At 37.1% G+C, this 72,089-nt stretch overlaps 4 protein-coding genes, 1 long non-coding RNA gene and 1 pseudogene across 6 annotated transcripts; 5 read left to right on the forward strand and 1 right to left on the reverse strand.

The window, feature by feature from the left end:
* Positions 1 to 2,192: 2,192 nt before the first annotated feature.
* On the forward strand, positions 2,193 to 8,024 carry LOC121989399 (eukaryotic translation initiation factor 3 subunit L-like). The gene is made up of 7 exons (XM_042543431.1): positions 2,193 to 2,889; positions 4,264 to 4,598; positions 5,334 to 5,673; positions 6,016 to 6,164; positions 6,365 to 6,458; positions 6,826 to 6,897; positions 7,745 to 8,024. The coding sequence occupies exons 1-7, from the start codon at positions 2,329 to 2,331 to the stop codon at positions 7,787 to 7,789; spliced, it is 1,596 nt and encodes a 531-aa protein (XP_042399365.1). The 5' UTR covers positions 2,193 to 2,328; the 3' UTR covers positions 7,790 to 8,024.
* Positions 8,025 to 9,713: 1,689 nt separating this feature from the next.
* Positions 9,714 to 26,539, forward strand: LOC121989400 (peroxisomal fatty acid beta-oxidation multifunctional protein-like). The gene is made up of 18 exons (XM_042543432.1): positions 9,714 to 9,914; positions 10,071 to 10,142; positions 16,637 to 16,699; positions 16,787 to 16,843; positions 16,974 to 17,041; positions 17,129 to 17,210; positions 17,284 to 17,339; positions 19,854 to 20,156; positions 21,484 to 21,570; positions 22,039 to 22,213; positions 22,425 to 22,546; positions 23,059 to 23,222; positions 24,460 to 24,714; positions 25,203 to 25,324; positions 25,408 to 25,529; positions 25,751 to 25,899; positions 26,045 to 26,183; positions 26,279 to 26,539. Exons 1-18 carry the CDS (start codon positions 9,821 to 9,823, stop codon positions 26,324 to 26,326), a joined length of 2,178 nt encoding a protein of 725 aa, XP_042399366.1. The 5' UTR covers positions 9,714 to 9,820; the 3' UTR covers positions 26,327 to 26,539.
* A 1,527-nt stretch (positions 26,540 to 28,066) lies between these two features.
* On the forward strand, positions 28,067 to 28,245 carry LOC121993495 (annotated as a pseudogene).
* A 5,165-nt stretch (positions 28,246 to 33,410) lies between these two features.
* On the reverse strand, positions 33,411 to 34,627 carry LOC121990651 (plasma membrane-associated cation-binding protein 1-like). 2 transcript variants are annotated; one of them, XM_042544755.1, is made up of 5 exons: positions 34,544 to 34,627; positions 34,359 to 34,477; positions 34,186 to 34,275; positions 34,026 to 34,110; positions 33,411 to 33,924 (listed from the first exon to the last, which is right to left on the reverse strand). In XM_042544755.1, exons 2-5 carry the CDS (start codon positions 34,467 to 34,469, stop codon positions 33,605 to 33,607), a joined length of 606 nt encoding a protein of 201 aa, XP_042400689.1. In that variant the 5' UTR covers positions 34,470 to 34,477; positions 34,544 to 34,627; the 3' UTR covers positions 33,411 to 33,604. The 2 variants fall into 2 exon arrangements, with proteins under 2 accessions (XP_042400689.1, XP_042400690.1); XM_042544756.1 differs by having other exon boundaries at positions 34,359 to 34,493; positions 34,544 to 34,586.
* A 26,412-nt stretch (positions 34,628 to 61,039) lies between these two features.
* LOC121991503 (ethylene-responsive transcription factor 3-like) lies at positions 61,040 to 61,348 on the forward strand. Its single transcript, XM_042545496.1, has one exon. The coding sequence runs from the start codon at positions 61,040 to 61,042 to the stop codon at positions 61,346 to 61,348; it is 309 nt and encodes a 102-aa protein (XP_042401430.1).
* A 1,185-nt stretch (positions 61,349 to 62,533) lies between these two features.
* Positions 62,534 to 64,886, forward strand: LOC121990652. Its single transcript, XR_006114649.1, has 3 exons — positions 62,534 to 62,659; positions 62,747 to 62,812; positions 64,774 to 64,886. It is a non-coding gene; the product is annotated as an uncharacterized LOC121990652 (long non-coding RNA).
* Positions 64,887 to 72,089: the final 7,203 nt, after the last annotated feature.

Consider the following 72,089-nt stretch of genomic DNA (forward strand, 5'->3'; position numbering starts at 1 on the left):
CAGCCCTGCTGGATCGATTAGTGGATTGATCCAGCAGGCGCGAGAAGACGAAGCGGGCCAGAATTGACCGCGACGCTAGCAGACGTAGCGCCACCGATTCTGGCCGCGATCCGGTCGGAATCCGATCGCGGCTGGATTATGACTGGATCGTGACCAGATGGCGGCCGGAATTCGGCCGTTTAGTGGCCAAAATTGGTCGTGACGCTAGCAAACGCAGCGCTGCCAATTCTGGTCACAATTCGGCCAGAATCCGATCATGATCCGGCCAGAATCCGATCGCGTTGTGATCCAACTGAGGGGTGATGCGCCACCGTCTCGTGAAGATCAACGGGGACCGATGGGAGAAGACAAGTGGGGCTGAATCGATCCATTGTTCGATTCAACCCTGCTGGATAGATCAGTGGATTGATCCAGGACTAATTTTGATGCTCGCCGTACCAAACCGCACGGAGTGTGCTGCATGGTAGCTTTTCTCATATATATATATAATTTGATGGGCTTCAGTATAATAGGGGCCTTAGGCATAGGCCCTATTGGCCTATGCCTTGAGGCAGCCCTACATTCATTTACTATGAGAATTTTTCTATTTACTTTAATAGTCGGTCAATTATCTTAAGATTAGTTAGCATAAATTAGATATGTAATAATAATAATAATAATAATAATAATAATAATAAGCTCTTGCCTCTAGAGCTACAGTTACAATTAAACCTTACAAACGATTAATTATGCATTTAAGATTAGAATCCCAATTATATTGTACTATAGAAATTTTCCTTTAATAGAATCATAAACTTAAGAAATCTAGTCATTTGGATGTGTCTTCACGAATGCTTCTCGATTTTTCCAGATAATCAATGATAAACTTCCATAAAATCGAATCTAATGCGGTGATAAAGAAAGCTCCCTAAGTGTGGGTCAAAAGAGAAAGATAACATTCCACGTATAGGTCAAAGTCAAGGAGACCAATACAAGAGGACCGATGACCCCATCAAAGGGTAGTCGAACGGAGCCTTACATCAGGGGCCGATCGGGCATATGTTGCTTGACCGGCAAAGAGGTGGGCCAAGTGAAGTGCCCGCGCAGCCAAGATCACCAGAAGTTCGTCACGGAGCAAAAGAGCATGGAGATGACCAAAACGTTATTCCGGTCGGACAAGAACGTACTACCGAAACTCATTGTGGTATGGAAGAGCAGTTGAGTCTTTCTGAGCGAAGGAGTACTTGGCTGATCAGAGGAGTACTTGGTCGAGCGGCTGTCCCGCTCGGACGATCAGGGGTAATGCTGACGTGTCTTTGGATATACTTTTGGGAGATGGTATCGTCGGCATGGGGCATGGTTAACATGCAAATCATACGACGGACAAATCGAAGGACGTGCCCACGACCAATTGGAGGGCGTGCCCATAACCACGTGTCCAGGACTAATTGGGGAGCATGCCCAACACACCCATGTCTCGAAAAGTATGCACGTCGCCCACCATGACATTATATAAAGGGGGTCCGTACATCTGCGCAAGTAGCTAAGTATGTATTATTCACTATTTATGCTTGTACTACTGTTGCTCCGTCTTCTTGTTCATGCCGGTGACTGACTTGAACGTCGAAGGGTCAACACTGAGTACTCCTTCTTTGGCTCTGTACCGATGTTTCTTGGGCTTGCAGATCATGATCCTTAATTTTCTATCTTCATAATCTTCTGACAGGATCAAGAATCGATTATCTTTAAAATTAATAGGTTCAACAAGTTGTATATATGAATTACCAATATATATACACAATCCATTCGAATTTGGTAGTTAAAAAATAATGTCCTTCCTGTAATCAGTTGCTAAAGAAACTTAGAAATTGCATTCACGATTCGAACCCAAGATTAATCAAGCCCAAGCCTCAAATACCTGCATTAAAAAAATAATAATAAAGTAACTTATGAATTTATTGGAATTATAATGGCATCATTGATGTGGATCCTTTTTTCCGTTCAAAGGTAGAGATACTCTAGAAACTCAAATGCTAAACATAAGAAACTGGTTTATGAATTTAAAGCATCGAGACCCGAAGCCAATATGCATGATTTGGAGCCTTCAGATACGAGATCCAATGTCAGCATGGCTCTCATTATCCACCGTATATCCTACGATCAATACCCCATCTCCTAATTCAACGGTTCAAATTAGCTTCTCATCTTTTCATGCCCTACTAGGTTTTTCAGTTCGCCTGCGGCCTGCCGTTTCGTCGACGATATCACCTCTCTCCTTTCGGGCCCCTTCCCTGCTACCTCTGTTTACCCCAAGCCGATCAAACCCTAACCCCGCCTCTGATCGTGAGAATGGCGAATTCGTATGACTACGATGATGCTTCGTTTGATTCCAGGTACGCCCGGCCTCCATCCTCCGGCCAGGGAGGCGGGGCCGCTGCCGAGCTCATCTACGACCCTAACTTCGTGCCGGATTCCGTGAAGACCTTCGTTGTCCACCTATACCGCCACATCCGCGAGAAGAACGTGTACGAGATCCACCAGATGTACGAGGGCAGCTTCCAGCGGCTCAGCGACCGCATGTTCCGCGAGAATCCCTGGCCTTCCGTGGAGGCCATCGCTCCCTATGTCGACAACGATCATGTCTTCTGCCTGCTTTACCGTGAGATGTGGTTCCGCCACGTCTACGCTCGGCTCGCACCCACGGGGCAGCAGCGAGTGGAATCCTGGGACAACTATTGCAGTCTTTTCGGGGTGGTGCTCCATGGGGTCGTCAGCATGCAGCTGCCAAACCAGTGGTTGTGGGATATGGTGGATGAGTTCGTTTATCAATTCCAGTCTTACTGCCAGTACCGAGCAAAACTTAAGAACAAGACCGAGGAGGAGTTGCAGCTTCTTCGGCAGTACGACCAGGTTTGTATCGTGGAGCGACTATATTTTTCTCTATTTTTGTGTTTTTTACTTGCTTTCTCTTTGGTGTTAAAACAAGAGAGATTTTGAAACAGATATTGCGGTTAATGCACCAATTGCACGATGCTTGCACAGTCAATCGAGACAAAATAAAATAAGAAATTTACTGTAGGATATAACATAATTCGTCCCAAGATTAAAGCAGACTTAAGCCCAACAAACACTATTAAGCCTTCACCTCCTAAAAGTTCTTATAAAGGAATGCTACATTGAATTGTGATTATCCAAAAAATATCGATCATGCAAAATAAAAAGGTTGTGTATTTCCAATCAATGGTTTTTCTTACTCAAATAATCAAGACCTAGCACGCAAGATGGTTGTTGTTAGCTAAACAATGATGACACATGCACATTGGTTGGACGTGCTTTAGGCCTCTTGCAACACAATCCTCCAGTACATGGGCATCCCTTCCCCTTTCCTTATGGGATTATCAAATGGCCTAAGCAGCCTTGAGGAATTGGATTGAGTTCATCAAAATATACCCAATGGTTGTGCTAGTGAAACTTTTAGACAAATATGAATTTCTTCTACAAACTAGTTGTAGTCAAGTTGTTGATCATCTTACATAATAGTTCATTGGACAGTCTAAGAAGTCTAGTGTCTGATACCTTCACAACCTTTCTCTTCTTTTACTCTATGTTCTTGATTAATTGATAGTACAAGTTGTACTCTAGCTGATCTAGTCACATCCTTCCTCTGTTTCTGCTCTAGATTCTGGATTAAATTCCTTCATGCTCTTGGTTACTCCAATTTCATCGTATTTCTCAACAGAGATTCCATTGACACATGGCAATATGTGAACCTTGTGTTGCACTTAAATTTTGGTGGTTTGGATCTTCTTGCTACTATATGGATCTTCTTTTTGCTGTCTAAGAGAGTTTGATACCATTTGTTGGCAATTTTAGATCTAATCACAAAGAATATAATATAGTTCAGTTCAATCAAAGCTTGCATCCTCACTAGGTTGAAGTCCATATCAAGAGAAAATACTATTTCATTTTTTTCATCCCTCCGTTGTCCTTAACCTAGATAAATGAACTTTAGAACACTTAGTAATTTTTCTCTCTCAACCATAGTCCTTTTGTTAGCTTCCTCAAGAAAAAAAATACAAAGGGATAAAAACTAAAAGTCCATTGTGAAATTGTCATTGAGATACCATTAGATAATGTCATCCACCAATTGATAAGATCCATATAGCCAGCCCTTATTTGCAACATATGACTTGTAGTTTCTTGTACAACTATGCATTCTTTCTGTGAACTTTTAATACAATTCTCTTGCTGTTAGATTATATCCATTATACTTCTTGTTAACAGGCATGGAATGTATATGGAGTGTTGAATTACTTGCAAGCGTTGGTTGAGAAATCAGCTATTGTTGATATCTTGGAAAGAGAGAAAGATGGCCTGGAACAATTCACTGCTACTGATGGTTATGATTATGAAGGCGGAACTAGCAACGTCCTGAAAATGCTAGGTTATTACAGCATGATCGGTTTGCTGAGAGTTCATTGCCTTTTGGGAGATTATCATACTGGGTTGAAGTGTTTAGGCCCCATTGACATCAGTCAACAAGGCGTTTACATGATCGTGATTGGAAGCCACATATCTATCATATATCACTATGGGTTTGCAAACCTAATGCTAAGAAGGTTATCTTTTTTATCCATTGTTTCTTTATTATGAGGAAAAATCTTATTGACCAATAATATTCATTACTTTTGTTTCTTTTTTAGCATAGGCATGACCATAATCTTTCCCTCAGGGAATATAATTTTTCAACTTTCTTGATGTTAATGTCGTTGTGAGGTCAACAGATGCTAGGCATAGACATGATGATTTTTCCAAAGAAATGAATTGTATAAATTGAGGGTTAAACATGCTCATTAGTTATTTGCTTTCTCCATGGTTGTAAGAAATAATTGCTAGAATTAGTGCATCATTACTGACCTGGGTGCCAACATATACACTTTGCTACACAGATGAGAAATCTGGTGTGATTATCTGCCTGCTATCTAACTTAGAATCATCTTGAACATGCTTCCTTTGTCTATATACCCCTTCACAAATTGAATTTGAATAAGTCTTTTCCCCATTTTTTTGTGTGTGATTTTCTTTTCCCAACATTGTTCTTGTCAGAATCTCCAAATTGCTGCTTTCATATTCCTCTTTTAGATGCAAGATAATTAATGAGTGGTCTAATGATAGATCAATTTGTTAAAACTGTTTTTCATCGAAATGTAGATGCATTGTAGTGTAGAATTAATTGATTTCATATGTCAATTAGTTGCTTCATGTTTTTCTTTTCTACTCACTTTGAGGAAAGTATTGGTGCTTGTTTCAATTTAATCAATTGTACTTATGTGTCTTTTACTGCTTTGTAAAAGGTATGTTGAAGCAATACGTGAATTCAATAAAATCCTACTATATATTCTGAAGTACAAGCAATATCATCAGAAGTCCCCACAATATGATCAGATACTTAAGAAAAATGAACAAATGTATGCGCTATTAGCTATTTGTTTGTCACTATGTCCACAAAGCAATATCATTGAGGAGAATGTAAACATACAATTGAGGGATAAATACAATGAGAAGATGACAAAGATGCTAAGATATGATGATGAAGCATATGCTGTGTATGACGAGCTCTTCACATATGCCTGCCCAAAATTCATTACCCCATCAGCTCCTGTTCTTGAGGAATCCCTTATAAATTACAACCAGGTAATGATGCTTCCATTTTGAACATCTTCTTATCTATTCACTCGATCAGTTTTTTTTTAATTAGCATTCAGAGCAATGTTGCACTGACATTTGGTTAGCTTGATCTGACAGAACTTTCATTCGTTTTATCAAAAATACGTTTGTCCATACTGTCTTAATTGTTCTGGTTTTTAATTCTTGACATAAATTACAACTTTATATTTCAGAGAGTTCATGACTGCACAACTTTTCTAATTTATCATTGTTTGCCAAATTGTTTGCCAAATTGTAGATCTGAATAGTATGTGGTGTATGAAAATATTCCAAGGATGCCAAGCTTAATATTCTGATTCATCAATGCAGGATGCATACAGGCTGCAATTGAAGTTGTTTCTTTATGAAGTAAAGCAGCAACAATCACTTTCAGGTCTACGCAGTTTCTTGAAGTTGTACTCTGCCATATCAATTGGGAAACTTGCTGCATATATGGAAGTGGATGAATCTACTATGAGGTCTGTATACTTGAATTCTATTTAAACTTCATTTAGAATCTTTAATTCTGTTCCAATATAAGATTCTTGTGCCTAATGAATGGTTTTACATAACCATGCTATGGTTTTCTTTTTTAACTTTATAAAGTCAACCTTGAGTAATTGACTTTCAGTTATGTATTTAATTATTTCATGACTTTGAATTAGCTTGTCTCTGACAGAACAATTTTGCTGGCATACAAACATAAGATGCATTCTGTTGATAGTGATGGAAAGATTATTCCTAATGCAGATATAGACTTCTACATTAGTGAGGTAAGTTTCATGTGATTGACTCAGCATCGGATTTTTTCTGTATATGAATGGTTGGCAGACATGACTTGTTCTTGGTTTCGTAGGTTACAATATTTTATTTAGTATTTTGAGTTAAGCGATAATTGGAAGCTTAGTCATTTATGGTTAAATGTTGGAACAAGTCCTTTTTCCTTATCAAGAGGAAAATTCAGTATATTAAGAAAACATCAGAAGTTAAATACAGAGTTTATAATTTTAAGCCATAGGTTTTTTTGATGCGTTTCTTCCATGCATTTTTTATTGACTGTTTCACAAGTCCACTTTCTGCAGCATATGGCATTTGGTCTATGCTTTGATGTTGTTTCTTATGATTATACATCCAATACAGGACATCATTCATGTGGTGGAGTCTAAACCAACAAAGCATTATGGTGATTACTTTTTGCGTCAGGTCTTAAAGGTTTGTGACATGATTAATTACTTGTACATTGTACTGCATTTTAATTTATCAAAACATGCCTTTTTCTAATTATTTTTTTAGCAAATCATGCCTCAATAAAGAAAATGAAAAAAATAGTGCTGTTTTCTATTTTTCTTCCCATTTTACCCTTGTTCTAAACCCAATCAGCTTGAATGGGATAATAATAACACAATTGGCATGTGTGAGATCCAAAAAAAATGGCTATTTTAGGTGTCAACGAACTGAACTAATTTGATTTTTAGCAAAATTTGTACAGAAATCAGCTCGCAATCCATTCTAAAGTTAGTGTTTGAACATTCATCTATGCTAGTGCACAGAGTGTGAGATTCTAAAATGATAAAATGAACTTGCGAACCATTTTGTGCCAAGTAGACCCAATCAACTTGCATGAACATTTGCCTATATTTGTGGATTGTTGGGATGTGAGACTGCAAACCAAACATTTCAAGTGTATAGGAACTAAAATATGCGAATTTCGAGTGAAAATGATGGTAATCAACAGAAATAAATTTTGGAGAGATTTTTTTTTTGAAATTGAAGGCCAAACAGGAGGAATTTATTGAAGGGTGCTATTTGGTAATTTTGTATTACCAAACATAACAACATCAATAACCAAACATTATTGCGGGTACGTACCATTTTAAACGTGCCTTTTGGATTTTCTTTCAATAGATGCAATTCTGATTCTCTTTTTAATATTTTCATTTTCATCCTTCACACATCCACTTTATGTATTACTGACCATGATTTGATAAAAATCAATTACAAAGAGTGTGTTTTGGTAAATCGTCCTTATTTTCTCTGACCTCTGTGATATACCTTGCAGTTTGAGGAGATGATCAGTGAACTGGACAGAGTAAAGTTGGATTGATCTTTGATGAGAATGCTTGCAGTTTTGACATTGTTTTGCAGGAAATCTTCTATTATCTTATTTTTGGTATCAGTTAATTCTCCTCTGTGGAACTTACATTCACACTGTAATAGCTATCTTTATTATTCTTTGCTGTTTATTGCGGTTTTGGATTATAGACACCGATGACCCCATTGCCTCGTTAACTTGTACCTTCAATCTAGTAAGTGTCATACAATGTGGTCTTTTAGATTTTCGACATTATCTACTCTGGTTTACTCATATAGCGCATGGATCAGGTTACTGATTACCTGTAGCTGAAGATGTCATTGTTTTTATTACATTTTCTATTGATTTTGTAAGGTAAAAAAAAAATGGTATGACGTAATCTATCTAGAAACTCAATTACCTGGCCTGCTAAAGTGTTGGCATGCAAAATGCTTACTAATTGAGTGGGAGGTCATGAGTCCTTATAAATTGTATCGTTGAAGTTTTAATGATGGACATTTTATTTTATTTTATTTACATATAATGGTTGGAAAATATGTTCACAAAATTTCGATGCATATTTTAAAATAGAAGTTCATCGCACACATTTTTTCTGAAAACAATTTAGAACTGTTTACTAGTCGACGGAATATCGTCAAGAAGCCTGCTAATGTTTTGAATGTCAACAATAAAAGCTCATGACAAGTATTTAAATTTTCTTTAATTGACAATAGATATTTAACTTGCTTCAATTAAAGTTTAGAACGAATCAATTAATTCGATTAATTATCAAATTAATTGAATTTTTTATCAAGCAGTCAACTGATGATTTTTATTATACTTAATTCATGGACAAGTAGTCAACTCAATCTATTATTGGCAGTTATGGAAGTTTAAATTTTATAAACAGAGACGGACTAAATCAAAATAATCAAATTTTCTTTTAAAAAAATAAATTTATGAATTAATCAAATCGATTTTTCTAAATAAATCGATTTAAGATTTCAATTTAATCTATATTTTACTCAACCCTACGTATCACATGCCACATATTGTGCTAACTTTAGTAACTGATATACAAAAATATGTGAGGTTATATTTGCAGAGTATTGAAAATATATACAAATAATTTAGTTGACAAATTAGAAAGCTTATTTTTATTAACTTACTATCATAGCTAATTTAAAATGGCGATTTCCATTAGCAAATGCCCCTAAATCATAAAATTGACCTATTTAATTTACCAAATACCTTACTTATCATTTAATCCATTTATTTATTTTATATCCAATTGTTTTTTTTAAATCAACATTTATTATAATAATACATTTAATAAATACCATTGCTCCTAAAAGTTTATGATTATTAGACATCTGTCGTGTATTTATAGAATTGTTTTTCATCGTTTGATGGAGAGCTTCCGTCCGTCGTGTTTAGTACGATAGTCATGGTGTTCCCTGGGCTATGGTGTCATAGTAAGATATCTATATCTCTAAGATATTCATGGTTCAAATCTCAGCTACGACGCATTTGTAAGAATTTTTTCTTCAAATGAAAGGCGTAATCAAAGGATGCTGGGCTCCCGATTTATCCTGATGATCGGTGAAAAATTTTTATGGGGTCGAATCGATCACCCATAAAAAATAATTAATAAGATTAATTAAGATTATCATATATATATATATATATATATATATATATATATTTATTTATTTATTTATTTTAAGTACGATGATCGTGGTCTTTTTTATCTTTCTAATAGTATGACGGTCGTGGGATTGGATCTAGAAGACAGTTTGGTGTTATTAGGAGACCATTTTCACAATTGCTGGGTCCCAATGTCCTGTGGATCGGCCTGTCCAAGTTAAACCACTCAGTACTAACCACGAGGCCATTGTACGTGGGTCCCTCCTCACTTCTATAAGATGTCACGGTGGAGTTTGTCGCGGTCCAAGTGCGCAATTCGTCCGATTTCTCTTCCCGTTGCTCTTCGTGCAGCCGCCGGGGGAGGCGCCGGAAGCGAAGTCGTAGAACCCTAGGCTCCTCGTTTAGCATCTGGATCGGATGGAGTCTGTTCGTGTCGCCATGGAGGTCGGCAGTGACGGGGTGGCAGTCATCACCATTTGCAATCCTCCGGTCAATGCTTTGTCCTCCAAGAGTACATCCCCATTCTCTTCCTCTTTGTCGGGTTTACATTTGCTTTGCCTGTTTGCATCTTTCGCCACTTTGTTGTGTTTGTATACGGTCTTCATTCGAGGGTTTCTTTCCTTTCGCCCCTTTTTTTGTGGTATTGATCGTGGATGGGTTATTGCAGTTGTTGCTGGGTTGAAGGAGAAGTACGCGGAAGCGATGAGTAGAAGTGACGTCAAAGCCATTGTGCTAACAGGTAAGCGCTGGTTCTAGATTGTTTTACTTGCTAATCTGGCTGTGTTTGGTTTTATGCGTTGTGTTTTTGGCGGAATGGGCGGTCAGAGTCAAACGGAAGTTTTATAAACTCAATTTATTATTTGTTTTTTAATTAAAAAAAAAAGTAGCGTTGAGGCTGAATTCTAGTTCATAATGGAGATCACAAAAGCCAGTTGAAGCTACAACGTTGGACAATCCATGCTTTGATGTCAGGTCCCGTAGGAGCTTTTTAAGGAAGGTGAAGTCGAGCATCTTTTTCAAGGTTTCGCTTGCGAGTGCATCGGCCACCAGGTTCCTCCTCCATACGGCAGTGTTTACAGCGGTTTCGTAGTGTTTTCAACCTTCCTTAGGAAGTCCGGTCGATCCCATTAAGCAGATCACAGCCTTCCTGGAATCATCTTCCCAGGCTATTTTGAGTTCCACCTTGATGGCTTGAAGTTCTGTGTCAACCACGTTAAGCACGAAGGTAGCCCTGATCACTATCTGCATGAAGGTAGGACTGACCACTGGTAGGTTCTGGCCTTGCATTCCTCTAGTTACCTGCTTTGTTGCAAGGCAGTTCCTCAGGACATGCAGAGCAGTTACTGCAGCGGTTGGGCAAGCATAGCAGCTAGTTTGATTAGATAAACCCGTTCCATGTCGGTTAAAAGTCCACTATTCATCATCTTTCAGTCAAGATTCTCACTTGTTGGGGGCTACCCATTTCCAGACAGACTTCCTGATCGGACTGCTCTGAAATGGAGTTGCCAGTTCATCTCTCGGTAGCTTCTCATAGTCTGTTTTAGCGCTATGAGTTCCATCTCTAGACCACTTTTATATAGCTGTACTTGGATCCTCTATATCATTCACCAGCTTTTGCCTGTGTTTGGCTAGTTCCAGCAGAGTTGAACTCGAGAGAAAACTTTGAAATTTACCCCACTCTCGGTTTCCCTCCCTTGTGATCTCATTCACCATTATCATTCCCAGAAGGTCTTTTGAGATTTCGTGAATGGCCAAGCTGCAGAGTTTCAGGCTCACGGGTTGCTTAACCTACTTCTCCCTGGTTGCCATGGGTTGTCAGATCTCCGTGCTTTCAGATTTGCTTAGATAGTGGGGAAGCCTCAGCATTGTGACTGAAACATACTCTGTGTAGGTTTTAATACTCGAGGTTGTATAACTCCTAGCCCAATTTTCTCAAATTTGAATCTAGAGATTAAGCTTTATTTCAGATCCAACTCTATGCAAATACTAGCGTGTCTCCTTGATGACATTGAATTTGTTACATGATTGATCTTTACCGCCTTGCCTATGCGATCACCCACTAGGAAGGTGCTGTGTTGGAACTCTGAAGTCAAGCCTTCCTTCCCTTTGTTCGTTATGAAGTTAGGAACCTGTTTTGCCATTAAGAGGTAGTGTGATTTTGCATCATTTAAGATTGTTAGCTATTTGGCTCTCCTTTGGAGTTCGGATTTGCAGCCTCTACCCTACCACACATCTTCCTTTTCAACTTTTGACACTCTGATTGAGGAGATTATCCTCCTTGTACTTGGCTTCCTGGTCTCTCGAGTCTCGCCAATGCTCTAGACTTCATTATTTTTATAAAACCAATTATGTAAGTTTAAATTTTTGAAGTCTTTCTGTTAATGAAGCATGAAAAATGCAAAATCTTATATTTTTTCACAAGTGAATTCCCATTAGTTAATTCTTTCAAAATTCTTGAAGAATCAAAATTGTTAGCTAGAAGTTGTATTCACTGCCTTGTATATATGCAGTTGAATTGTGCCTAGTAATTTTATAAACTGGTTATTGTTTTGTACATTATGGATATTAACGGACTTGGTACAGGTGGTCAAGTCAAATGGAGGTTTTATTAAATCAATTTATCATAATTTCTAGTTTTCTTTTCTTTAGGAGGTATGTAAAATGTAAATGAAGTTTTTTTTTTTTCCATAGATGTATTTTCCATTAGTTGTTAATTCTTGGGAATTCTTGAAGAATCACAATTGTTTGCTTCAACTAGTATTCATGTTCATGTATATATGTTGAAAAATGGACCTATGCTCATTTTTCTTTTCTAATATTTTATGTTTAATTATATTTCATAAATATATTAGAAAAATTGGAAATATAAATAAAAGTTAAGTCAAAAGAATATAGAAAACAATACAGCTGAATCAACTAACAAATTAAGCAGTAGCCAATGCTTATTCCAAAACAAAAAAGAGGTCAGTGTATAATATATCAATAGTGAAATCTATTTATGTAGGCAATATACAAAAAAAGTATATTAAATGGGCTGAACATAGGTTAATCCCTTACTGTTCCATCCAATAAAGATGACAGGTCCTATTTTTTGAAGCTCATTAATTGTCCATTTACTCTGGAAGACTGAAGCTTCTTTTGTAGAAGGACACAAGTGTTGAGGAAAAAGCTTCCATTTTTCGTTGACCTATGAATGGCGGACGGGGCTTGAAACCCCTTTTATGGAGTCAATTTTGTACAAAATGCTTACCTAAAATTTTGAAAAAATGTGAGTTTTTTTGTGAAAGTGAGGTGGAATCTCATCTTTAAGCTAAGAGTGTTGAGGTTAGCAAAGTCGGTCAAGTGACAAGAAAGCACACAACACACATTGTGCTAAGGTTGATCATGGCTGTGACAATGATGATCAATGTAGCGGAGGTTGATCAGGAACATAGTGAGGTGGTGGCTCCCCGTGAGGTCAATTGGGCATGATTGCAAGGCCAATGAGGTTGATTGTCTTGGGAGTGGAGCCAGCGGAAGAATAGAGAGCGTGAGACGACGCACAGTGAGTGCGAAAATAATGAGTGTGAGAGCAAAGAGCACGAGAATGGTACCAAGTAAGAATGGAGAATGTAGATCGAGCACACAACGAATGTGACAATGGGGAGTGGGCAATTTAATGAGCTGTTGTGGGTGAAGGAATGGCAGCTATAGGTTGACGAAGAGGGTAATTATGGAGTTATCTTTTTCTTATCCTTTCCCTTTGTACTCTTCCTTTGCCTAGGTAACATTTTTTTTCCTTCTGTTTCCACTTCCTCTCCCTCCTGTTCTACTTCATGGTATCTTCCATAATTTTTTATATTTCAATCAATGATATGTCTTCTCCAAAAAGCTAAAACCAAAGTTTTAGATAATAGGTCCTTGTTAGGACACTCCGGTGAGCTAGGGGTGGGGGGTGATTAGCTCGAATCGCTTCTTCAATGATTTGTTGCAATAGATAATTGAAGCAAAGACTCCATAATGCTAACACACTTGATTTTACTTGGTATCCTCCTTCTTGAGGTGACTAATCCAAGGGTCTACTCTTCTTCACTCATATATACACTATGAAAACCTCCTTCGTGGAGGCAGAGAAGCCTCGTACAAGTAAATACACAAGCGAATACGAGATACAACAAGAAATTCAACAAGAATAAGGAAATAGATACAACAATGAAGGACCTTTGCTCTTGATCTTTTGTTGTTGTGGATTGCCTCTTGATACTTGGAAATACAGCAGCACTTTGCTCTAAGAACCTTCAAGAATCGGAGGTGAAGAATGGAGAAGCAGTGTTGCATTTGAATCTTTGTCGTTGCCTTTATATCCCGCAAATTAGGGCTCCCAATCGATTGGCCTTACCCTCAATCGATTGCCACGTCAAATCCGAGCGCATCCAGCCGTCCAAACCTTGCAACGACTCTTTTCTTTATCACTTAATTGATTAGACAATCGATTACGGGTCTTCTTAATCGATCACCCAATCGATTACGAAGCCCTCTGTTCACTCATGAGTTTCTCCCAATCGATTACCCAATCGATCAAGCAGCTTCAATCGATCACCTGATGAATCTCTCTTTTTGCTTGCATCCAAGCTTAATCGATTAAGCCTCTCGCGATATCCCTAATCAATTGGAATTCAACCCAATCGATTCAGCATAGTGTAATGCACTGTGCTTCGTGAAAGCCATCTTCCAATAGATCACTTGAGTTTAGGGTGAATCGATCGCCTGATTGATTTACCATGCACTTTGCGAAGAGATACGCTCACGATTGGCACAGGTCTCAATCGATCACCTGATCAATTACCAATCTTAACTTGCTTAACCCAAGTCTAGGGTTCCCTTGCCGATTCTACTGTTAACCGTGATCTGTTGGGACTTCTCCACTAAGTGTCCGATCAACCTTTTGACCCACTTGGACTTTGCTAACTTCGCGTTAGACTTACGATCACCAAGTACGATCCTCCTTGACTCACTTGAATTTTCCTCTTGCCTAACCATAGTTAGGACTTTACCTTACTAACGTGCAGTCCCTCTTGACCCACTTAAACTTGCCTTTGCTTAACCGCAGTCAGGGCTTTCCTTTGCCAACGTGCGATCCTTCTTGATCCACTTCTACTTTCCTTGCCAACATGCGGCCCTTCATGACTCACTTGAACTTTCCTTTGCCTAACCGTAGTTAGCACTTTCTTTTGCCAACGTGCGATCCTCCTTAATTCACTTGGACTTTCTTTGTCAACGTGTCGTCCTTCTTGATCTACTTGGACTTTCCTTTGCATAACCGCAGTTAGGACTTTCCTTTGCCAACGTGCGATCCTCCATGATCCACTTGGACTTTCCTTACCAATGTGCGATCCTCCTTAACCTACTTGGATTTTCCCTTTGCTTAACCCTCGAGTTAGAACTTTCCTTTGCCTCATGGTTCAAAATTTCGTTCCGTGCTGAGCTAAACGGGCGAAACTTACAGTTCCGCCCGTGCACTGAAACCGACACCAGGCTAGCGACGATTTCGTCGTGTCATCATGTGTGCCAAGAAGAATTGCGGGTGTGCGCGACAGCATAGGTAGCCTCGCTAGACGCTTCCGGTGTCGCCGGAAGCGTCGCGGGGCCCCTGAAGCATCGTAGGCGCCAGAGGCATCACGATGCGACGTTTCTGGCAACGCTGAAAGCATCGCGGGAGGTTTCCGGCGCCACCGGAGGCATCTGCAGGTCATGAGCGCAGCTGGGTCGCAGTCATGCGTGTCGCGGGGTGTGGCGTTATTGTGCAAAACCCTAATTAAATCAAACAATTCCCACTTAACTGTGATATTTTAAAGAAACTTTCATAAACCCTAATTAAATTATCCTAATAAAATAAAAAAATATATTTAAAAATATTAATAAATTTTATTAAATAATATTCTGAATTTTTTTTACTGATTTAAATTTTGTTTTAAAAATCTAAAAATTTATAAAAATTATAATAAATCAAATCTATATTCTTATATATTTTTTTAATTATTTTGTATTTTTTTACTATTTAATGTTTAATTGATATTCTAATTTTTTAAACTATTTTAAATATATATTATTTAAATTATTAAATAAATAAATAAATAATTTATATGATTATTATATATAAAATAGTATTTTGTATTAATTTATATAATTATAATTATTTAATCTGGACATTGAAGAATTATAAAGGTTATTTAAGCAAAATATTACAAGAACCATTCAATTTGATTCATGCCACTCCTTTTAGTATTAGTAATGTAACATATTATGATATTATGATGTATCAATTTTAATTTGAATTATTGATAGATCAAATTTTTTTTATAGAAAAGTATATTTAATTATTTTTTCTAACAATATTAAATTGTTTAATAATGGAGAACTTATATAAAATTAATATATAACTTGTTTTTAAATTATACACAATAAATATATTTATCTTATTATTACTATATATAAATAAAAAATACTGAAACCTTATCAGCACGACACTATATGATACCGAAATCGTATCGTTCTGGTCTGGGCCGAAACTTCGACATGGGTCGAGATTTTAAACCTTGCTTTGCCTAACCTCCGGTTAGGACTTTACCAGTTAAGTATCGGTCCTCCTTGATCTTTCTCATATATTTGTCCAACAACATATTGTCCAAACATGTTGTCCATAACATATTGTCCAAATATCGAAACTCAAGCTCGAATCCACTCAAGTTTAGTCAAACTGATCAACCTTGACACGGGGAACGATTGCACCAACAACCTCCCAACACTAAACTATAGTTTCTTAAAAGAAAAAGTAAGTATTAGTTTAGTTTCCCCATCGATTTCTTTACTAGGACAGTGCAGGAGCATTGATGCAGTTTTACATTTTCAATCAAGGCTGCATCTTAATACTAACCTCATGTGAAAAGCAATCAGCTTCCCACAATGCTGTGGTTCGAATGGAAAAAGCAGTTGAAGAAACTTTTTCATTGCCTGACTGCATTGTGTGTGTGTGTGTGTGCTGATGCTGGAAGCTGCATTGATTTTTAAAATGTGTGTGTGCCAATGCTGGAATGCTGCGATCAGGATACCCTTTATCAGTTTTTCAACCTACTCAATTATTTAAGATGATCTGCTTTTATTTTATGGATTGATCAATTAGCTAAAATAGAAAGAATAATCTGACCTAATTTAATTTGTGCCAATTGATTAATTCTGCTTCATTTTTTCTGATAGGCCAGGGTGGCAAGTTCTGTGGTGGCTTTGACATCAATGTATTTTCAGAAATTCAAAAAACAGGCATGATGTGAAAAATTACTTTTTTGTTGGATATGCTATGATTAGTGTCGCTGATTCCATGATTGTCTTATCTAACTACTTGTGCAGGGGATCCATCACTTCTACCAGATCTATCTATTGAACTTGTGGTCAATACCATTGAAGGTTGTTGCAAGTGTTTATCTGTTTAGGTTTAAATGCCTATGCTTATTGTCATAAAGTACTTGGATCTGTGTATGTTTCTGTATTTCTGTATATTCAAAGGTTTACTTTTATGTGTTTCCTGATCTTATAGATGCTCCCAAGCCTACAGTTGCAGCCATCCAAGGGCTTGCATTAGGTGGTGGTCTGGAGCTAGCTATGGTTTGTGTTGTTTTTGATGATCATTAGCCATTGTATCTTTGTTATATTTTTAGAGAGTTTTCATTGAAATTCTGGTGTTAAATTTAGGGTTGTCATTCCCGAATTTCTACTCCAGAAGCTCAATTTGGATTACCGGAATTGTCTCTTGGTGTTATTCCTGGGATGGGAGGTATTAGTGACCACTAGAACACTTTGTCCTGTTGCATATCTAAGTATACCACTAAAACCTTGTTATTTTCAAGGTACACAACGGTTTCCTAGGCTTGTAGGATTACAAAAAGCTACTGAAATGCTGCTTGTGAGTATATTCCCTTTGATATAAATAATATTTCTCTAAATTGTGTTTCTTCCTGTGCAAATTATCCTTGATTTTGCTGCTTGTACTGATATTTTCTTACGTTTTCAAAACAGTTAATGGATGCACTGAATATAGTGATTTTTGCATATTTGCTCTGTCTCACAATCAGATGCTTTTATAACTAAGTCACTGTAGAGAAGCGGTATCTCTATGAAAACAATGTACTAATGCTTTTATTCTATCTTATCTTTATTATAACATAGAATCTAGTCACAGAGATAATTCATCAAATATATTTTTGCATGGACTTTTTTGAAATAGAATGCAATTTTAAGGGATGAAAGACTTATATGGCCACACCTTATGCAGTGCGATGACATTTGTACAAACAAATGTGATATACCAAAGTAAAGAAAGCTTTTAAATTTAATGTGGCTATGACCAAGGCTCTTGTAAACAAGAATAAGAGAAAATCTTAATTTTTAGGGAGATTCAAAAGGAATATAAGGCACTGGAGCACACTTATTACACCTTGGTCTCCTTCCATATGCCAGATTGATAAAAAAAATGAAGTGTTGACCTTCTTTTTTGAAATACTTATCTGGAGCCCAACCCTCACAAACTTAAGGCAAGCCCACAAGACATCATACACTTTTTAGTCTACTGTATATACAAGAACACTACTGATGCTCATTAATTTGTGCTTATCCAGACAATGCTAGCGTAGCATCTTCATATAATAATGATAGAATGATCTTGTTAATAACTATAAGTATAACCAACCTTGTGCTATCTAAATAGACCTTGCTCTTGTCCTCTAGATCATAGACATCACCTCTTCCGATGGTTTTGAGGGCCATCTAAGTGATCAAATGAAGCGTCAAATCGAGTACACCTGAATGAGTTTAATTATCTTGTTGACAAAATTTCAAGTTAAATATGCATCTTTAATTTCTTCCAATGCTTCAACATGATAAATTCATGGACCGTCGTATGCAGAACCTTGTTGAGGAGTGCAAGGCAAACTTTGGCTAATCACCCACTCACATAATTCTTTTTTTGAATTCTTGATTAACTCCTGCGTTCTTTAGAAATCTCTATTTGGATTATTTTGTGCCAATACACATTTAATTTGTACTCAGCAGAGTGAAACTTATGATGCTTTAAATCCTCTTCTTTGCCATATGGATAGTCCTACCAACCAAGGACTCTGCATACCACTCGTTAATTTTGGATCCAACCATATGATTAGTAGCCTTCACATGAGAGATTGACCAAGGGATTGGATATGTAGCTAAAATTACCAATTTCTATAATTAGTTCATCAGATCAAGGACAGTTAAAAGAGTGAGAAGAATATTGTAAGCTTTCTTCTTGATACAATTTTCTTTCCCTTTCAATGGATTCAAACTTTGATTATGTTGAAAAATATTTTCTCTATGATATGAATATAGTATTCTGAAATTTTTGCTCCAAAAAATATACATTTTTGTTAATTAATTTACCATATTAGTCTGATTGATATATTAGTTGATCTTGAAATAAAATGAGAAGGATATGTTGTATTGGTGCACTTTAAATTCATATTGACCTTATAAATTTGTCATCTGAACGTGTTTAATCTGAATGATATCCTTCTTATATGAACAATTGTGAGCTAACTGTGAATTGATGAGGTTTTTGTTGCGTAAACTGTATAATATAACTAACTTGAGCTATTTTGGAACACATGATATTAGTTCTATCAAGATAATGTGCTAGTTCTGTAATTGTGTAGCAGAGCACAAGTTTAAAGCATGGGAATGTAAACCAATTAAATGGGAATGTGTATGTTGGTGGTTCTAGAGTCAAGCTCTAGGTGGACTAAACAAACACACTGGGAATACTGGAGGATACCATTTGAATCTATGGGAGCCACTTCCTGTCTCAAAAGATAAAGGGCCATATATCCTGCTCGGCACAAGTAAAACCAATATACTATATCTGAAATTGATTTGGGAAGAGGATAGGATGAAATAATTGCATTTAATTCTTTATAGAACCAATATTACTATTCTTTGATTTATCTTTTATTAAATTTTAAAATAAACAGTGGGAAGCTAACAATTATTCATTAATAATGGTTCACTAAATTTTGAGCAGTAGACAATCCTTTTTATGCCATGTCTTTTCACATGTGTATCTATATTATTGTAGACATAAATGCTAATTTATCTCTATCAAAATAGTTGAAGTACTATATTTCTCTTTTTTTTCCTCTCTCTCTTATTATTCTAGAGATGCCTAATGAAATTCTTTCTACTTAATTTTCTTTGTTATTTTGGAGCTGTAATAATAGGTAAATTAATTGGAACCTTGATTATGCCTCATTTGAAAGTAAGTGTATAACCATCATTCCAATGATAAATTAAGAAGTATCATTGTGTGATCACAACCAAATAAATGATAATCAATGAATTCTATTTAGCTGTCAAAATTTGGTGATCACATATTACTAACATGTATATCATGCAGTTATCAAAAACAATCATCGCAAAAGAAGCCAAAAGTTATGGCCTTATTGATGATATTGCTTCTGCAAACAATTTGCTCTACAATTCACGACGTTGGGCTTTGGAAATCAGTCAGCAAAAAAGACCAAGGATCAGTTCACTTCAACGGACCGATAGACTTGGTTCCCTTTCTGAAGTTCATAAAATTCTGGAGGCTGCTAGGAAACTGACAAAGATGATAGCTCCTAATATGCCACAACACAAAGCATGCCTTGATGCAATTGAGGAGGGTGTAAACTTCGGAGGATATGCTGGTCTTCTGAAAGTAAGAATTATTCTTGATTTTTTTGCTTTTATGGGTTTGCAATAATCACAAAGTGTTGGTTATCTTAAACAATTTTGTGCAAGAAAGCTTTGCTAGTATTTTCTAATCTGATGCATTATGCTACCAATAACACATGAGAAAGCTTTAAAATCTATTTTTTCGAAATGGTTTTAACATAGGAGTTGAAAATGATGAATTAGGATATTTGGTATCTTTTTTTCTCCTTTGAGATTTCATTAATTGGATCTTTGGCCTTAGGAATAAGCAGTTTAATTAGCCAACTTTAACTTGGTATGAGGTCAACTACTACTTATTTGTAGCTTAGAAATAGGCTTGAACGAAGTTTGAAGTCTCATTTTGTTCCTGGATGTTGGTCCTTGGCTCAACATGATGGTGTGTTGGTGGTGCCACCAGCATACCTAGGTTGTGCCGGTTGGCATCAACCTGGAGGAAGAACCTGGGAGACACCACGTACAAAAGAGGAGGAAGAAGACAAAGAAGAGGAGGGAAGAACTACCAAGTACTTGTCTAACTACTCATTCATAGGCTCATGCTGTTGTGTGTTAAGAGGTTAAATCAACAACAGAATTGTGTGCTTATCACTGATCAGAAGAAGAATCATGATCATGTGCTATAGCTGCGCCTAGGGGAAGATGAGGATGTCAGAAGGAGAAACACCATCTCACCTCCATCTCCAAAGCTAGAATTGTGCCTCTAAAAAAATCTAATGTCTGTCTATCTAGGAAGAAGCCTCCATGTAATAATGTTTTTGTGTTAGTTGGCTGTGGTTTCACAGTTTAACACCACATCTCTATCTGTTCTGCATGCTAGTTGGCTGCGATGGAATGAGATGTTTTGTTTGTACCGACCAACACAAAACAATTTTGAAACCTGGGATTAATTACACGAAACCTTCTCATTTATGCAAGCAATAAACTTGAATCATCCTGAAAGGCCCCAAATCCCTCATTCAATTATCAGGCAGCTGTTCACATCATGCTATTTGCTTTCATAAATTTAACTAATAACATGTTAATCTTGGACAAATACAGGACCTCTGCACTATGTTGCAGTAGTGATCTTAAGTTGGGACTTTTCATCCTTATAGTTGACATTTGACAAATTATTTTGTTTTGAGTTTTCAGATAACTCTGCATATAAATTGTCTGTGTTTGCTTGTGAGAACTACAGAAATTTCAGTTCAATGTCCTTTTCTAAAATTAAAAAAAAGATCGACAGCATACTAAGATTGAGATATCATTCTTGTTTATCGGGCACTGATTTCACCTTATTGAACTATGATTTAGAGTTGACATTTTGAATTCAGGAAGCAAAGATTTCTAAAGAATTGATCCTTTCAAGCACTACAAAAGGGTTAATTCACAGCTTTTTCTCACAGCGTGCAGTTACAAAGGTAATTCTGATTGAAATTATGGATGCAACCCTTATTCTCTATCATCAGCATGACACATATAATACTTGATACTTATATATTCATGAAGGGGGTATTCCACTAACTAGTGCCCAATTTTGCAAGGCAAATGTGATGAGGGTTGAAAATGGAATGCTAATAGGCCTCCAATTAAGCAATTTAGTTTTGATTCTAGTTTCATATCCTATTTAAATTTTGTACACTTTCCTCTATCAAAAAATGTATAAAAGTAAAAGAATTTGAGTTTTGTGAAGTTCTGATTAGGAAGGTGCATTTCAATCATACAGCCTCAGGGATCTCACAACCTTTATTTCCCATATTAATTAAAGTAATTAACTATTTTTGTTCACTTTATTCTTTCCTAAGATTTAAAGGTCCTTAATATAATTTGAACTAGACAATTTTGTCTCGCCTTTTTCTTAATTTCTTATCATCTAAATGTTTTCCCAGGTACCTAATATCACCAATATCAACCTCCAACCTAGAAAAATAAAAAAGGTTGCTGTAATTGGCGGTGGTCTCATGGGTTCTGGAATAGCTACTTGCTTCATCATAAATAACATATCTGTCACTTTGAAAGAACTTAATTCTAGTTTTCTGCAGAAAGGATTGAAAACTATAGAAGGTAAGAAATAGATGGCAACCTCCCTTTTAACTCCAAACTTCTTGTCTTTTACCATTTAATACCTTATAAGCAATTTTAAAACTTTGCATTTCATTGTCACTGCAGATCTGATTGTTTTTTTTCCTTTGGAATTTCTTATGTATCTTAGTTTAAAATTATCATTTTTAGTTTTATAATTTTAAGAATATTGCTCTTGCATTATTTTTGACAGGCAACCTTGAAGGTTTTGTGAAGAAAGGGTTGCTGACACATGAAAAGATGAAGTCTGCTTTGTCAATTCTTAAGGGGGTGCTGGATTACTCAGAGTTCATCGATGTTGATATGGTTATTGAGGTTATTCTTCAAACTTTAATGTATATTATAAAATTATATTTCTTTGTTTGCTTTGAAATTGATTTATCAAAAAACTGAAGAAGCTAATGATGTATATTTGAAAGAAGTGCATGGTAAGATTGATATGCAGTCATTTTCCATGGAACTAAAATATGAAAGCCAAAGACCTTGGATACAGTTACGCAGCATTTAGAGAAATGTTTTAACAGCAGCAGACCAACAAGTTTTAATCCCAAGAAATACTTTCTTTATCTTTTAGCAAGAAAATTGTAGGCTCCCTTTGTGAATCCAAGGAGAACTTGTGTTCTCTACTCCAAGGTCAAATCTCGATTTTGGCGTGAGTTCTAATACTAAAATTGGAGAAATTAAGTTACTAGATGGATTGCAGCTATCATGAAGAAGTTTACCTGACTATTTTGTGTGCTTTTGTCAACACATTTGTACTCTTGGATGTTCTGGCTTTGCTTTTTCTTTTCTAAAAATTACTCATACAAGTTTCTTCTTTTTTGTAGTGTGTTGTCGAGGATGTGTCTCTTAAACAGTCAATATTTGTTGATATTGAAAGGATGTGCCCTCCACATTGCATTTTTGCAACCAACACATCCACCATTGATCTCAACATTATTGGTCAGAAGACACAGTCTCAGGATCGAATTATTGGGGCACACTTTTTCAGGTCTGTGATGTTTTCTCTGCTTTAGTGCATAGGAAAGTGTAGGATGTTGTCTCAAGAAAGTTAAGGGAAATTTAGTAATCACAACCTCAAATGACTGATTGTGAGAAGCAACATTTCCCGGAGAAAATTTTACTTAAAACTTTGGGTTGAAAATGTTTCAATAATCAAAAGGCAAGGTGAAAGATATTAATTAATCATCTAACCTTGAGGGTTATTAAATAGAGACTAGATCTGTATCAGTTAGCAAACATTGTCATGTCATGGTGGATGATTGTTGTGTTGATAATCAACATAGTATGGAAAGGAACTATGTTTATCGCCATGATTGGAGGTGCTATCAAGGGAACCAGAAGCAAGCAAGTTAAGCTTTGGTGATTGATGGTATTGTAGTTTCTGCAAGCAAGTTTGAATTTATAACACCATTATTTATACTGACACTTATTAGATTGGTTGATATATGGAAGTTCATACCACTTTCCTAGGATAGTAACTAAATATTCTTGAATGGTTAGTCTCCTGCTTTAAATTAAAAGTTGCTTCATATACCTGATCAATGTGTGATACATTTTGCTCATGAGAGTAAATCTCTTTGGAGGTGGAGAGAAGCATCACGGAAACAAAAAAACATCAGTCCCTTGCTGTTGGGAAATTGAGGAAGGTGAAATCTCAATTCTATCATGTTGAGTTGGTTGCCTCATTTGTGATATCCAATAACAACATGAATCCCCCTCAAAGGCAAGAATTCGACTCTGATCTTGTTCCCCAAAACAAATTTTTATTTATGACTGAGGAAAACTAATTCTTGAACCAAAGTCATGGTTATCTTTGGTATTTTAAAGTTTTTTTAAGCCAAACATCCAAGGTTAATGTTTTTAATCATTTATGAAAAACCCAGTCAAATCCAAGGTTTTATATCATTTATGAACCGAAGTCATGGTTATCTTTGGTATTTTAAAGTTACTTTTTTAAGCCAAACATCCAAGGAATCACGATTTGCTTCTGGCTGAACTGGGTTATCTCATGAATTTTTTACTTCTAGTTGTTTGAATTTTATTAAGCATATTAATCATAAACTGAATTCTTTCATCTACATATTTAATGTTGTTGAGGTAGTAAATAGGTCCAGGTGCAAATTTTGAACTAATAACCATACTTCTTTACATCTATGCTGTACCATTTTGTTTTTTAGCAATTGATTAGAAACTTAATGTCTTCTGTCCTTGTTTATGTTCGACAGTCCTGCGCATGTGATGCCTCTGCTTGAAATTGTTCGAACAGACAAGACATCTCCACAAGTGATCCTTGATCTCATTACTGTTGGAAAGGCCATAAGAAAAGTTCCTATAGTGGTCAATAATTGCACAGGCTTTGCAGTTAACAGAACTTTCTTCCCATATTCCCAAGGAGCACAATTCTTAGTTAATCTAGGTGTGGACTTGTTCAGAATTGACAGAGTATTAACCAGTTTTGGCATGCCAATGGGCCCTTTCCTGTAAGTAAATAATGACTCCTATTTTGCTGCTTGAACATTGATAATGTATACAACTACTACATTTGTATACATAAGATGTATTATGTATTTATGTAAGTATGCTGTATGAATGCATAAACACAAGTGATATTATTACACACTTGTAACAATTAGACAAGTTTTTCTATGGGATCCTCATGAAGTGATTGGATCTACCAAGTCATTGAACTTATTCGACTCGTGCGCTTACATATCCTATAGACATAGGCACACACTAAGCATGTTACATCATTCACATGGTCAAAGAAATAGAAGCCTTGGGGTTGTGGAGGATCTTCCATATTCTTGCAGTGGCACTTCCATTTCTCACCGCCTTTCTTTACATTTAGTCTAAAATATGCTGTATTAATCAGTAAGTTTAGGTATCTTGCAGGCTAATGTAACACTCACTAAGACATCTTGACTGCACTCCGAGCTTATTTGAGTTTTTCTATTTGTTAAATTAATAGACTTCAAGATGTTGCTGGATATGGAGTGGCTTTGGCAGTGAAACATATATTTGCTTCTGCCTTCAAGGGGCGAACATTTGAGTCTGAATTATATGAATTGATGGTAAAAAATGGAAGACATGGTAATTCTTTATCTTGTTGAATTGTTGCCTTCTGTTAATAGACTTCCACTTTCTCACTTTTTGCCTATCATGAGGCTTGACAGGTAAGAGTAACGGTAAGGGATTTTACATGTATGAGAAGGGACGAAAACCAGTGCCTGATAACAGTGTGCAAACTATCTTAGACGAATGTAGAAGGCGAGCCAGCCTAATGCCCAGTGGAAAGGTACTTAACTACCCGTCCATGATCTATATAAGTTTTGTTTATATGTATGTCCTGTTATGAGTTTCACTATATGGGAGAATCAGGACTAATGTGTTTGCGCACAGTTTTAAATGCAACAACTGCAAGTAGAACAGGGTTGATGAGAGAAAACTTGCACAGTGGCCTTGTCATTTGTTTGCTAGCAGTTAATGACTGCCAATCATCAACATTTATCTTTGTAGGTGATTGATATCAGTGACCAAGAAGTCCTGGAAATGATTTTGTTTCCAGTAGTGAACGAGGCATGCCGCGTGTTGGATGAAGGGGTTGTGATTCAAGCTTCTGATCTTGATATTGCGTCTGTTCTCGGAATGAGTTTCCCCAAGTACAGGTGAATATGTTCGATTGTACATATAAAGCTACCTTACTTTTTTGAATATTGACTATAAACCAGTATCTCTTTAGATATTGCCTTCAGATTTCCATGGTTGAAACTGTGATATTATTTTCTTAATTCAATTTTGTTTTCTCTGAAGGGGCGGTATTGTGTTTTGGGCTGACAGCGTCGGCTCTGGTAACATATACGCGAAACTGAACAAATGGGCTGATACATACGGCGACTTTTTCCGACCATCGGCGTACTTGGAAGAAAGGGCCATCAAAGGCCTGCCTCTGGTAATGAACCTTTCAATTTTTATTTTTCACTTGTCTTCCTCTGCATTTATTATGATACTGTAAATCCATTACCTACCATGCTTCTTTGTTTTCAGAGCATGCAGAATGTGGCCGAAGCAGAGAAGTTGAGATGCCGTATTTGACAACTCCTATAACATCGTCTTCGTCACTATTTTCAAGGTCATTGAATAAACCGGACAATAATGATACTTCTTGATCGTTACCAAAACTGGTACATATCAGACAAACAGTAGATCAGATTTATGTGCCAAGGTGATGCTTCCCTGAAGCACTGTCGGTTTGGAAAATTTTGTGTACTTAGAAAAGGTTTATATTTTATTAGGTGTTATTTGTCAGCTAATTTCTATTGATTGAAATAGTATATATATACACACACGTATGGACGTGCGTGGGTGCCTCTCACACAGGAGGCCTCCAATGATCGGAGGCGTCCACACGGGATGTGCAAGTTAACATAATATACTCTATATATAAGTGATATGTCACTGTGGGTGCCCAATTTGGACGACTGAGTGTATATGGGGGAGGCCAGATCCTCTGGTCCAGGATCCCTGAATTACTATTAGTCCCTGTCCATTCTTTCGTTGGATGAATTGGACCTCATCTGTTAAACAGGTGGGATCCAGTTCATCCCACCAATGAATAAACAAGGGATCAGGGGTGATCCAGGGATTTTGGACCAGAGGATCCCTACCCGTATATGGGATGCTCAAAAGTGATTCAGGCATCTCACATGTACCATAGGTGCTCAGTCGTCCACATGTACCATAGGTGCTCAGTCGTCCACAGTGGATATCAAAATATATATAAAAGTATTATTCTACATATCAAATGGTACTTATCTTATTGTATTTATCTTATGGTGCTATTACACATGATGCTCACAAGCATAGGATGCATAGGACTATATATATATATATAGTTTAGGATATGATTCAAGTTATAGTATTAAAGTTGAGGAATTTTTTTTTTAAAAAATATACATGGTGCAAAAATTTTGTACCAGTTACAAAAACTGGTGCAATAAGACACGAGTAGAACGTATTTATGTGCCAATGTGATGGTTCCCTGAAGCATCTGTCTTTTTGGAAAATTTTGTGTTCTTAGAAAAGGTTGAAAGAGCATTTGCGTTTTTCATTTTATTTTTGTAGGAAACGTGTTTTTTCTATAAAAATAATGTTTGGTTTGTATTTTCACATATGTTTTCTAAAAAAAAGATATAACATTTTTTAAAAAAACAGAGAATGTAGTAAGACTAAGAAATAAGAACTAGATTTATTCCTCAATAAATATTTAATTGTTCAATTAAGATGGAAGAACTTTGTTAATCATAAAATGGCAAAAAAGATCAAGACATATTGTTTCTTACTTAGATTGATGGATCTAAGTTCTATAGCTCTAGTCTTAATTCGAAGGAAAGAGATGGATCTATAAGCAATCTTTTATAAGGACGATCTAACTCTTACAAACTTTTTTAGAAAGGAATATTGATTATTGAATAACTCATCTAGTTTTTATAACGGGTGAAATTATTTTCTAAAAAAAAAAGGAAAGCACATTTTTTAGAAAATAAAAATAGGAAACCCATAAACTAAAGGCTCTCTTATATTTTATTTGACGGTATATAAGATGTTATTTGCCGGCTAATTTTTATATATATATATACTATTTTATTAAAAATCTAGACTTTTTACTAATTAATTTTACTGAAACTCAAAATGAAATTATATTAATGTCTTTTTTTTATATATATAAAATAGGTACTGTAATACTTATCTTTAATCTCACATCTTAGGATTGACAACACCATCAGTGAAAAAGCTAGCTTCTATAAATACCTTGGGCAGACGACGTTAGAAAGAATATTTTTGTTGACCATTTGGTTAACATAAAGTGTAGTAACTGTTTTTATCAGTTTAATATATGATATAAAAAAATTAAATTAATTTTGTATGAGGGAGAGTCTGTTACAGTAATTTGTTGTTGGATTCTCGAACGTCACTCTTGTGTTATATTACTACATGGACCTAGCGCACCCTTAGTAAATCTAATTTATGGGCTTGGAATACTAATTTACGTATATTCATGTATTATATATATATATATATATATATTTATTTATTTACTTATTGCAGACCTTTCACCGTGTGCTTGTGCGTGACATTAGTCCAGACACCTGGATTCATTGAGTATTTTTTTGTTTTGTTTTGAGAATATTATATATGTTTAGAGTTTAAGATTTTAGGATTTAGGAGTTGGGTTATAATGAATTTGAGTCAATAAGATTTTCCCTCTAGAGTTCAGGCTTCCCTATTAGATTATAGTGTTTAAGATTAAAAATTTTAGATACTCACGGAGTATATTATATATATTTAGGGTTTTAAGATTTTAGGATTTAGGGGTTGAGTTATAATATGTTTAAGCTAATAAGATTTTCTCTCTTGGGTTATAGTATTAAAGATAAACAATTTTAGATGCTCATGGGGTATAGTGTTCATATTTAAGAAAATGTTGATTTAAGAAAAATAAAAAATTGAATCGAGGCACTGAGATCATTGTGGCACATAACATTTCGTCTGCAGCAGATCAAAGCTATATATATAAGCGCCCACTGTGGGTGCTTAATTTAGGTGACTGAGTGCTTGCGAGGGCGCCCAAAAGTGTTTCCGGCTTCTCTCATGTACTGTCCGACACCTCCTACATGACCATGAGTGGAATCCGACGTAGGCTATCTGACGCAGCCAAAATCTATTTTTTTAATTTCTCTCTCATATGCATATAACAACTTTTCTCTCTTTCCTCTTAAATTAAAATAAACAACTTTTTCTCTCTTCTCAAATTAAAATAAAATTTCCGTTTCTCTCTCCTATGATTGCACGCAATAATTACTGTGGTGTTGTTTTTTAAAGGTGGTGTAAGTGCTACAATATTATAGCAGCTACTACACAATAACTGCTATAAGTTATAGCACTACTACATAGTAGCTGCTACAACGTATAGTAGTTATTGTGTAGTTACTGAGTTGTAACAATTACTGCACCATTGCAATAGTTAGTGTATCGTTATAACATCTACTATACAGTTGTAGCAACTACTGCACTGTTATAGAAGCTACTGCATCGTTGTAGCAGCTATTATGTAATAGCTGCTACAACATTGTAGCAGCTACCGCACAGTTGTAGCAACTACTATGTAGTAACTGTTATAACGTTGTAGCATCAGTACCACAGTGAGACTATGATATGTTGGGCGGCCTGTGTGGGTGTCTGTTCTAGGCACCCCGTATGCACTCATATATATATATATATATATATATATATATATATATATATATATATATATATATCCCCGCATATGCACCTAAAATATTTTTTTATTTTAAAAATTTTATAGACTTACTATCTATTATAGCCCGACTCCTAAGCTATAAAGTAAAATCCTAAATAACATAGTCAAATGCTTTTATATATATATATATATAGAGAGAGAGAGAGAGAGAGAGAGATAGAGTTGGGACGCTCGAGTCACTTTTGGGCTCCTCGACTCTTGGTTGATATATATATATATATATATATATATATATATATATATAGAGAGAGAGAGAGAGAGAGAGAGAGAGAGAGAGAGTTGGGACACTCGAGTCACTTTTGGGCTCCCCGACTCTCGGTCGTGCAGTGGAGGTGTGAATGGAGTGGTACTCAGCATATCAAAACTATATATATATATATATATAAAAATATAATAGAGGGGGGAGAGAGAGAGAGAGAGAGAGAAATAATACTCTGCACATTCTTGGACAACTCTTATATGTTCAGACGTTCGGAATCACTTCCGGACGTCCCAATTCACTTATTGAGAATTAGGGCTCTCGGGTGGGCATCTGGACGCTTGGACTTGTGAGGGGCGCCTGCACACTCCTGGACGCCCCTCATAGGTCCGGACGCCCGAGTGCTCGTCCAGGTGCTCTGATTCTCAAAAAGTGAATTGGAGTACCAAGAGTGCTTTCGGACATCCGGTTCTATGAGGGGCATCTAGAAGTGTGCAGGATAAGGGTGAACACATATATAATCGCTAAAGCAATTTAAACTTAAACTTTGTTCTTGGAAGTGTTATGGCCAATTCCCGTGCAGCAGTTCCCTATTTTTTTTCAACAAAAACAGGTAACTGATTCCCACAGAGGCTGGCACCACCCATTCTGTTCTTCCATGTTTCTCTTTTCTCAACTTGTCCAGCTCAAAGCATGTGCCTTGTTTCATATCCTCCACTGGCTGTCAAGTTGGCATGCAAGTTCTTAATAGTCCTCCTTTGTAGCCTTCCTTGTAGGGCCTGTCTTATCCCTACTAGCAAAGCTGGTCGCCAGGCTAAATTAAAATGTGTGTATCAATATATACTTCATCTTCACCAACTCACAGGAGTAAAACCTTTTTGCATGCATTAATTATGGGAACACAAAGTTTTGTGCTTGTGTTTGTCTCGACTTAATTGTTATTCGAGTAATGAAACCTGAAACTTTTAAGGAATGAGACTTCGTTGTTTTCTTCCTGCAGGGGAATATATATGATATCTTACCTTTAAAATAAGGATTTATTCTGGAGCAGTAGGAGATGCAAAATCCTTTGTATCTGTCTAAAATTTTATTTATGAGTATGATCCGAATGGGTGGGCAATCCATGAGGTGGCGGGCTGTTCACCTACATCGCTATCCTTTTGGAATTTATTGTTTTTTCTCATCTTCATGAGACCTTCAGATAATTATCACAATAATTGAACTCTTGGATGAGTTGGAATCCATCTGAGTTAACAAATAGAACATGTTTGGAGATTTTCTTTATTAAATTTGTTTTTCACTCAAGTCGATGATATCTTCTTTAATTTAGTTTTTCACTCAATATCGTGAAGATCTATCGTTGTAAGTTCATTTGCCACAAATTTCAATTGCTTATAATGCCATCAATTAAGAAAATGTTAGAATAGGGATAGGGAGTCATTATTAATGTCCTTGATCCCCTAGATTCTCTTAATTTTACATTTTGGAATCTAAAATTTTGATAATAACTTTTCGACCTCTTAAAAAATGTACTAATTTACATCTTATAACAATCAGTTTGTTACTTGTCACTCTCTCTTAAAACGACTTAATATATTATTAGTATTTTACACCCTTGTCCCTAGGTTATGGGAAGTGGTAAGCACCCTCAGGACTCTCCATTCTCGCAAAGTTCAGAACAGGAAGCACAAAAAATTCACCTTCCATGTTTGAGTTACATTGAGTCATGGTGTCGACTGTCATTTGTGCTTCCAGATTTAATTTAATGATCAATTAAAACTTTTTGTGAAGTCAAACCGATCCTATTTTATATATATATATATATATATATATATATATATATATATATATATATATATAAAACAGGATGGGGAGGAGCCTTATTTAGTAAAAAATTTAAATATAATCCAAAAATTTCAGAACAATTGTGCAATATGCATCAGTAAACTATAAAGAAAAGGGGAGACTGACTTTTGTTTAGATTTTGAATTATTAGCAGTAATTTACTATTTAGAAACTTTCCTGTTGTTTATTTGTAATAAGCCTGAAATTACTATAAGAACTGATTATAAGACTATAGTAAAATATAGTCAACAGACAAAAGAAGTGAGAAAAGGAGTAGACTCTAAACGTTGGATAAAATTTACAGATGCTATTCTTAATAAAGGACTTAGAATTCAGTAGGAACATATTAAAGGAAGTGCTAATTCGCTCGCTAATACTTTATCTCGATTACTAACTTAGTATTATTTGTAACTATGGATATACAAAAGAGAGTTCACACTTATGGCTACCAAAAGATAATGAAATTTGACAATCAAGAACTTCCTCAATTCTCCCGCAAGGGAGATACTTTTGACTTTCCTCTACAAGTTCAACTTGATAGCATACAACAGTGCTTAATTGACAATATTTGAAATATTCCTACTTCGCTTGGTATAGTCAGCCAAAAGATAACTATTATCAATGCTATTTATAATTACTTCCTTACAACTATTCAAAAACTACTTGGGAATAAATTCTCATGCTATGCTATTCTCTCTGGGGCTTATGCCGACCTCTATGCTACTTGGGATGAAGTAAAAGTCTTACTTCTAGAAGAAGATAACCCTTCTAATAAGGGGGTTTATTCACTCAATAAAGCTTATGACTTACTACGAGAAAAATTAGGTCCCAACTTTATAATAAGCTCATTACTTCACTTGGATAACAAAATACAAGAAAACAAAATTTATTTAATGACTGCTTCTTCTAATACTAGCCCAATAAGATGAGATACATATCTCCTTGCTGTACCACTTAGACTTTTACATTATCAGTCATCAGAAGTATTGCAAGGCTAGAAGAAGAGAGATAATCTCTTCTCACTTAAAGACCTGCCAGAAGATATCACTTTGTATCTACGTACATTGGGAGACATCTCCTCTTATAAAACTTTCTTAGAACTTGCAGATATTTTAAACTTGTTTCATCAAAACTCTACCCCAAGGATGATGATTACTTACACTGAAGAATACTCTGACAAAATCTCATATACAAAACAGTTTCCGCAATGCTCTCAACTTACAGACTTAGGCTATCGATGCCAACTTTTATATTCTATGATAAGCCAATATGCATTTGGAAAAGTTTTAGAGAAAAAATTATAAAGGAAGGCTTATTACTATATATATAAAGTGAGAGAGAGAGAGGTCGTGGACTTCATCTGCGATAGAGAGGTGTTTTTTTTTTTAACTTGTTTTTTAGTTTGCGGTTATGCCATTTAGGAATTTACCTTTAGAGTTTGTGGGTTGAGTTATAGTATTATGTATAAAAAAAGTTTCAAAATGATTTTTTTTTAAGTGTGCACAATGTGCCATGTAAGGTATATAGGGCATCATCCCTATAAATATCAAACTTTTTAAAATTATAAAACATTTTTAATATTTTACCTCCCTTAAAAAATAATTTAATATAATTTGCCTCTAAGCCGATAATCGCTTCCCCTACTTATATCACCTATAGTGAGATTGACACGGATTATATATAATGTCTGTAAAGTCGGAGGAAAAAAATCTATTCCATACAGATGAACTACAGTTTACAATTTATTTCTTTATAGATGATCGCTGGACCGACCATATAGAATTGACAGGATTCCATCTTTTACTATCACAGAGTGAGATCGACAACAGTAGATTTTATAAGAAATCACCACACCATTAGATATTGTTCATAATCCAGAAATACAGAAGGAATCGAGAAAAAAATTTATAACAATTCAATCGCGTACATAGACACAGAATCGCGATGGCTTGCTTGCTAGCTGTGTTTTCGATCCGTGAAATTAATTAAGCAGAGTGTACGTATCACCTCATGCTTTGGCGGGCTCCGTCGCCGGCGCGTCCTCCGCCCGAGGCGGTGGAGGTTCGGTGGTCGTCGACTCGGCCAGGGCAGGAGTTTCTGTAGCGGATGCAGGCGGCGTGGTTTCCTCCTCCTCCTTCTTGGTCTCCTCGATGACCTCGGCGGTTACCTCTTTGCTGGTGCGCTCTCCGGGGGCCGGGGCGGCAGGTGGCTCTTCTTCCGCCGGGAGAAGGCTGGAGACCTCCTCGAAGATGAAGGTGATCGGTCCGGCGACGTACGCTGAACCGAACGTGACGGCGGCCTCGCTCACCGGCTTGGAGCCCGGAAACTCTGCGCAGCACGTAATTGATTAATTAATTAATTAATTAATATGCTGCGAGCTTTTATTGTATGCATAAATGATACAAATAGGTAATTAAGCAATAAATCACCAATCTTCACTAATTCTTCAAGGAATTTCTTGACTCCTGATGAGTTCTTCTTCAGACCAGACTCTGTGGGTTTCTTCACCAAAGCCTGTGAGTAATACATATATCGACAATCAAATATTATTACTCTTCTTTTTGGGATTAGAAAAACTACTATATGGACCTTAATTGGCGCTGGAGAAGCTTCATAAATCTCTACAACTTTAGCTTGCAGTTCAGTCTTCTTCTCTTCAAACCCTCTGCCATACTCTTCCTGGATATATACATGCGGAGACATCAATCAAGAAGAAGAAAAAGAAGAAGAGGAAGAGGAGGAGGAGGAAACTGAGAAGAAACCTTGGATTCATCAAAGGACTTGACAGCCTCAGCTGCAGCAGCTTTCTTCTTGCTATTACCAAAAACATTTGCAAAACTTGGAAGGACTTTAGATTTCCATATGCTGCCCATCTCAGTATCTGTATATAATTCTTTCTGAGTTCATACAAGATACAAATCAATTAACACAGAACAACAAGACTTACTCTTAATTGATCTCCCTCTCTTTCTCTGTTCTTGTTCTTTCGTCTCCCTCCTCTCTTTGATCTGCAGCACTATATATATTCTGAACAAATAAGAGGCAACATATCGTACAACCCTTTACTCTAATACCCCTATACTTCTTCAAAACCACGCAAGAACCCTGTCCTAGGCCCGCGGCGGGGAAAGCTGTCGGTGCCCGAGGATGGCACGCTTGTAGATATTGCAACGAAAAAAGGGTAGATGTGGAACAATGAATAAGTTGGCAGCTGTCGATGGGCCCCTGCGCCGGGAAAGCGGCTTCGGTGGCGCTGGGCTGTTACTGGCATGGCAGCTTATTGGACTCGACCCGTCACCACGTGGCTTCGCTGATCAGGAAACGAAGGTCATGTGACATCCACGTGACACCTAAGCACTTGATGAATTTAATTATGTCGAAATTAAGGTAATTTTAAAAATTATTCCTTAAGTACAGACTTCTTAACTTCTACATGCGTTCCATGTCAATTAATAAGGGTATAATACTCATGATTACTCGGCATTAATGATGTATGTTAATTCAGATTGGATGTTATCTGATTCATTATTTTTTTTAATTAACGATGTATGATAATTAGTTCTGGACAAATCAATCCCAATCATAATACTTAATCATTTGGATTAATAGAGGGAATCCAGATCGGCACGGTGGGGGCAATAGCACGGAGAGGATAGGAAGACGATTACGCAGCTGCGTCCCTAAAGTTATAAAAATTAATCTACCAGAAAAAAAACAATATAAAAATTTCCTCATAGATCTTAACGTATGCAGGTTTTTTTTTTAAAAAATAAATAATGCAGGTATCCGGTTTCTTACCCACCCCATTAAAGAGTTCTTTGGTTGTCAATGTTGTATTGACTGGGTATTTAGATTGTCATTAAAATATTCGTAGTTCTAGTTTTAATTATGATGAATTTATAAAAAAAATTCTTCAAATAGGGCACGTAATTAAAGGATGTTGAATTTTTAGATTACCTATTGTGAGCGCTTCTCGATTTACCTTAGTGGTCGGTGGAAAACTTTTGTGGGGTCAGATCGATCACCCAAGGCTCAACGTTACCCAGTCTAGTTAATCATTTTTTTTCTTTTGTTGTCAATGAGGTACCGGGGATATGGTATCACGATAAAATATTTAAATTGTTATTCAAATATTCATGGTTCTATCCTTAGCTATAGTATATTTGTAGAAATTTTTCTTCCAAATGGAGGGCTTCTGGACTGGCCGCTGCGTGCGCTTCTTGATTTACCCTAGTGCCCGGTGGGAATCTTCCGTGAGGCCGAGTTGATCACCCCAGGGATAGTCAATGAGGTTAACTGAGATTATCATTTTTTTTTCTTTTGTTGTCAATGAGGTCCCGAGGCTATGGTGTCGCGATAGGATATTTAGGTTGTCACCTAAGCATCCGTAGTTTGATCCCAAACTATGACATATTTGTAGAAATATTTTCTCCAAATGGAGGGCGCAACCAAAAGATGCAATGTTTCTGGCTGGCCGCCATATGTGCTTTCAGATTTACCCTGGTGGCCGGTGGAAAACTTCTGTGGGGCCGAGCCGGTCACCCCAGGGATAGTCAATGACTTTTTTTTTTTCTTTTGTTGTCAAGGAGGTTAACTAAGTATTCAATTTTTTTTGTCCCTAGGGCTATAGTGTACGATGGGACATTTAGGTTATCACCTAGGCACCTGCGGTTTGATCCCCAATTATGATGCATTTATAAGAATTTTTTTCTCCAAATGGGGCGTATAATAGGAAAATTCCCTGGGGTCGGTCACCCCTAGGGGCTAGTCATCGAGGCTAACTAGGTTTATTATTTGTTTTTATTTTGTTGTCACATCTATACTACATCAAAAGTAAAGAGTCCTATATATCTCTCAATTATAAAAAAAATCTCTCAACAATTTTTTCATAGATCCTACCCTTATTCATTATATATATTTCTTATCTCTCATTCATATGAATAACATTAATAATTAAAAAAATACATAAATATTTCGATACATAAAAATTATTATAAAAAGACATAAATTATAATAATATATAAAAATAAATTTAAACACATCTATACTAGACCATATATATGAAGTTATTTTGATGTCATCTCAATAGTATTCTTCATAAGAATTTTACAATTCTTATAAAAGATCTCACCTTCCTGCAAAGTCATTTTTTACATTTTATATTCTTTAATATCTTGACATTATTTATTGATGCTTTGTTCCATTGTGTCGTCCTCTCTAACTTTAGATTTGTCTTTCCTCTTCGTTGTCTTTTGTCTTATTGAACGAATGCAGACTTCAGAGTCATCCACATCAATACTCGTATCTGAATTTGATGTTGAAGTGCTCTTCTCTGATTCGGATCTTACCTTCTTGCTAAAGTAATGAGAAATTGAATGTGGAGCGTATTTCTCACTCTTTGAGAACTATCCACACATGCATATACTTAAAGTTCTTGTTATTGTTGTTGGTTTTTCACGTGTTTAGTGTGTTCTCCAACACATTCTCGTCACTTCATCTACTTTAACGATGAGTATAAAAATTATTATAAGTTGTAGAAAGTTTATTTACCATCGGCGTAAACTTATAGTAATGTGATTTTAGCCACTGATAGCTTCTCGTCAAAGTTCCAGGAGACCAATGCTTATTGTAGTAATCAGTTATATGTTTTTAAAAAAGATTGATCCTTCTGGTCATTACCAACGACTGTGTCGGTGTTGATAGTTGTCCATGACTTTGCAAGAACCACATCTTTATCAAAAGACCAAAATCTTCATTTTAAATAATCTTTCTCCGATTCAACTACACGCTCTTCTTGTGATGAGTGTGGTGGCCACTGTGTTGTTGGAACAGATGATGAAGTTGGAGATTCTTTATCGCTGATAGATGGGTTGGTAGTAGCCCTTTTTGATTCATTTGAAAGCATGATTGATTGTTGAGGAGAAGAAAATACATAAGGCAGAGAAAGTATCCGAAATTGACTGCCCATGGCTGACCAATTTTGGGGTACATACATACCAAATGGAGTTGGACGGTGTCACTTAGATTCATCGCAAATTTTTGAGAACTTTTGGAATTTAGGAAATTTGGAGGATATTGTGGAGCATATAAAATATTTTAAAAATTTGGAGGGTATTGTGTATGAGAGAACAAATGAGGATATTGGACATTTGGAGGAATGCAAGTATTTTGAAAAGATCTATTTATTGGTGTAACTTACACTAACGATCTAACTCAAGATTTTGATAAATGACAAGTGAGTTAAGTTAGGTATTGTCGTGGTCTAACCTTGTTATCGAGTGTGCAGGGTTGACTAACCCCAGTCAGGATGTTCAATTCCCGATTGGTTGAAGACCGAATATGTGATTTTAGCAAGTCGGGATGTTCGATTCTCGACAGGTTGAAGTCCAGATGTGGGATTCTGGAAAGGGTCGGGATATGCAATTCCCGATTGGAGAAAATCAGATGTGCAATTCCGATAGGTCGGGATGTGCGATTCCCGATTGAAGAAGACTGGATGTGTGATTCCAGTAGGTCGGAATGTGTAATTCCTGAAGTCCGAATGTGTGATTCCTGTTGGATCGAGACACGCTAGAGGGGGGGGGGGGGTGAATAGCGCTCGTGACTTTCACTTATCATTTTCGAAAACGTTCGAGTAAAGCAGCGGAAAATAAAACACACACAAGAAGACCCAAGTATTTTTACTTGGTTCGAAACCTTGAGCGACTCCTACTCCAAGGCCCGCGATTGTTGATCACTTTCGGTGGGCAATCACTATCAATCCATAAATCTTTTACAATTTTAAAGTACAAGTACTGAATAAAAAATTATACTGACAGTACAAACAGATGAAGAAAGTCATCGTCAGTTGTCGGAGTGTCGGAGTAGTAGAGCGTAGTTGGAGCGTTTAGAGCAGCGTATAAGAGCGCAGGTTGTTCAATTTTCATTTTTCTCGAAGCTGCTCCTCGAGGCTCCTTTTATAGCCTTTGCAGGACTAATCCAGATCCTCAAAGTTCAGGATTAGGTTTGACCCGAAGTGGATCGGTCGACCGATCTCCACGTTTGGTCGACCAATTAGATGATCTCCTCCTCATCTGATCCGCTCGCTCCACTTCGATCTGGTCAAGTCCTATCCTTGGTTCGGTCGACCGATCCCAAGGTTCAGTCGACCGATCAGATGACCTCCTCATCCGATCCGATCCCCTCGGCTTCGATCTGGTCAACTCCCATCCTTGGTTCGGTCGATCAATCCCTCGACTGAACCCGGTCTGCAATATGGAAATCTGGTCCTTTTATGCTGCGGTTCGGTCGACCAATCAGGTCGTTCGGTTGACCGATCATGGCTAAGTCTGACCCTGCAGAAATGTTAGTTTCCTGCAAAACAAAGTGTGATAAATAGCAAATAAAACAAATAAGTTGACCGCTTTTGGGCTGTCCGGTTCTGACTTCGAATTTCTGACCGAAAATCCTAAGTCGAACCGACGCCTACTATTCCCTCCGCGGGGAACGCGTCCTCACCTACTCCACTCAGGAGAGCATACCTGTTGTCAGTCCGGTCCTCCAGACCAACTGGACTTTCTGCCTAAGGTTACCACCCCCTAGGACCTAGGATTACCACCCCTAGGATTTTCCGCCACCTAGGGTTACCTCCCCCTAAGACCTAAGGTTACCCCTCTTAGGATTTCCACCACCTAGGGTTACCACCCCCTAGGACCTAAGGTTATTGCCCCTTAGGGTTTTCCTCCACCTAGGGTTACCACCCCCTAGGACCTAAGGTTACCGCCCCTTAGGATTTTCCACCATGTAGGATTACCATCCGCTAAGACCTAGGGTTACCACCCCTTAGGGTTTTCCACCTGCCTAACCACAGTGAGGACTTTCCTGCAACCTCATTCACACACATTAGATAACGAACCAACTTAACTTGAACCTTTTGATATAATCAAAACACCGGTTCGATCGTCGGATGTTTCCCGCACCAATAATCTCCCCCTTTTTTTATCATGGCAATACGGTTCAAAGTTAAGCAAAAAAATTTGACAGTAAATACAGAAAGTTAAACATGAGCATAAATGAAATAATTTGAAATAAACACCTATGCTTCCTCTTTTCATGTTTAAATTCTTAATTTACTTAACTTTGACTTTTCTCTCCCCCTTTGATATAAATTTAAAAAAACAAGTAGAGAAAAATATTTTATGTATTCTTAAGCTCCCCTGAATAGTAGCACTTAAGTTTAGAAAATACTTTAATGAATTTAATGTTTAGTTTTGAGCAATAAAAAACTTAGCTGAATTTAATAAACACTTAGGTTTTAAAAAAAACTTAGTTAAATTTTTTCTTTATAAGCACTTTTATCAAAGACTTAGCAAAACTTTTGAAGATAATTGTTTTTTCAAGTATTTTGCCTAAAAAAACTTAGCATTAAAAATACTTGATTAAGTACTTAGCTTAAAGGAATTTTTTCATAAAAGCATAGTTAAGTACTTAGCTTAAAAAATACTTAGATTTTAACAAAGACTTAGCTAAGCTTTTGAAAATTATTTTCTAAAAAAAATTAGAGAAAAACTTAGCTAAGTACTTTGTCTTAAAAAATGATAAAAAGCTTAGATTTAAAAATAATTCTTTTTTTTAAAAAAAAACTTTCTTTTTTTGAATACCTTAGAAAAAACTTTAACATAAAGAAGAATTTAACTTGACTCCCTTCACTTCCCCTTTATTAATGCCTCAATGAATTCTTAGAGTTCTAGAGTCCAAGTATGAAAGAGAAACTTAAAGATTACTATTTATTTTCCTAATTTTTAATCTCACTCATTCTAGATTATCAAACATGTTCAACTTATAAGTGAGTGCGAGACGGAGTTGACTTTATTTAATTTTTATCAATATTTGAAATTGAGATACATTTGAAAATTTAGTGAGTTTGAATTTCAAATGAGTAAACATTTAAAATTTTTGAAGATTTTGAAAATATAATTAACTCAGTTTTAAATCATAATTTGAAAATATGATTTGAGAATTAATTAAGATTTTAAAAATTAATTATCATTAAGATTTTGACTTAACTATAATTTTGAAAATTAATTATTATATGATTTGAAAATTAAATTAAGATATTGAAAATAAAAATTAAGTAAGATTTCAAAATTAATTATGATTTGAAAACTCAAGATTTTGACAATTATGATTCGTACCTTGATAATAATTAACTTTTTGAAAGTAATTTAAGAAGTAATTTAATTATGAAAATTTAATTACAACATTAAGTGAGATTTCAAAATTAATTATGATTTTAAAGATTAAGTCTAATTTGAAATTAATAATGATTTTAAAATTTAATTAAAATTTGAAATTAATTATGATTTTAAAAATAATTATGAAATTAATTATATTTTTAAAAATAATTATGAAAATAATTATGATTTTAAAAATAATTATGAAATTAATTACGATTTTAAAAAAATTATGAAATTAATTATGATTATGATTTGAAAATAAAGATTAAGATTTTGAAAATGAAAATTTAATAATTAATAATTTGAAATTAAAGATTAAGATTTTGAAAATTAAATATGATTTAGATTAATTTGATTAAGTTGAATTGATTTAGATTAATTAAGTTGTTAAATTAGTTTGTTTCATTAAGTTGTAATTGATTAAGTTTATTAAATTGATTATATGGAATTAAGATTTAAATTGTATTGAATTAAATTGAATTGAATTAGTTTTAATTAAATTTGATTAAGTTCATCCTAGGTTCATCTCACCTGATTCTAAGTTATCAATCAGGAAACCTTATGTAGTTTTGTGAGATGACTAATTTTAATCTTCAATTTAAGTTTTATCTAAGGATTGATTTACATTTGAGTAAAACTGTAAAATACCGAAAAAAAATGGCGAATATTAATAAGAGAATTTTTCGGAATTTTTGGAGATTTTTCGGGAATTTTTCGGAGACCGTATGGACGAGTTTACGGGGATAAAAATAGGGTCGGGAAGGCCTGTTTGGGCTACCCTATTTTAAAGAGGAAATGTTTATTTTCTTTAAACCATTTCCTTTTTCTTTTATATATCTTTTCTTTTTATTTTCTTCTCCTCTCCCACGCCGCTTCCCTCTCCCGATTTCCCCCGACCCCGTGCCCTAACCGGCGCTGTTCTTATCTCCTTCCTCTCGTTGCCGATCACTTCTTCGGCTACTCCACCCGACGGCGCCGCCCTCTTCGATTTTCACTGTGCTGCCACCAAGCTCCTCCTCAGCCCTAGCACCGGTTGCCAACACTGTGCCTTGCCGATGGCGTCGCCGTTCGCCGGGGAGATCCCAGCCGCCGATCCTCTTCTGTGCCAAATTCCTCTCGCGTCGCCACCGATCACCACAGTCGACGCCGGCCGCTCTGCCATCGTCCGATCGCTCGCTGCCGCACCTCTGCACAGGGCTTGCCTTGTTTGTGCCACCGCCGAGTCTGCTTCGCCGACTCTAGCCTCTGCCCCGACTCCAACGACGCCGTCTTTGTGCCTTAGTTCATTACCGCCAGCCCTCTCCTAGCCTCCAGCCACTATGCTCTAGTTTTGCTCTTTACTGTGGTTCTGTTTTGTTGTTCCAGTAGCCACAGCAGTTGTGGATTGAGGTAAGGGAAGCTAGGTTGATGTTAAATTGTAGAGGTGTATTGATATTTTGGTTGAGCCTCAATTTTTCTTGTGATCTGGGCAGTGTGGAGGGTTTCCAGCAACAGTTACTTTGTCCAGCAATAACTTTCCTTGGCTGTGAATTTACAGGAGCGGCTAAGAAGTAAGGTAATGGTTTGGTGTATGGTTTGAGTTGGCACGCTCTTGATACATGTTGTTTTAGGTATGAATTGATACATATATGATTGGATTTGGATTTAGGTTAGTTTCTCGGGGATATGATTTAGCTAATTAATTTATATGTAATTAGCTAAATCGGTATACCATGTATTACAGGACTTTGACGGGAGACGAGCATCTTGACATCGGATTGGACCGGATACGATCCTCTTATTGGAGGCGGGTACCTCTTGACTTATCTTTTATGATATTATCTTTGGATATGCATAGTATTTTATAACTACAAGCAATGAACATGTTTGTCTTTGGTATGTCACTGTTTGATATCCATAGCATGTTAGGTTTATTGCCTGTGACGTATCCGTGCTTATATCATGTGATTTATTGCCATGAGTACTGTATTACCATGAGTATCTTAGTTTCTAGAATAAGTGACATACCATGTTTTACTGAGGTTAGGACTAGGTTCTGGACTTTTGGTTTTAGTCATGTGTATCGAGATTGTCTGATACTTAGGTTTTATGCCATGACTGGCTTGTGTACCTCTATTTGTATATCGTATATGATTCGTGTACCTAGACCTTGATTCTTGATATGTGAATATTGTTGGTACATATGTTATGGAAGGAGATATGTTTAGGATCTAGGTTGTTATACCATAGAGGACCTGTATGTCCTAGATCCGTGGATTGACCTACTGATACTGTGGTACCCATATTATGTATATATGGATTTTTCTATGCTGATCAGGATATACCATACTTGTTATGTTCAGGACATATGTTTTGATATTCTATCTGACCTGTGTACTCTAGATTTTGGTATGTGACCATCATTTTTACAGTACCTATTTTGTATATATGGATATGATTATGTTGATCAGTTTTTGTTATGCATAGTGACATGCATCATGATTGCATGCTGTGCGATTGTCGGCTCCACTATGGTTGAGTCATCGCCAGTTACATGTACTGCACACACCCCCACTCATGGTTTAGTGGTATATCAGGCGTGTGTGGACTCTGTTTAGCTCCGTTGGTCATATGACCCAGTGGTAGCCGTGATCGATTCCTCTGTTTGGCTCACGGCATTTAGTGTAGCAGTAGTGGCCGTGACGGTGGACTCTGGCTCCGTTGGTCGGTGACTCAGCGTGGTAGCTGGCAGAGATACCTCTCCGTCATCGTGTAGGAGTTGAGAGCATTGAGCTCCCCATTTATGATTTGGGGTCATAGGACAGGAGTACTCGACAACATCCGTCCACTCGGTCACTCATCGGGAGCGATGACGACAGAGTGCACAGCCCTACCCACTCGATCTCGCCTTTTGTGTGTGAGAGGACTGACTGGCGTCAGGGGTGACCAGGACGCATCATTAGCATCATATGCATTGATGCATTTATATTCTTATGATTGTGTTTGCTGCATTTGGTTTACTGCATTTTGGTTGGATGCATACTTTTGACCTGCATACAGGATTATTGACACTTTTGGTTTGACGACCCTTTTGTCTGGATAGGAGTTTCCTGGTGAGTACAGCTTCCTCAGTTACCTTTCAGTTTTACGTATTCCCTATATATGATTAGGAAGCTGTATTCCATGTTTGTTGCTGTTAGATATATCTTACTACTCATGTCCAGTGGTATTCGCTGAGTTGTTGAACTCACCCCCGTTGATACTATTTTTTTCAGGTACCAGGTTATTTATGGTGTCGCTTGGAGCATCCTGTCTGCTGGTCCCCACGTCACATCAGATGACTTATCGGTTTCACGTATGTTTTGTTTGTTTTATATATCAGTTTGTTTAGCTCTGTACTCTGGTTTTATTTTTGGAGTGTTGACGTTGTTGTGTGGTATTTTGTATTTGTTGTTGGTTGTGTAAGCCTAGCCGGCTAGCAGTTTTGTGTTTGGTTTTGGTACAGTCGAGTGAGCTGCTTTATTTTTAACTGCGTGGTTGTGTCAACCAGAGGCTGAATTTGATATTAACTGTGTGGTGTTTGTTTTCTTTTATTGTTATTATTCTAGCCGCATGTGGCTGAGGTTTATAGTGATTGTAGAAAAGTTTCAGATTGTCCGCCGTACAGGGGAGATGCTGCCGAAATTTCTTCGGACAGAGACTCCTCCGGGGCGTGACAAAAACTCAGGTTTTAAAATAAGTTAATTAAATATTTATTTCGAAGATCGACTTCCAGGCTATGGCGAGGCACTGGGCCTTCTTGGGTATGGGATCATCCACCACTTCTAGACAAAGCCTTTCAAATAAAATTGAATATTTAATTTTCTTATTTTAACTCTTAGGTCTAACTAGTCAAGTGTAAATCACACCTAGGTCCTTACCTATCATAGTCTAAGCATATATAATAAAAGCAGTAAAAAGCAAGCATCAAACAATTTTATTTTATAATAAAAATGGTCTTTTTATTGGCTTCCCCTGGATCATAGCCTCGATAAGGTCTATCAAGGTAATGAATTTGATCCTTGGGGATCCAATATTGTCCAAGTCCAACTTGATTAACCAAGATCGACTTGGGGACTCATGCTTGGACTATGTTTCTATTTGATCTATTTATGATTGATAGATATGATTTGAATTTATGTTTACACTTAAATTCAAGTCCGAATCTATTGTAAATGGCTCTTTGTTTTCCAAGAATTAGATTAAGATTCTTGGAACCCAACGTGAACCGTTCCAACGTATCTTTAAGTTCTTTAACTTGAGTTTTCAAATTAAAATTTTCTTCCTCAAGTTGTTAGACTTGAGTTGAATTTCCAATTTGAATCGGCTCAGTCAAAGGACTCGAGTTAGTCGCTTCCTTAAGGGTTGTTACCTCCTTTTGGAGTGACTTGACCCGGACGTTGAATTTAGCCAATTTCTTTAACAAATAAGAAACTAAGTTTTGTAAATCGTCTACTTGAGTCCCGGTGAATAGAGAACTTACAGTAGGGTTAGGTCCTTCGAAAACGAATATGAATCCGTGGCTTCGCTCGAACTCAATTTCTGATTCTCTCTCGGTTTCAGTCTCGAACTCGGACTCGGTTTCGACAATATTTGCTTGTACCGGTAGAGCGAGGAAGCTTGCTTGTTCTTCTTCGTCGGATTCGTCTGATGACTCGAACCTTCAGTGCTTTCTTCTTTCTAGCCTCCTTTGTCTTGCTTATACCTGCAACCAACGCAATACCTTTCTCGGCCGGAGTAGTATTAGTCTGCTCATGTAACTTAAATAATTCATCTATTAAATCATGCTTACATACTTTCGTCTCGGAAGTACCTTCGTGTAACTCAATCAGCTTCTCCCATAGCTCTTTTGCGCTTGAGAATGGGCCGACTTGGTTTAGCTCCTCCTTTGTTAGACCACATTGAAGAGTATACGTTGCTTTAGAATTGGCCTCGACCTTCTTTATTTGACTTGCGTCCCAGTTCTCGCATGGTACTGGTTTTCCCAAGCCGTCGAGTGGAAGAGTGATCCCAGTCTTGATGATCATCCATATCTCAAATTGGATTTGTAAGTATGACTCCATTCGACCTTTCCAGTAGCCGAAGTTCTTGTTGGAGAAGAGCGGAGGTCGGGTTGTGCTGTAGCCTTCTTGATGGGTCATTGAAGAAAATATCTCACACACACAATAAGGAAAAGAAACAAATGTCCCAAGACTTTGTCTTGTATTAGTAGTGTGGAAGAAAAATAAAAATAGCAACTTACTAATTTCGGGAATAATAAAAAAATATTAATAAAATATTTTTTAAAAAATAAAAAATATTATTTCAAACTTTTGAAAATGCAATATTTCGTTAATACCGACCAAAGGTGAAAAGATGAAAATGAATTTTTCAAAAATAGTTTTAGAGGGAAAAAAAATGAAAGGCGTAAAGTTTTATTTTTAACATAAACGATATCAATTTTTCTTTCAAAAAAGGAACCCCCCTGCTTGATTGGTGGTTTCACCAAATCAAAACGGCCTGACTCTGATACCAATTGTTTGATTAAGATGCGCTAGAAGGGGGGGTGAATAACGCTCATGGCTTTCACTTATCGTTTTAGAAAATGTTCGAGTAAAGCAGTGGAAAATAAAACACACGCAAGAAGACCCAAGTATTTTTACTTGGTTCGGAGCCTTGGGCGACTCCTACTCCAAGGCCCACGATCGTTGATCGCATTCGGTGGGCAATCACTATCATCCGTAAATCTTTTATAATTTTAAAGTACAAGTACTGAATAAAGAATTATACCGACAGTACAAATAGATGAAGAAAGTCATTGTCAGTTGTCGGAGTGTCGGAATAGTAGAGCGTAGTTGGAGCGTTTAGAGCAGTGTACAAGAGCACAGGTTGTTCAGTTTTCATTTTTCTCAAAGCTGCTCCCCGAGGCTCCTTTTATAGCCTCTGCAAGACTGATCCAGTTCCTCAAAGCTCGGGATCAGGTTTGACCCGAAGCGGATCGGTCAACCGATCCCTATGTTCGATCGACCGATCAGATGATCTCCTCCTCATTCGATCCGCTCACTTCGCTTCGATCTGGTCAAGTCCTATCCTTGGTTCGGTCGACCGATTAGATGACCTCCTCATTCGATCTGATCCCCTCTGCTTTGATCTGGTCAACTCTCATCCTTGGTTCGGTCGACTGATCCCCAGGTTTGGTCGACCGATCCCTCGATTGAACCCGATCTGCAATATGGAAATCTGGTCCTTTTGTGCTGTGGTTCGGTCGACCAATCAGGTCGTTCGATCGACCAATCCGGTCGTTCGGTCAACTGATCATGGCTAAGTTTGCCCCTGTAGAAATGTTAGTTTCCTGTAAAACAGAGTTAGACAAATAGCAAATAAAACAAATAATTTGGCAGCTTCGGGTTGTCCAGTCTGACTTCGGATTTTCGACCGGAACCCTAGGTCGAACCGATGCTTATTTTTCCCTTTGCGGGGAATGCACCCTCACCTACTCCACTCAGGAGAGCATACCTGTTGCCAGTCTGGTCCTCCAGACCAACTGAACTTTTTGCCTAGGGTTACCACCCCCTAGGACCTAGGATTATCTGCCCTAGGGTTTTTCGACACCTAGGGTTTCCTCCCCCTTGGACCTAAGGTTACCCCCCCTTAGGATTTCCACCACCTAGGGTTACCACCCCCTCGGACCTAAGGTTGCCACCCCTTAGGGTTTTCCTCCACCTAGGTTACCACCCCTTAGGACCTAAGGTTACCGCCCCTTAGGGTTTTCCACCACGTAGGGTTACCATCCCTTAGGACCTAGGGTTACCACCCCCTAGGATTTTTCACCTGCCTAACCGCAGTTAGTACTTTCCTGCAACCTCATTCACACACATTAGATAACAAACCAACTTAACTTGAACCTTTTGACATAATCAAAACACCGGTTCAATCGTCGGATGTTTCCCGCACCAACAATTCTAGAAGGTATCTCTACACCTGGTAAGTAGAGGTAAGTCACTTGAGGAGAGTGATTAAGTGAGGACGCGTCCCCATTCGAAGGGATAGTAGGCGTCGGTCCAATTTAGGTCCATTTCGAAAATCTAAATTGAGATCATAACTAGATCCTGGTCTCAGAGAGACATGATCTAATTACTACTACTTATTATTGTTATGCTAACATTGTCTTGTAGGTTATTGGACTAACACTTGTTGCAAGGTAAAAGAAGCACAAAAGGCCTCGGGTGAATAGTGCTCGAGGCACCTTCTATGATATGGAAGGCGCCTTCACACTATTCATGGAAGACATCTTTAGTGCCATAAAAGGCACTTTCCATAAGATAAAATTCAGACTTCGTCACAAATAAGGACCAGGCTGTTCAGGATCAGATTTCTCATATTGGAGGCGCCTTCAAGGCTACAGAAGGTGCCTTCCACACCCTTTATAAGGCTGTTTCGCCCAAGCTATCAACAATAACTACTACACGAGCTTTTACATGTTCGATCAGCTTTCCGACTGCTTCGACTTCTTGTTGCTACTTCATAGAAGTTTGTCTGCCACCAAGCTGCCCTTCCGAGTCATCCAATCATCTCCGACAGATCGACAACAACACACGAGCACTCTTAATTGTTAGTAATATTTTATCAAGTGTTGCACTTTTTATTACTATTGATACGGGTTATGAAGAATGGATCTATTTTTCTAGTAAAGAGGGAAAGAAGACTAGACGAACAACGATGTTCGTATAGGCACAGTGGGCAAGGACTGACTGAGCAAAAAAGGCCGACCGAGTATCTAAGTTCGGCCGACTGAAACAGGTCGAGCAAGAACAGCCGGTCGAGCAGAAGAAGCATATGACCCCATAGCAGACAAGGCACAGTATGCTCGACAGGTAAGACCGACCGAGCGGAAAAGGCCGACTGAGTATCTAAGTTCGGCAGGCCGAGCAAGAACAGCCAGTCGAGCATAAGAAGCATGCGACCCTATAGCAGACAAGGCACAGTATGCTCGACAGGTAAGACCGACCGAGCGGAAAAGGCCGACCGAGTATCTAAGTTCGGCAGGCTGAGACAGCCCGAGCAAGAACAATCGGTCGAGTAGAAGAAGCATGTGGCCCCATAGTAGACAAGACACAGTATGCTCGATAGGTAAGACCGACCGAGCGGAAAAGGTCGACCGAGTATCTAAGTTCGGTTGGCCGAGACAGACCGAGCAAGAACAGCCGGTCGAGCGGAAGAAGCATATGGCCCCATAGCAGACAAGGCACAGTGTGCTCGACAGGTGAAGACCGACCGAGCGAAAGAGGCCGACCGAGTCTTGCACCGTTTGACTTCTCACAAACTCTGGCATATATAAATCATACGGAAATACTTTGTGATTATATGAGGGCTTAACTAATTTAGCGGGAAATGTCTTCTAGAAGCTTGTACAAGTTTGCTAAACGACAAAGAAGGTACATATGGGGTACGATAAAGATTCCTTAAACTATTTTCACAAGTGGTGCTTACGTCATCTCATAACCAACTTCAACGAACCGGGGTCCACCTCATGACTGTGGAGGTCAAGTGAGGTGATATAAAAAGGGGAATCCTCTCCACTGGCAAGGCAAGTGATCATCAAGACATAACTCAAGCCCTAATTTTCATCTTCTTCCAGATTATTTCCTCTTCTCGCCGGAAACTAACTTGAGTGTCGGAGGGCCTAGCTAGGGATTCCCAGTCTGGTCTTAGGTCACTAACGCTTTGTCGGCAAGTCTCATTGTGTGCAGGATCACGGGATCACTTCATTCATTGGATCGTCGGATTTCTGCTGATCTTTGGAGTCATCTCACCGGCGTTCTCTTTTGGGAGGTACTATTCATAGGATCCGCTTTGGTTTTCAGATTGGTTATCTTGTCTCCAAGCGCAAGTGAGGTCCGCTATTGTTTTATCGGATCCTCTCTGGTTCACCGATATCAGAATTCGCCATCACCTCTCGTCACCAGTGCTTCATCTCGCAAGCTCTCAAACAGGATCAACTATTTTAAAAAAGGGAAGCGTAGGCTGTTACATTATCCCTATCTATTGTGTTCGATCATCTCTTTCGGTGGTTCCAGGAGAGACATTTAGTGGATTGCCCATCGATAGGTCCAAGGGACTTGGGACTTGGAGTAGGAGTTTTCAAAGGCTCCAAACCAAATAAATTTTTGTGTTCATGTCTTTTTCCGTTTCTATATATTTCCTTTTCCGCTGCGTACTTTTGTTTTAATACATAAAAAGATGAGTTTTTTAAAATCACGCGATTCACCCTACTCTCATGTGCATCTCGATCTACAATATTTTCTTCTGTCCCTGAATAATTCAATATATTTATAAAAGAAGTATTGAAATTTCCATCTATTTCGAATACTAATAAAGAATGAAAGAAAGAAAGAAAGAACAAGTAGAGAGTGAGGAGACTGATAAGATGAATAAAAAAAATGAAAGATTGAAGATATATTTATAGTTTTTTAAATAAAATAATAATTTTTTATTGTGAAAAAAACTAACAAATTAGTCGATGTTGTGCAACGACTTCATTTGTATTTTTTTTTACAAATATTAAAAAAATAAAATTATTTTAATAATTAAAAAAAATATTGAAGAAGTGGCTCCGTAAACACGGAGCTGCTTCCTCGATAACACTAAAGGAGAGCTCCTTCAGAGCATTTACATCATAGTGGGAGCTTCGAAGATGATTTTTCCTATCTGCCAGATACATTTGGGAGGACAAATAACTTTTTATCTTGTCGTCAGCATCTAAGATTTTTCATTTCACAATAAAAAATGACCCACAACATATCATAGCTAAGATTCAAACATGAATACTTAATTAGACTATTGAATACCTTATCATTGTATAGGATTGACTTCAGACATAGGCCATTAAGACTAGAGCTCCAAATTTATTAGGACCCATTACTTTTAATATTTTAATTTAGTTTTATTTAATTGTATTTTAAAAGAATAGCCATCACACTACAAGATATGAGTACCGTTCACTTTTATTTAATTATTAGTACCGATTCATTTATAATATTAAATTATTTTATTTTTTAATTACTATTTTTAATTATGTACTATAAGACCTAATTAATTTTTCTTTCCAATATCTCTCAAAATTCCTACTTGTGGATGATTAGATAGCTTTTCTATCTCTAGTCATTACTTTATATTCTTTTTTTTTTTCTCATCAATAATTCCATACCTTTCTCCTCCCTCATCAAACCTTTCTCCTCCTCTTTCACAGGTAAAACTCTCAATATTGATGATAAAATTTCTACACTTTATTAATGATAATATGTGGTATATAAATATCATTACAGAGTGAAAAATAAGAAAACACATAAAATAATATAAAATAAATAAGTATTTCATAATAATAGTTATTCTCTAATAATTAGGAAACAAATAGGTATTTCCTAATAATAATTATTCCATGATAACTAGTAAACAAATAAGTATATACTAATAATAATTATTTCCTAATACGCTCCCTCAAGATGGTGTCCCAGAAATGACACTAATCTTGCCGCAAATAGTAAACAAACATGGTAACCAGAAGAAATAGGATTAGCTAAAAGATTAGCTAAAAGATAGGTGACATCCAAATTATCAGTGAAGAGCACAACAGACATGATAACCAGAAGAAGCAGGTCTGTCAAAAATGACTTAATTCATTGGATCTCAGATGTCGTTGAGGCAATTGCGTTGCGAAGAGCGCGCAACTGTGCATTGTTTGGTAGATTTCCAGGAAATTGGATTAACACCCAGAAAAATAATAAATGCACCCGTAAAACACCGATCATCTGGATCTCCTGCCTAGTTCGCATCGGATAAATCATGAAGAGTAAGAGGTGTATCCGCAAGAAGACAAATGTCAAGATCCCTAGTACCATTGAGATATTGAAGTAGACGCTTCACAGCGCCCAAATGTGTCTCTGAAGGAGTATGCATAAACTATGAGAGCTTGTTGACCGCAAAGGAAATATCAGAACAAGTTATACGGAGATGTTGTAAGCTTCCAACCACTTGTCGGAACTTAGTCGCATAAAAAAACAAAGATCCATCATGTAAAGTAAGACGAGAGCCAGCAGCAATAGGAGTGGAGACCGGCTTGGAGTCAAGCATGTGAATTTTGGAGAGAAGATCAATGACATACTTTTGCTGAGACAAGAGAAGACCATTTGAGGTTGGGTGAACCTCAACGCCGTAGAAGAGGGAAAGAGTCCCGAGATCCTTAATAGAAATTTTTGCATGAAGTTTATATACTATGACATCAACAGAAGAAGCATCACTCCCTGTAATGATTAGATCATCAATATATACAAGGAAATAGATAAGAGTACCATCTCAAAAATAAACAAATAAGGAGGTGTCAGCCCGAGATGCGACAAAGCCAAGAGAGACCAAGAAAGCGCGAAGCTCCAAATACTAAGCGTGCGGAGCCTGCTTCAGGCCATAAAGCGCCTTATGCAAATGACACATGATCCGGAAACTTAGCACTGCACATACCTGAAGGTTGCACCATATAAACTCCTCTTCAAGGTGACCATTATGAAACACATTGTTGACATCAAGTTGGCGAAGACACCACCCCCGATTCACAGCCAGACTAAGAACAATGCGCATTGTTACTGGATTAATAATAGGGCTAAATGTATCATGAAAGTCAACACCAGGACGCTGATGAAAATCCTTGGCAACAAGGCAAACCTTATACCGATCAATTGAGCCATCAGAATTATGCTTAATGCTAAACACCCACCTGTTACCCACAAGATTTTGGTCTAGCGAAGGCGGGACAAGAGTCCAAGTCTCATTACGGAAAACAACATCATACTCTTCGTGCATGACATGCACCCAATTCGAATCTTTGAGCGCCTGCGTGACAGAGGAGGGTTCACAGGGTTGTGGAATGCTAGTATGAAGAAGATACTTTGGATTGGGTTTGTAGATGACTTTTTTGGAGCGAGTTTGCATGGGGTGTTGGTTTCGAGAAGCGAGAGGGGAATAGAGAGGCGATGGGCTAGAGGGTTGGTCACCACCAGGCAGCGTGGACGACCCGACAACAAGAGGCGGTGATGGCAGCGACGATGACAATAGTGAACAAGTCATTTGTCGACGGCTACAACTAGTGGCAGGTTGCGGAACCGGTGTCGGAGGGTCCCATGAGAGGACTGGTGTAGCAGAGAGCTCAGAATTAATGTCTATTACTGTGGAATCCAAGGAGGAGGTAATGAAAAATGGAAAAACATGCTCCACAAACTTAACATGACGAAATACAAAAACTCTTTTGAGAGTGACATCATAGCACAAGAAGACACTCTGGGTGAGAGAATAGCCAAGGAAGAAACAAGAGGTTGACTTGAGATCAAGCTTGTGGTGAGAGTAGGGTCGCAGCCACGGAAAGTATAGACACCCAAAAACTCGAAGCTTAGAAAGATCAGGAACGATGGTAAACAATTTTTCAAAATAGGACATATGGGAAAGACCAACCTTAGACATGTGGTTAATCAAATAGACTGCTGCAGCAAAGGCATAAGACCAGAAAGTGAGTGGAATAGACGCTCTGTGCAATAAAGTGAGACCAATTTCGACAATATGATGATGACGACGTTCAGAGTATCCATTGTGTTCAAGAGTGTGTAGAGGAGTGGTAAGGTGACTATACCATGAGTAGCAAGAAAGGAGCGAAGAGCTAAGAATTCACCTCCATTGTCAGTGAAGAGTATTTAATAGTCATCGAGAATTGATTTTCAACAAGAGTTTTGAATGCAATAAAGGTAGAGTATACATCAGATTTTTTGAGTAAGGGATAAAGCCATATATACTTTGTAAAATGATCAACAAAGATAACATAATACTTGAGTCCATCAAATGATGATATAGGAGATGTTCAAACATCAGAAAAGATAATATCCAAAGGAGCACGAGATGAAATACTAGATTTATGAAAGGACAATTTATTACTCTTATTAATATTGCACGAGGTGTATAAAAAATTAGACAAAGTATCCGCAGGAAATGAAAGACCCAATGATAAAAAAAAACGTTGCAAAACATCTAATGATGGATGACCTAAATGACTATGCCATAAGGAAATAGATGACGAGACAGACACATAAAAGGTGGAAGGGAATGATAGCAGAGACACAAATTTTGGCCAGTAATATACATCATCTCTATGGATCCCGCTGACCAGTGTCGCTCCGGTACGATGATCCAACACTTGAAAATAAGAATTAAAGAAAAGAAATGTAATAGAATTAGTAACACAAAGTGCAGCGACAGAAATCAAATTTTTTGACATAGATGACACAAATAAAACATTAGAGAAAACTAAAGGGAAAGATGGAGTGGAGAAAGAGAAAGAATCAGTGTGTGTAATGGGTAGTCTAGAACCATCACCAATGACGACGCTATCATTCCCAGAGTAAGGCTCATGCAAGGAGAGAGTAGTGAGATTAGTGGTGACATGATGAGAGGCGCCAAAGTCGACCACTCATTCCTGAGAATAAGACGGAGGTGTAAAATGAACAGCCGTGTGCGCAAACGGTGCACTATACACTGGACGTGAAGCACACGGAGGAGTTGGCGAAAGTAGAGCAAGCATCGAGGTAGTCATATGACCATACTGGCGAGCAGAGTGACCTTGAACACCACATATTTGATAGTGCCCAAGATAACGATTGGGGCTGGACACAGCTGGATGCGCAGGAGCACGTGCAGACAGCCAGGAGTAGATAAGTGTGGCTGATGGGACATCGATGAAACCTGCTGGCGACCACTACGATAGTTTGAATACCAATTATGAGAATTCCCTACGGAGACATAAGAGCAGTCATTGGCGTCAAAGATGGAGATGGCGTCGAGACTTTTAATTGGGCTTCATAGCTGAGGAGTTGCTCGAATAGCTCATCAAAGGTAATAGGGACGTCACGAACTTGCAGAGCATGTGAGATATTGTAATAATCTTGGCTAAGACCATTCAGAACACGAATAGGGAGCTCATCAAAATCAACTTTGACATTCATAAGCGCAAGAACATCAATATTTCTTTTGATGTCCTACTTATAATCAGTGATAGATTTGTTACCCTATTGAGGGCTGACAAGATTTTGACAATGAGTCATAATCCTGCCACGTGAGGGAGCAACGTAGGTTATCTCCAACATCTGTCATGCGCCTCTAGATGAAGTTGATGAAGAAATAAACTGCACAAGAGTATGAGACATCAAACCTATAATAGTGTTGAGGAGAAGTTGATCCTAACGAAGCCAGAGAATATGATCATGATTCGTCTGAGGGAGCGTGGCGTCTGTAGACGTTATCTGCGCAGGGGGCAGGGACATAAGCCATCAACAAAACCCAATAAGTCATATCCAAGTAGAAGAGACGTGAATTACAAGCGCCAGATAGAATAATTGGAGGTGGTGAGTTTCAACGGTACTTAAGCATTGACGTTGAGAACCACAAGGGTGGAAGGTGAATCAGGAGTATTTGTGAGAGATAGCCGGCGAGTGATGTCGTCGGCGGTAGCCATTGTAAAAGGCGGTTGGTGGATATTGTGGAGAAAAGAAAAAAATTGCTGTTAAGCTTAGCGCTCCGATACCATGTTGATGATAGAATTCATACACTTTATTAATGATAATATATTATATATAAATACCATTACAAAGTGAAAAAAAAAAAGTAAAACACATAAAATAATAAAACATATAAAATACTATAAAATAAATAAATATGTCTTAATAATAATTATTCTCTAATAATTACTAAACAAATAAATATTTTCTAATAATAATTATTTCAATAATTATTTCCTAATACTCAAAAATGTCCTTCTCCCTCCTTCGCTTTTTCGTCTCATTCCACATAATTAAGATTTTTTTATCCATACAACCAATGTGTCTCATTTCACATGAATTAAGATTTTTTTATCCATACAACCAAAGTTGAAGGCCGATTTTTTAAAATATTAAATTATTTTTCAATTTTAGTAAAAATTTTAATCACATTGTTAAGTCTGATTGTGTTATTTTTTTTTTATCTTATTTTTCCGTATTTTCTTATTCTTTCACATGCCTATCACAATTTATTTCAAAGTCATCTTATATTTACCATAAAAATTTAATTAATAATTTTACATTAAAATCTAAAAAATTAAATTTAATATAAAAATCTATTTTTTAAAATTAATAATTTAATTTATTTTTTTAAAATTTGTCAGTATGGATCTCAAATTCAAATGAAAAATAAAAAGGATTTATTTAAAAAAAATAAAATCCTAAAATAAAAATTTTACCTGCCCTCACAAAACTTTGAGATGGCCCCACTGTGCATCTCATGGCTTAGACTATTTCCAATCGTGTCCCTTTTATATCATTTTGATATAAAAGGAATACCAAATATATTTTAATGTATATCTTAAATTTGTATCATTTTAGTGCAAGTTAAAATGATGGTGCTGCATTATTCACTTACATCAAAATGATACAAGTATCATTTTTTAAAAGTATAATATATTATAATATTAAATTTATATTTAAAATATTATTAAATATTATAAATTAATATTATTTAATTTAATTTATTATGTAAATTTTATATATTATAAATATATATTAGTTATTAAACTAAATAAGTAATATTTAAAATATTTGTTATATTACTTAAGATTATAACTATTTTAATATTTATAATATTGACAATTTCATAACAAACACACAATTAAATATTTAAAATTTCAAAATACATAACTATAAAATACATAACATATAACTCACGTACACTTTAAAGATGTGGCAAACACTAAAGTAATACATTTAAAATAACTATAATAACATTATAATATTAAACAAATCAATGTTTAATATTCTGAAAAATTACTTCCTAATAAACCATTGAAATAATCATGAAAATTTCCTTCTTCTTGAGACTAATTGAATTTAGATCTTTCTCTTTGAGGTGAATTGATTGAGATTTTTTGTTTTCAGTCATCTTTTGCATAATTCGGACTTGTTCATTGTGAATAAATTCACGTATTATTGGATCAGTGATGGTATTCAAATCTTTGAATAAAATTTTATTCTCTTCCTTGAATATATCAACATCAATACTTCGATCCAATGCCGCAATAAATTTGTCATTCTATGAAACCATTTTTATGAGTTATTATTCATTCTTTCTCTTCAGGTTTGCTTTCTTCACCCCAATAGGGCATTTAGTTAAAGTATCACCACTGTCCGAATAAATGTTAAGATTAAACGAAGAGGCACGTGGAGATGAAGGTGAATAAAAATATTTCTCGAGATTATATAATTGAGAATAATCAGCTTGAGCAGTTTGTTGTTGCACTCTCATAGATACAGTTTTGACATTGTGACTGTTTAATTGCTCAATACCTTGAAGCATGTTCCACATATGCCCAAATTTGAAACCCTTTGAGTAATTAGAGTCTTGTACTAATAACATTTAAGCATGATTCATCTGTAAGAATATCATACAATTATAAAATAAAATTAATAACTAAATTAGATATTGATTACAAAATTGATATAGTCTACCAAAGAAATAATGATAACAACTTATAATATCTTCCTTTAATGCTCCACTTGGATTCAATTCTTCGATTTGTCATATGCAACCTTTCAATTTGGAAACAATAGCAATGATAGTATTCATTATTTTTTGTAATGATCTTCTTGGTCACTCTGAATTTTTAAAATTTGGATCTAGATTATACTCCATCTCAACTCTTGCCCAAAATTGATCCTTCTTTTGGTTGATTCCTATGATTGAATTTTGAAAAATATGAAGATAAACTTACATAAATGTTTATCTTCTTCAATTGAGTAGGATGATTAGGATGATGAACGAGAATTCAAACCCATTTTTTTCAAGAGTAAAGGTGTATTGTGATGGCCATGTCTAGTATTCCATTATATAGGAAAAAAATATGTGCATTGTATAAGATTTGTGTGTGCATTGTGATGTCTCGTCGCCTGTAAAAATAATAATGTTATGTGCATTGTGATGTACCGTGATGTGATGATGAAGAGGGGACCCACCAATGCAAGGTAGAAGAAAAGCGATTGTCATGAAGGTCAAAGTCAAAGCAATCAAAGGTCCACACCCATGAAACAAACCAATTAAATCAAGCGGCGGTTATCATCTGTTTGGCCGGGCATGACCATCCGAACGGTCTAGATCACTTCCGAATGGACGCTCTTTGAAAGTCCGCGACTAAGGTTAATAGCCATGCAACCCCCGAGCGAGAGGCATATCTGGTCGGACAAATGACTGCCCTCCAACAACAATACAATTGAATGGAAAGCAGGATAATATCTCTATTCATTATGCCAAAGGCTAGGGACTACTTGGCCGAGCAGTGGTCAGCCGACCGTGTGTGGGCTCACTAGTTATCTGTCATATCATATTGGTAGTTTGTGTCACTGACAGCAAAGCATATCCAACAGGTAAATCGTACTTTAGAAGCTTTCGGACTGTCACATCAGAGAGTTGCATGGTTGCTTAAGGAATGATGCTAGAGACATTTTTTGACTTGTCTTTTCTTAGGATGCCTAGGGAAACATGTCTACACTTTGAGATGCATGCATGAATACTACAGTGACAGTATAAAAGGGGTTCCCATCTACAAGCGGAGGTATGAACACTTCGTTTTCTACACGCTTTAGCTACGACATTCTCCTTGTTTTCTACATCGCCGGAAACTGACTTGAGTGTCGGAGGGTCAAAGCCGGGAACCCCTTCTCGACCCGATACTGACACTTTTTGTGTTACAGGACTACGTGGAGTCTTCGCTTCGTCAACCTTCCAGCCACCTCCCTAGCTCACCATCATCTCTGCTTTTGGACAGGATCATCCTGTCTCCTAAAATACTAATAATAGTGTGTGTATTGTGATGTCTCGTCGCCTGCAAAAATAATAATGTTGTATGTGCATTGTAATGTTCCATCTTCTGAAATAATAATAATAGTGTGTGCATTGTGATGACCTGTCACATGAAAAAATAAAAATATTGTGTGTACATTGTGATATCCTATCTCCTGAAATAATAATAATGGTGTGTGCATTGTGATGTCTCGTTGCCTACAAAAAATAATGTTGTGTGTGCATTGTGATGCTCCATCTCCTAAAATAATAATAATGGTGTGTGCATTGTGATGTCTTGTCGCCTACAAAAATAATAATGTTGTGTGCGCATTGTGATGTCTCTTTAAGAAGAAGAATAGGGAGAGTAAGGCCCCAACAATACTTCGATAAATTTGTGGATTAGATAGAGCAGGAGAGGATGAAGTTGAAGAGTTGTTTATAGCAATTGGCGTAGAGACCGGACGTGCTCCATCCATTTTGGCTTTTTGAAGAAGTCCAGTAATGTATTTGCTCTGAGAGAGAAGATAGTCATCCTCATGTGGAATAAGCTCAATACCAAGAAAAAAACGAGCAATACCTAAATCTCTAGTAGGAAATTCTTGATTGAGAAGACTTAATAAAGTTGTGATACCCTTGTGATCATTGCCGGTTATCAGAATGTCATCCACATAAATAAGAAAAAATATCATATTTTCATCATTATATTTGTGAAATAGAGACGAGTCAGTCTTTGATCCAAAAAATCCTTGAGCTTGTAACCAATTAGATAGTCGATGAAACCATGCACGAGGAGCTTGTCGAAGACCATATAAGGATTTCTTGAGTTGGCAAACATGAGATGGAAATTGTGGATGAATGAAACCAGGTGGTTGCTCCATAAATATAGTTTCCTCAAGATGACCATGGAGAAATGCATTTGAAATATCCAATTGTCGTACAAGCCAATTAGAACTAACAGCTATTGATAATAATAGTATGACAGATGTAATTTTGATGACTGGGCTGAAAGTGTCATTAAAGTCAATACCTGGCTGTTGACTAAATCCTTTAGCTACAAGTCGAGCTTTGTATCTTTCAAGAGAACCATCAGCTCGATGCTTAAGACGGAATACCCCTTTAGAGCCGACAACATTCATTGAGGGAGTGCGCGGAACTAGAGTCCATGTTCCATTGCGAAGAAGTGCATCAAATTCTGTAGTCATTGCACTACGCCAGTTTGGATCCTTGTTTGCTTGTGTAAAACAGGTTGGTTCAATAGATTTGGAAGAAACCACTAGAGCTCGTGGAAGGGGATATCGAGTTGCATTTGGTGGGCAACGCTCATAAATATCACTAATGGGAAGCATGCGACGAGGAGCATTATCATCCGAATCACTTGTTGATGACGACGAGGAAGTAGACTGACATGGTGATGTAGATGACGGACTTGCATTATCCGAGGAACCAGAGAGCATATTATCTTCGATCGGCGAGACTTCTAAGATTGGAGCAGCAACCGGAGGTGATTCTGATGGTATAGGAGAGTTATTAGAGAGCTCCGGAGCAGGACCTAGAATTCCATCACTTCTGATAATATTAGGTGGCATTAAGAAGGTGCCACTTGTATCTGGAGGAGAGATTGAAGAAGCTACCGAAAAAGGGAATAAAGACTCATCAAAAGTAACATGTTGTGAAATATAAATTCGTCCTGTTGGTATATGCAAGCAACGATAACCATGGTGCAAATTGCTATAACCAAGAAAAACACATTGTAGTGAACGAGAGTCAAGTTTGTGTTTAGAATAGGGGCGTAACCATGGATAACATGCGCAACCAAAAATTCGAAGGAAAGTGTAATCAGGGGTTTGATTATAAAGTTTTTCAAAAGGACATTTGTGATTGAGCAATAGTGTAGGAAGTCGATTTATGAGATATCACTACAAGAAAAACCCTCATAGACATCAGTGGAACAACAACAGTTTTAAGCAAAAATCGATGTCTTTGAGTATTTTACACCGGTTTTTCCAAAAATCGGTGTCTATGAGTGCAGATTTTCGCTCATAGACATCAGTTTTTTTAGCCGATGTCTATGAGCGCTTTTTTTTCATTAATAGACATCGATTTTAATCGCGGTTTTTAAAACCGGTGTCTATGAACCAAAATTCTGGCGGACTTTCTTAGCGCCCTTTCTTTTGGGTTTCTCCTCGCCTTGGATGAAGCAACCAGCCAATTTATCTCCCCAATTTTGAACAATTCGACATGGCGAAATTAGCACTCCTCTTCCTTTGATCCCATTTCTCGCTCCCTCTTCCCCCTTCTTTTGTTCCTTTTCATTCCGTCGATCTGTTGGCCAGATGAAGAAAGGCCGAGTTCTGGTGGAGCCGGCGGCGGCAGTAGCGGAGACGCGGTTCTGCGGCGTGCGGAAGCGGCCGTGGGGGCGGTTCGCGACCGAGATCAGGGACCCCTGGAAGAAGGTCAGGGTGTGGCTCGGAACCTTCAACTCGGCCGAGGCTGCCGCTCTGGCCTACGACTCCGCCGCTCGCGCGTTCCGTGGTTCCAAGGCCAAGACCAACTTTCCCCTAGCCGCCGCCGCCGCTGCGTCTCCCACACCTACTCCTGCATTCCGCTGCCCTCCCTCCGCTGACCCAACCCTAGGGTTTTGATAAGATACAAATTGGAATTAAGCCGACCCACCTCATTCTACGCACTCATCACCGAGAGGTCCGAGACCTTGCAACAGCGGCATCGTCGTCTGCAAATCTCGAAGCGAAGATGAAAATTGTGGCGGCTTATCTCCTGGTCGTCCTCGGCGACAACCCCAACCCCTCCGCCGATGATATCAGATCCATCCTTGAATCAGGTCGAACTCTCTTCCCTCTCATATTTATCTTGGTTTCATTTCGGTGATCCTTGTTTCTTGCTTGTAGTGGGAGCGGAGGCAGAGGATAAGAGGATCAACCACTTCCTCGCGGAAGTCAAGGGCAAGGACATAACGGAAGTCATCGCTGCCGGCCGGGAGAAGTTCGCTTCCGTGCCCTCCGGTGGCTCTGTGGCTACCATCGGGGTCGCCGCCCCTGGTAGCGGCGGCGCGGGCGGCGCCCCAGCTGCAGAGGAGCCTAAGAAGGAGGAGAAGGTGTAGGAGAAGGAGGAATCCGACAAGGTGAAACTCCCTGTCTTTCCCTCCCGCAAATTTTCGTTTCCGACATAAATTTGTGGTTTTTTTTCTTTCTCGTTTCCAATTTCTGTTTTTGGAAAACACAAGCTATGGAGATTGGTTTGATTGCTATTTGTTGTAAGTTTTGAAGGTAATGGCAATCTTTTTTATTTTATATACTAGCATATCACTTAAACGGCTACAAGTATGCCACTTTTTCCAAATTTAATAGCACATGGTAAAGTCCTATCTTGTGATCAAGGTTCACAAAGCATATACAGAGGCATAAAGTCATGCAGACAAAGACTGAATATTGTTAGTAAAGTGCATAAACTCTCAAGTATTTGGATTAATTAGAGTTGAAGATGTAAGGGGTGGAGGGAAAAAGGAAATCTTTGTTAGTATTAATGATAAGTCGCCATGATGATTACCATTGTTATTGCTAAATTTGTTGATCTCCTATGTTTAACTCATACCTCAAGTATGTAATTAAATGGTTTAATTTCATACTTTTTCGTATTGTTGTGCATACGTAGGATTTTGTTTCTCTGCAGGGAGTTAGATGAGTGGTTTATAGACACCTAGTTGCATCTCTTATTTTCCTCTACATGTATGCACATTTTTTGACATCGGTTGGCAATTCATGTGTATTTATCTTTATTTTAACATACTTCTAACTTTTAACTATGACCAGTGCTTCTTGAATTATCTTTGAAGGTTTGGAATCTTCAACCCAGCAGTCGTGTATGATCACCTAGGAGAAATTTATTCAGCACTTATTCTGGGAAGCTTAGTGTTCTGCATTTTGTTATACTTGAAAGTGAGCTTCTGTAAATTTCAATCTAGCTTTTCCTATGGTTATTACTGTCCTTTGTTCCTAATTTGAGATGATTGTTTTTCTCCAAAGGGTCATTTGGCACCATCTTCTTCGGATTCTGGTTCATTAGGGAACTTCATAATTGATTTTTATTGGGTGAGCTTTCTTAACCAGACATCATTTGCAGAGTTGTTGTGTCATTGTTTTTTTCTGGATTGATTGCACATAAAATAATCAGATAAATGCATCTGATTGATAATTTGAGATACTATGGAGTATGCAAGGGCCTTGCAAATATCTCAAAAAAAAAAAAGCAAATGAACATATTACAATGGATTTGTTGATTTATTTTTTAATCACTATTACCTAATCATGACAGGTTATGTGCCAATGCTTAAACTTTTATTAGCTATATTTGATAGTGAAGGATTTTATCTGTTACTTGTTCCCAGATGTATCACTATTTTTACATATTACAATTATGTTTGCATGGGTGCACTCTATTCTTGCATTTCCATTCTCTGTACTAATGGTTACGTGAGATTTCTCCAATCTGCATATAGATTAAACTATATTTGTGTATGTAAGTGTACTTTGTAGAATATGTAGCAGTCTTACTTTCTTCTGGTTGTCTCTTTAACCAATTGATTCTCTTTTGCTTCTTAACTGTGCATGTTTATCCTCAACAAACATTAAAAAAGCACGTCTATTTGCTAAAGTCAAATGTCATAAATTCAATGTAGCCTCATTCATTTTCTTTTTTAGTATAGAAAGTAATATATGCTCTTGATCACAGACTTAAACAGGAAAATCACTCTGTGATTTGTTTTGTGATTTGTTTTGCTGAATAGTTAAGTCTCAATCATTAGCCAACACCAGGGAGCAGAACTACCCAAGACTAGTAGTTAATGCTCTAGATATTTCCATGGGGAATTGTGCTATAACATGTTTTGGTGTTGAGGGTTTTAGTCGTAAAAGGAGTACCATGAGATCAAATTGCATTGGAAAATGCAATTTCCTTAAAAAAAATTAGTTAAATATTTATGTTTGGTACAAATGAATAACCTTATTTGTGACTTCATTAGTATTTTATTTTCAAATGTTTCATTGCCTACTCTATATGTGTTTGTTCGTGATCCAAGATATGTTGACTTAAGAGTTCAGAGGATATTTTCTAACCATATCTACTTGTGGAACCAACCGAATCACAAAAAACCTTCAAGTATTTTTTCCATTATGTGAAATCTTATGAAATGATTTATTTAGAAATCTAAAACACTTGCCCACCAATATTCAATGTTGCCATATATTCACCGTCATGGAAAAAAAAATCTCTCACATCCTTGGTCTCACTGCCAACTATAATACACATATGCATGTACTTCTGTTGCAACAATAGGATTATTTTTACTATGATGATGGGATCTTATATAATATCACATACATGTAAAAACTCTTTAAACATGGCTTAGAATATGATGTCTTTGATTTCGGCAACCACATTCTAGCTTTCATTATAAGGAATACCCAATGAATTGGGATGTCACAAGTCAATTTGAATATGGCGCATTGGAATACTTTCCTGCCTGGTCTCTATTTAAGCTTTTCAAGCTAGTTCTGCAGTTCCATGAACTTTTCAATCTCTAAAGCTCCATTCATGTTAAGTTGTTGGGAAAAGAGCATCTTGACAGAATTGAAATTCTCCTCTTTTTATCAGTAAAGTTTGATTTCTGGCTATACAATAAACACTTGCCTCACACTGCTTGTTCAATTTTCTTGCACGGAGAAGTATATTCACTAATATGAGGTCCTGGCAGAGGAAACCTTAGGTGGAATAGGTTATTCTTTGCTTTTAAATAATTGCCATTAAAACCACATGAGGATCTTACCTCTTGTTGATATTGTTGGACTTCCTTTTGCTCAACCATTTGGTTTGTGCCTTTCTTCATGCTAGTTTTTTCTAGCTATGTGTTGTTATTATGCAAGTTGTATCTCATGTATTAATATCCTTCTATAATGAACAAATGAATTACTTGGCAATGCTTTTCAACCTAATTTTTCCTATCAATGTAGCTGCAATTTATACAGTTTGTGGACAATTTTTTTTTCTTGTGCAGGGCATGGAACTGTATCCTCGTATCGGCAAAAACTTTGACATCAAGGTTTTTACAAACTGCCGATTTGGTATGATGTCCTGGGCTGTTCTTGTCGTCACATATTGCATCAAACAAGTCAATTTTATCTTTACATCTGTTCTTTGAGCTGTTGATAAATATAGCATATGAGGAAAGCACTAATATGTCAAACAGCATCTGGAACAATAAAGAAATTAATTGAGGAAGAAGATGCTGACTTTACAGATGTCTGTATCCCTGGTTTTAAGCTGGGTGATAGTGAGAAATTTTTCTAATTTTCTTAGTTTAAATTGCAAATCCTTCAGATGTCAGCCTACACTTTTTTTTAACTGCAATGGGTTCCTGTAGGTATTACTTACTTGGGGTTAAAAGGCCAATTGATCTTAGTTTTGCCCATCAATGCCTCATCTTCACGTCCAGTTTGTTAAAAGAACTTTTGGTGGCTTACAAGAGAGTTACAGTTACCCTAATATTTCCAAATGCAGTGTTTAAAGGTGCGCCTTTAAAGTTGGGCGTTGCTCTCATGCGAACCATGCTCCATATGACTGACTGTAGTAACCAATAAAGAACAAATGATCATTTGGGGAGTAGGTATTTATTGCCATCGACTTGTTATCTCAAGCAATTAGGCACCTGGATGTAATGCCTTATGTCAAAGGATGGATTCCCCAAGTCGACCTTAAAAAAACATGAGAAAGATAATAATGACTGAAGGTTGTACAGTTGAGAGATTATTTGAAGCAAAACATGTAGAGTTTTCTAGTTAATTCACCTATGATGCTGATATCTGGATCAAAAGACAAGACAAAAAGGATAAATACACATCAACTCTAACTTGTTTGAGTGTTCTAGTTTGAGTGTTCAAAAGGAAGCTCTAACTTGTTGTTTTGAGTGCTGAACTAAGGAGGCAGCTGCCTTCTTGCCGCATTCCTTGCTGCTGTGGTTGGTAGCAGAAATCACAGAAAATAGGGGGCTTAGTGCAGGATATTCAGGATACCAAGATGACATCAGAGGTAGTACAATAAATAGTATATCTCTTCATCAGAGGTAGCTTTGTTCTTCTATGCTTCCTTCACTGGATTTGTTGTGTAGTCATATTTCTTTGTTCAACCATTATCATGCCTAGTAAGTTGTTGTATGATGCTGTCGGTTCTTATCAATCTGTACACTTGAATTAGAAGGAGCAAATTATCTATGTTATATTCTAAGCAGCATATACTAAGTGTCATATATGAAAGTTTTAGATTCTATGTTATATTCGTTATCTTCCACAGCAGCCTTTAAAAACTCAGTATTCTATTTTATTTGATACATGCACACATTTGTTTTAGTTATTTGACATATGGTGGATTTATGTGTTTTTACAGTTTACAAATCTCAAGTACTCCAGAGTTGAAATTGATGAAGTGCGGTTCGAGTGGGCTGAATGCATGCTAGATTACATTTGAGACAGTTGTACCTTGATGTGTTAACAGAATGTTATACTTTGATTTTGATATCTATTAGCTAGCTTTTGATGTAAAAAGAATGTTTGGGTATTTTATGGATATTGTTGTAAGAAAATTATTTATATAATTTGTGAATATTTGTGTATTTTATGGATATTATTGAATGAAGAATATTTGTACAATTTGTGAATATTTGTGTATTTCTTTTTGTTATTGTCGGTTTTAAAATCAAATCTGTGCGGTTAAAAAATATACATATTACATCGGTTTTCCACCGATGTAAAACCGGTGTTATAAAGTAATATTACATCGGTCATTTACCGTTGCCAAAACTGGTGTTATTAACATACAATATTACATCGATTTTACATCGTTGATGAAACGGTGTCGTTAAGTGATACTACACCGGTTAATAACCGATTCGAAGACCGGTGTCGTTAAGTGATACTACACCGGTTTTAACCCGATGTCTAAAATGGCAGACTTTTAACATCGGCTTCATAGACATCGGTCAAAAATCAAATAGACACCGGTGGAAAACCGATGTCTATGAGCGATTTTGTTGTAGTGTATACTGCAGTGCTAACAGCTTCATCCCAAAATTTGCACGGAACTGATGCATGATGAAGAAGAGCTAAGGCAGTTTCAATTATATGTCTATGTTTTCTCTCAGCAGAGCCATTTTGTTCTGAAGTGTGAGGACAAGAAACTCGATGAACAATTCCACAAGAGACAAAATGACGATGGAGAGCTTGATATTCGCCTCCCCAATCAGAATGAAAAGAGAGTATTTTACGATTAAAAGATCGTTCAACTTGAATTTGAAAATTACAAAATATATCAAATAAATCAGATTTCCTTCTCATAGGATAAAGCCAAGTATATTTACTAAAATGATCAATGAATGTAACATAATATTAGAAACCTTGATTAGACAAAATAGGTGCAGGGCCCCAAACATCAGAATGGATTATTTCAAGTGGAAAATTAGAAACATGATCAGATAAAGAGAAAGGTAGCTTATGACTTTTAGATTCCATGCAGGCCCTACATGAATAAGATGGAGAGGAGGTAATAGAAGTAGGTAAACCATACCTATTGATGATTGACTGAACAATACGAAGGGAAGGATGACCAAGTCGAGCATGCCAAGCTGGTTTATTTGTGCGTTCACCAACAAAAGCTTTGATTGAAGAACTCTGAAGACAATAGAGGCCATTTTTGATTCTCCCATAAAACACAATAGCATTTGTTCCTCTTGTTAGGATCGATGATCGCGGCTAGAGAGGGGGGGGGGTGTGAATAGCCGCTCCAAATTTCTCGTTTCTTCCTACGATTAGGGTTAGCGCAGCGGAAATAACTAAATAGAAACGCAAAAAGGAAAGATCAAACCTCAAACTCGACGATGTAACGAGGTTCGGAGATGAAACTCCTACTCCTCGGCGTGTCCGTAAGGTGGACGAGCCCTATCAATCCGTCGGTGGATGAGTCCCCGGAGAACCGGCTAATAAATACTCCTTGTGGGTGGAGAAACCTCGCCACAATAGCTTGCAACAGCAATATGGAAATACAAAGAAGAGCAAGAAGCAAAATACAATACAAATGTATGAAACACCTTCGCTTACTTGCCTTCTCTTCGACTGGATGAAGCAGCAGCTTCAAGCGACGCCTACAACAGCAGGAACCCAGCCGAAAGGAAGCTCACGCGAAGCTTAGATGAGAGCTCAGCAAAGCTCTAGAGAAGAAACCAGGAAGAACTTGCAGAAGCAAGAAGAAGAAGAAACTGTAGAGTCGCTCGACTCTTTATATAGCTTAACCTGCAAACCTGTGAAGGCAGAAGAAACACAGAAGACCGAGATCTAGCCGTTGTCACTCACAACGGCTAGTCCTGGACCGATCAGGCTCCAACCTGATCGGTCCACACTGTCCCTGATTGGTCTTGGGGACCGATCAGGCTATGTCCTGATCGGTCCAGGAGGAGTCTGATCGGTCCCTTGGACCGATCAGCCTTTCTCCTTCTTCTCTTCTGTTTGCCTCCTGATCGGTCTTCAGACCGATCAGATAATCTACAGAAGCATTCTGTTTGATTACTGATCGGTCACCAGACCGATCCAGGTTTAGAGCTCCCAGCCCTAAATCCTACCTGGTCCTGAGAACGAGCTACCGAGCCCTCTCTGGCCTAGTCAAAGCTACCGAGCTAACGAGCTACCGGGCTACCGAGCTAACGAGCTACCGAGCTAACGAGCTACCGAGCTACCGAGCTACCGAGCTCTCTCCGACTTCGTCCGGAGAACGAGCTATCGAGCCCTCTCCGACTCCATTCGGTCCAGAGAACGAGCTACCGAGCTACCGAGCTACCGAGCTACCGAGTCCTCTCTGACTTCCCATGCCAAGCTTCCATACTTGGACTTCTCCCGTGCCAAGCTCCCTACTTGGACTTTTCCGTGCCAAGTCTCCATACTTGGACTTTTCTCGTGCCAAGCTTCCATACTTGGACTTTTCACCAGATGTCTGGTCAACCTTGACCTATCTGGATTTTCCTTGCCTGGCTTCACTCACCAGGACTTTCCCTTGCCTGGCTTCACTCACCAGGACTTTCACCTGGCTTCACTTACCAGGATTTTCCAACTGCCTGGCTTCACTCACCAGGACTTTCCCTTGCCTGGCTTCACTCACCAGGACTTTCACCTGGCTTCACTTACCAGGATTTTCACCTGGCTTCACTTACCAGGATTTTCCGAATCAGGTCGACTCACCTCGGGTCAACCAGGTCAACCTTGACCAAAGATTGCACCCACAATCTCCCAAGTTTGTATTTTGTCAAACATCAGAATACAACTTTTCTATTCTCGTCAAACATCATAATAGAACTTTTTTCTATTCTCGTCAAACATCAAAATAGAACTTTTCTATTCTCGTCAAACATCATAATAGAACTTTTCTATTCTCGTCAAACATCAAAATACAACTCGAGTCAGGTCAACTCGAGTCAGGTCAACCAGGTCAACCTTGACCTAAAGTTGCACCAACACCTCTATCCTTTATAAGATAATGATTATGATGAAATTCAAAAAATGACATTGTTATCAAGACAAAACTGGCGTGTAGAAAGTAAATTTTTAGTGATAGATGGAACATGAAAGACATTGCACATGTGAAAAGTTCGATTAGATAAATGAACATATGTGTTTCCAAGATTAGCAATTTGCAAACCTGAACCATCGCCTACTTGCACCGTATCTGAGCCATAATATGACATTACGTCTGTAAGGATATTATAATCTGATGTGACATGATGAGTTGCTCCAGTGTCAATATACCAATCAGTAGATGAGAACTCTGGGTTTTTACCACAAGTAGGCACAGACGAAAGAACTTTAGGATATACTTATGAAATAGATGGTTGTCTTGAGACTGTAGGACCACCAATGAAATTTGAATCAAATGGACTAGGACATTGAATACCAAAATGTCCAATTCCAAGACAAATTTGACATTTTACCCTAGACCAATCCAGTCTTTTAGGGCATATATTTCCAGTATGACCAACGATGTGACAAATTTGACATCGGTCTGGACTTTGCTTTTGTCCTCTTTGATGTCGTCGAGTATTTGACATCTAAAGTAAAAAATAACTTGTCCGGTGGTAGTGGGGGAAAAAAAATAGAGATTAAGGAAGAGGAAAGAGAAGCAAAGGGGTTGGCAACGGAAGAAAATAAGTATTTTTCGTTTGTTCTGAAAAATAGAGAAGAATAAGAAAATTAAAACACGTAGGAGAAAATAAGAGGCTTGAGGGAAAAATTTAAAATTCGCCGTTTATACGATCTCCGCCTCAAGAAATTGAGGGAAGATAAAAAAAAAAAGAGAGAGAGAGATGACTCTGATACCATGTAAGAAGAAGAATAGGTAGAGAGGAAGGAATAAGATGAGAATAATAAAATCTATTGTTCATTGATATTTGCCCTAAGGACAATACAATATATAATGTTCAAAAGTACTTGGTCAAATAACTAATTAACAAATAACAGAATTATTCTAAGAATAATTCTAAGAATAATTATAACAGAATTATTAGAATAATCCAAATACTAATATGATTTGATTTGGTAATTTGATCCGGTCAATTTGGATAATTCTGTTATATCTCTTTTAGTCTCATCTCCTAAAATAATAATAATAATAATGTGTGCACTGTAATGTTCCATCACCTACAAAAATAATAATGTTGTGTGCGCATTATAATGTCCCATCTCCTGAAATAATAATAATGGTGTGTACATTGTGATGTTTCATCGTTTGTAAAAATAAAAATATTGTGTATGCATTGTGATATCCCGTCGCCTTTAAAAATAATAATATTGTGTGTGCATTGTGATGTCTCATCTTCTGAAATAATAATAATGGCGTGTGCATTGTGATGTACCGTTGCTTGCAATAATAAAAATATTGTGTGTGCATTGTGATGTCTCATCTCTTGAAATAATAGTAATGATATGTGCATTATACATTATAAATACACACCATAACTGAAAACAATTCAAGCACATTCTTCATCTCAAAAAATGAATGCTAGATATGAAGGTACATCAAATTTATCATCCTCGAGCTCTGAAGATGATGAAATATTTAACGCACACAGAAGGCTTATCACTCAAGCGATTTATCGAAATAATCAAGTCATTTTGAATCATCTGAATTAAGAAAGCACCAAAGGCAAACATCGAGGATCTATTCCTAGTCACATAGTGATCAATCATAATAGAGAAGCTGTTGATTGTAATCTATTCAATGATTACTTTGCTGAAAATCCTACATATAATGTTGTAATGTTTCAAAGAAGATTCCAAATGGGAATAAATTTATCTATGCTTATTTTTAATGCGGTTAGTAATCATGATAATTATTTTGTGTAGAAAAGAGACGGAGTTGGAAAACTTGGTTTATCAGGTTTACAAAAAATATCAGTTGCATTTTGAATATTGGCATATGGTGTACCGACAAATGCTATCGATGAGTACATCAAAATAGGAGAATCAACTGCCATAGAGAGTGTGAACAGATTTTGTCATGCTGTTGTTGAAGTATTTGGAGGACAGTACTCACAATCACCCAATGCTAATGATGTTGCCAAGGTTCTTCATATTGGTGAGCAGTGTGGTTTTCCTGGTACGTTGGGTAGTCTAGATTGCATGTATTGAAAGTGGAAAAATTGCCCAACAACATAGGTTGGGCAATATTTTAATCGTAGTGGAAAACCAACAATTATTCTAGAAGTTGTAGCTGATTATGATTTTTGGATATGATATATATGCATATTTCGATTTATCCGGATTTAACAATGATATTAATGTATTGGAATATTCTCAATTTTTTTCTAACCTAGCTCAGGTATTGCCCCCCCCCCCGGCCGTTATGTTATTCAAGGAAAAGAGTATAGCATGTGTTACTATTTAGCTGATGGTATATACTCAAAATGGTCTACACTTGTTTAAACAATTCATGATCCATGGATATAAAGAATAAGTTGTTTGCAATGAAACAAGAGGTATGTAGAAAAGATATTGAGTAGGCATTTGGAGTGCTCCAATCATGCTTTGCAATTGTTGTAGGACCTTCACGTTTTGACAGAAAAATATTTTACATGATATAATGACTTCATGTATTATTATGCATAATATAATAATTTAAGATGAGTGCGATATGAATGCATCAATTGTTGGTTAAGGTGAAGTCTCATTGACTGCAGATGTTGATAGAGCGATAGATGGCAATACTCAATTTCAAGAGTTTCTTGTTATATATAAAGAAATCAAAAATAAAAATGCTCAGTTTACCCTTAGATTAATTGAG

Source organism: Zingiber officinale, chromosome 6B (assembly GCF_018446385.1).
Source record: "Zingiber officinale cultivar Zhangliang chromosome 6B, Zo_v1.1, whole genome shotgun sequence".
NCBI classification, from domain to species: domain Eukaryota; kingdom Viridiplantae; phylum Streptophyta; class Magnoliopsida; order Zingiberales; family Zingiberaceae; genus Zingiber; species Zingiber officinale.

Excerpts from the sequence above, each read along its gene's own strand:
- LOC121991503 (XM_042545496.1), top strand. The coding sequence starts at position 61,040 with ATGAAGAAAGGCCGAGTTCTGGTGGAGCCGGCGGCGGCAGTAGCGGAG.
- LOC121990651 (XM_042544755.1), bottom strand. The coding sequence starts at position 34,469 with ATGGGCAGCATATGGAAATCTAAAGTCCTTCCAAGTTTTGCAAATGTT. Across the intron at positions 34,276-34,358 it reads AGTCCTTTGATGAATCCAAG|GAAGAGTATGGCAGAGGGTT; the intron begins GTTTCTTCTCAG and ends GTATATATCCAG. Across the intron at positions 34,111-34,185 it reads CTTCTCCAGCGCCAATTAAG|GCTTTGGTGAAGAAACCCAC; the intron begins GTCCATATAGTA and ends TATTACTCACAG.
- LOC121989399 (XM_042543431.1), top strand. The coding sequence starts at position 2,329 with ATGGCGAATTCGTATGACTACGATGATGCTTCGTTTGATTCCAGGTAC. Across the intron at positions 2,890-4,263 it reads TTCTTCGGCAGTACGACCAG|GCATGGAATGTATATGGAGT; the intron begins GTTTGTATCGTG and ends TCTTGTTAACAG. Across the intron at positions 6,165-6,364 it reads GTGGATGAATCTACTATGAG|AACAATTTTGCTGGCATACA; the intron begins GTCTGTATACTT and ends TGTCTCTGACAG.
- LOC121989400 (XM_042543432.1), top strand. The coding sequence starts at position 9,821 with ATGGAGTCTGTTCGTGTCGCCATGGAGGTCGGCAGTGACGGGGTGGCA. Across the intron at positions 17,340-19,853 it reads AAGCTACTGAAATGCTGCTT|TTATCAAAAACAATCATCGC; the intron begins GTGAGTATATTC and ends TATATCATGCAG. Across the intron at positions 25,900-26,044 it reads ATGAGTTTCCCCAAGTACAG|GGGCGGTATTGTGTTTTGGG; the intron begins GTGAATATGTTC and ends TTTTCTCTGAAG.